Below are 72089 nucleotides of genomic sequence, written 5' to 3' on the forward strand. Positions count from 1 at the left end.
CTTCAAGGATTTTCCATCCCTTTGCCTTCTTCATGTATCATTATGCCTATCCTTTGAGCCATCAGCTTGTTTAAGAACTATTTTTCATCATTTCCTATTTTTTGATGTTGATAACTATGGGTAGATCTCCTCTTACTTACCTGCATTTTCCTCACTACTACTGCTTCAACAGTGTCTTCAGAAAAAGATGATTTGGACTTGTAAGAAAGCGATTCATCTCAGAGATCTCAGGGGTTTGAAATGGATAATAATGTTGTAAGCTTGTGACGGGAACTGCAGACATTTATGCTGAGCCAAGGTGTGTGTAATAAACTTGGAATGCAGGACTAGTTTCTTTTATGGAACAGTAAACTTTATTACAGGCTTCTGATGAGGCTATATGCTTGTTCCAGGACCATGGCTAAAAAAGCTCCGCCCTTAAGATTCCTGCGCTTAGGGCTGATTGGTCTATACAGTCACATGATATGCATAACAGTAAGAAAAAATGGTTTAACTTACAATTATTACAGTGTGCAAATAAATTGGATGCGATGTGTCTACATTGCACATTAAAATTAATAGGAAAGGGATAGGATAAGGTGGTTTGCATGAAAAAAAGGTTCATTCAATGTCACTAACATAATTTAGTGCTATTATAAAAGAAATTAACTCTAGTGCCTTAAAGTTGCAGTTCTTAGGAATTCCAAATGACTAAGATATATTAGTGTATACATTTGATGCAATAGGGTAATACTGGGTTCTTTTATTCATTCATGGGGTGTAGACTTCGCTGGCTGGGCCAGCATTTTTTGCCCATCCCTAATTGCCCTTGAGAAGGTGGTGGTGAGCTACCTTCTTGAACTGCTGCAGTCCATGTAGTATAGGTACACCCACAGTGCTGTTAGGAAGGGAGTTCCAGGATTTTGACCCAATGACAGTGAAGGAACGGCAATGTATTTCCAAGTCAGGATGGTGAGTGACTTGGAGGGGAACTTCCAGGTGGAGGTGTTCCCATACATCTGTTGCCCTTGTCCTTCTAGATGGTAGTTGTCTTGGGTTTGGAAAGAGCTGTCGAAGGAGCCTTTGGATAAGCCTGTTAAGCAGGGGTTAATTGGGCAAACATTGTCTGAAAATAAACGAGTAGACCATAGTCTTGTTCCTTACCTAATTTGTATGGCATGCATATAAAATGAGCCGGAAGGCATGTTTTCGTTTTGACAGTTGAGTTTTTAAAGGAGAGCTTTACTTTTTCATGTCATGTGAAATAATTTTTATTTGAAGTTTTGAATTTGTTTTGCCTATTTCATTCTCCTTTTATTTGGCCATTTTTTTGCATTGTTTTGTTTTCTATTGCTACCAATTTACATTACCACACTCAAATAACAGGTTGGAGCTCTTCTGACAATTAATCTTGCACTGCGAGATTGGAAGATCCCCAGCATGTTGATAGTAGGGAAATAATGATCTTGAAGTTAAGAGCAAGGGGAAGTGAGCAGACTTTGTCTTGTTTGTGATGGCCATTACCTGGCATTTATGTGGCATACATTTTACCAACCACTTATTAGCAGAAGCCTAATGTCATCCTGGTACTGCTGTATTGCTAGCATTGTGAATATAGCTAAACGCAATGGAATCATTAACAGATATCCCCACCTCTGACCTTATGATGAAATGAAGATCATTGATGAAGCATCTGAAGATAATTGGGTTGAGGGTACTTTTCTGTGAACTCTTGTTGTGACTTCCTGAGGTTATGATCAACTCCACTGACTTTAGACTTACTAGGGCTCATTGGTGCCATATTCAAATGCTGCCTTCAGCAGTTAAGGGCAGTTACTCCTACCTTTCAGGCTTTCATATTTATTTTGATTACTGATGGTTTTTTGACAGCCATTGATACAGCTGAAAAATAATGGCCCAGGTCTTCCGGTCTCCAGATCATCAGAGGCTGGATGTACGACCCAAGATACGCGTCAGGACCCTGCAGAAGTCCGAACACGCTGATTTCTGAGGGAATTACCAGGAGGTTTGAATTTCCAATGGGCAATTCCCCTACTCCTGAGGACCCTCCACAAAAGTCTTTGACTTTGAGTTAGAGCCAGAGACTTGGAATAATTCTGACGTACTTACCTAGATAGTTACCCAGGGAATGTTAGAAAGAAAAATCCTCATCTAACTTCTGGGTAAATACAGAGCTGACCCCACAATCACTCACCCTGACTCCATGCTTCCCCCTTGATCCTCTGACTATCCCCCTTTACTCCCGACTACACCCTGACACCCTGACTACACCCCCAACCCCGATTACCCTTCCTGACTACATTAACATCCAACCACCCAACTACCCCTCCTGACCTGACCCGCCCCGACCACACCTGACTACACTCTGACCCGACCTGACTAAGCCCAAACCTGACAGGTCTTTCCGGCCTGACCCGACTTCCTCCAACCCACCTACCCATCACCAACCTACCCACCTCACCCACCTGGCGCCCTACCTGCCTGCCAACCCACCAACCTGCCACCGTACCCACATACCTCACCCACCTACCAACACTAGCATCCTACGCATTCACACATTCATCCACTCATCCATTCACACTGGACATTTAAATTTACCTTATGGCAGCTAGTGCTGTAAAAATGCAATGTGTCCAGTCTTTCCCCTGTTGCTAATCACTGCACTGGAGTTCTTCAAGGGGCTATAGGCTCTGGATTCCTGGAGAAGCTGGGCTCCGAAGACCCAGCCAGAAATGTGGCACTGCATCAGAAAAGTAAAGTTGGCCCAGCAGCCTTATGGTGAATTCCACTTTGTGAAAGATCCAGGCCAATATTAACTATCTTAATGAAGCTCAAGTTTGTCATGCCCCAAAGGATCATTTACCTTGGAATTTTTACAGCAGTTATATGGCTGACATGTAACTTTCTGTCTCGATACTTGACACCCATCACGACTGACCACACCACGCCCCCAGCCCCCGCCCCTGCTACCTTGGTCAGGCCTAACATGGGTTCAGAGTTTGCTTCAGAGATTTGGCAGGTTCAGGGTTCCTCCATTTTGTTGGAAATCCTGTTTCACTCTACTTGTGCCTGTTTTGTGAATATTAGGGAGAATTCACCTATCACCCACATGCTCAATGCAATGACACCTTTGCACGAATCTACAAAAATGCAAGTGCAAGCAGCTTAAATTGACAGCATGTTTTCAAGGTACAACTTACAAGATCTATATGCAACATTAAGAGCATATTAGAATAATAGTGCGGCTTAAAGTGTGCCTGGCATTCACATTTAGGCGGTGGATGCCGTGGCTCAGGCTGTAGATTCATTACCATGATGATGCTGTCAGGATTCTATGAGTCTCTACTCCCTTTCAATACTTTGTCTTCGCTAACTATGCAGGAAATGCAAAGATTAGTAAAGTTGCTCATGAAGGCTGATTTCCCTGGCATGTAATGGTATAAGCAGGGACTGTTCATTTGTGGGCCTGACTTTCCACACATTAATTTAAACAGACAGAAGGTTAGGCATTCGAGCCTCTTGGTTTGCCAGTCATCACCCCTTTTGAGCGGTTCCACACTGTGGCTGTAAGTTAGCTTATGGAATCAGTACCATTGTCTAAATTGTGTCATCTTTGCTGTTAATTTGAATCCGGTTCAAATTAAGAGCAAACAACAACAGGAGAAATCAGTGAAACTCAGATGAGGGTGGCACTGATGGAACTGGTAATGCAACAAACAAAGCTTAATTAACTGTAAGAAGATTGAAACTGACAAAAATAAATTACCTCTGACTAAAGACTTTAGTTTCAGTTCGGAGCCAATGGAGTCAAGCTTCTATTGCAGCAACATTCATCACTGTCACCTCAACTTTGATGTTGCTAATGTTTGTAATAGGCCAACATTTCAGTGGAGACTTCTGCTCCAGAGGGGGAAGAGAGGGGTGTGAAGCTGTTCATGTCAATTGGAAAATACTCGTTATTACACAGGCCCAGATGAAAGGATCAGAAGAATAAAGCCGGAAAGAACTCAAACACTGTGCCAGGTTATCTTTTTTTTACAGGAACAGATTTTCTGGTCACAGTGCTCAGTTTGTGGTAGTACAATGTTACAATGTCAGTTATGTAGTCCCTGTGCTTCAAACCACCAACAATGCTGAAATATTTAGAATTGTCTATAAGTAAACAGAATAATTCCCAGATAAAAGCAACATACTGCTGATGCTAGAAATCTAAACCAAAAACAGAAAATGCTGGAAAAATCAATACTTTGTCTTCGCTACCTATGCAGGAAATGCAAAGATTGGTAAAGTTGCTCATGAAGGCTGATTTCCCTGGCATGTAATGGTATAAGCAGAGACTGCTCATTTGTGGGCCTGACTTTCCACACATTAATTTAAACAGACAGACTATCATCACCTATGGAAAGAGAAACAGAGTTAATGTTCCAAGTCCGTATGACCCTTCTTCAGAGCTGAAGAGAAATGGGAATGTGATGAAATTTATACTGTTTAAGGGGGGTGGAACAGGTGGAGCTGGATAGAAGGCCAGTGACAGGTGGGGACAAAGGAGAGATTGACAAAGATGCCATGAACTAAAGGACAAAGAGAGTGTTAATGGTAGTGGTAAGGGCTAAAAAAGGTGCTGATAGTGGCGTAAAGGTAAGAAAGCAGAATGTGATAATAGCAGAACAAGGGTAGCATTGTGTGAAAGAACAACATGGAACAAGTAACAGATGGCCCTGTAGGGAATGGGGTGGGGGGAGGGGGCGGTGGTGGGGGAGAAAAAGATGGAAAATGGGATAGAAGGGGGATAAAAAAAGGGGATAAAATGAATAAAACTAAAAATAAGTGGATAAAAAATAAAAATAAATGTAGAAAAAAGGTGATTAAAAAAGAAGTGGGGATAGAAGAGAGAGTTCATGGTCTGAAGTTGTTGAACTCAATGTTAAGTCAGAAGGTTGTAAAGTGGCTAGTCGGAAGATGAGGTGCTGCTCCTTCAGTTTGCATTGAACTTCACTGGAACATTGCAGCAAGCCAAGGACAGACATGTGGGCATGAGAGCAGGATGGTGTGTTGAAATGGCAAGTGACAGGGAGGTCTGGGTCATGCTTGCGGACAGACAGAAGGTGTTCTGCAATGCGGTCAACCAGTCTGCATTTGGTCTCCTCAATATAGAGGAGACCGCATTGGGAGCAATAAATGCAGTAGACTAAATTGAAGGAAGTGCAAGTGAAGCGCTGCTTCACCTGAAAGGAGTTTTTGGGCCCTTAGATGGTGAGGAGGGGGGAGGTAAAGCGGCAGGTGTTGCGTGGGAAGATGCCATGGGGAGGGGATAAGGGGTTGGGGGTGATGGAGGAGTGAACCAAGGTGTCCCAGAGGGAACGGTTCCTATGGAATGCTGGCAGGAGAGGTGAGGGGAAGATGTGTTTGGTGGTGGCATCATACTGGAGTTGGCGGAAATGGTGGAGGATGACTCTTTGAATGCAGAGGCTGGTGGGGTTAAAAGTGAGGACAAGGGGGACCCTATCATGGTTCTGGGAGGGAGAGGAAAGTCTGAGGGCAGAGGCGCGGGAGATGGGTCAGACACGGTTGAGGGCCCTGTCAATCACAGTGGTTGGGAAACCTTGGTGAACGAAGAAGGAAGACATGTCAAAAACGCCATTTTGGAAAGTGGCATCATCAGAACAGATGCGACGGAGGTGAAGGAACTGAGAGAATGGGATGGAGTCCTTACAGGAAATAGGGTGTGAGGAGCTATAGTCAAGGTAGCTGTGGGAGTTGGGGTGGGCTTACGATGAATATTGGTGGATAGTCTATCACCAGAAATGGAGACAGAGTGGTCAAGGAAGGAGAGGGGAATATCGGAGATGGACCATGTGAAAGTGAAAGAGGGGTGGAAGTTGGAAGCAAAATTGATACATTTTTCCAGGTCCAGACGAGAGCATGAAGCAGTACCGAAACAGTCATCGATGTACCGAAAAAAGAGTAGTGGCAGGGGGCTTGAGTAGGACTGGAACAAGGAATGTTCCACATACCCAAGAAAGGGAGAGGTATAACTGAGGCCCATGCGGGTACTCGTAGCCACACTTTTTATTTGGAGGAAGTGAGACAAGTTGAAGGAGAAACTACTCAGTGAAAGAACTAGTTCTGCCAGGAGGAGAGTGATGGCAGATGGGGATTGTTTGGGCCTCTGTTCAAGGAAGAAGTGGAGAGCCCTCAGGCCATCCTGGTGGGGGATGGAGGTGTACAAGGATTGGACGTCCATGGTGAAGAGGAGGTGGTTAGGGCCAGGGAACTGGAAATTGTTGACATGACATAGGGCACCAGAGGAATTGCGGATGTAGGTTCGAAGCGACTGGATAAGGGGCAAGAGAACGAAGTCAAGATTGGAAGAAATGGGTTCCGTGGGGCAGGAACAGCTGACACGATCGGTCTACCAGGAAGGAGGTAGAAGTGTGTTGTCCGGCGTTGAGAGATTATGATGAAACTGTGGAGGGAAGATCGCCAGAGGAGGTGAGGTCAGTGACAGTCCTGGAAACAATGGCTTGATGTTCGGTGGTGGGGTAATGGTCCAGGGGGAGGTAGGAGGAAGTGTCTGAGAGTTGGTGATCAGCCTCTGCGAGGTAGAGGTCAGTGCGCCAGACAACAACAGTACCACCCTTGTTGGCAGGTTTGATAACAAAGTCAGGGTTGGACCTGAGAGAACAGAGTGCGGCAAGTTCAGAAGGAGACAGGTTAGAGTGGGTGACAGGGGCAGAGAAATTGAGATGGTCGGTGTCATGCTGACAGTTCTCAATGAAAATATTGAGAGCAGGAAAGAGGGGGGTGTCCAGGTAAAGGGAGAATACTGGAGGTGGGTGAAAGGATCTGTGGAACGGGGGGAGGACAGAAGAGTTCAACGTCATGCCGAGCCCGGAATTCATTGAGGTGAGGGCGCAAGGGTATGAAACTGAATCCTTTGCTGAGTACTGAACATTCAGCATCAGAGAGGGGAAGGTCAGAGGGCATGGTGAATACACGGCAAGGGCTGGGATTATGACACAAAGCTGGGTGGGATGGTGAGCTGTGAGGAGGATGCAGAGATGCTTTAGTGTGATTTGGACAAGCTGAGTAAGTGGGAAAATGCATGGTAGATGCAGTATAATGTGGATAAATGTGAGGTTATCCATTTTGGTAGCAAAAACAGGAAGGCAGATTATTATCTGAATGGCTATAAATTGAGAGAGGGGAATGTGCAACGAGACCTGGGTATCCTCGTACACCAGTCGCTGAAGGTAAGCATGCAGGTGCAGCAGGTGGTAAAGAAGGCATATGGTATGTTGGCCTTCATAGCCAGAGGATTTGAGTACAGGAACAGGGATGTCTTGCTGCAATTGTACAGGGCCTTGGTGAGACCACACCTGGAATATTGTGTGCAGTTTTGGTCTCCTTATCTGAGGAAGGATGTACTTGCTATAGAGGGAGTGCAGCAAAGGTTTACCTGCCTGATTCCTGGGATGGCAGGACTGACATATGAGGAGGGATTGAGTCGATTAGGATTATATTCGCTGGAGTTCAGAAGAATATGGGAGGACCTCATAGAAACCTATAAAATTCTAACAGGACTAGACAGGGTAGATGCAGGAAGGATGTTCCCGATGGTGAGGGAGTTCAGAACCAGGGGTCACAGTCTGATGATATGGGGTAGACAATTTAGGACTGAGATGAGCAGAAATTTCTTCACCCAGAGAGTGGTGAGCCTGTGGAATTCGTTACCATAGAAAGTAGTTGAGACCAAAACATTGTACGCTTTCAAGAAGGAGTTAGCTATAGCTCTTGGGGCGAAAGGGATCAAAGGGTATGGGGAGAAAGCGAGAGCAGGCTATTGAGCATGATCATGATGAATGGCGGAGCAGGCTCGAAGGGCCGAATGGCCTACTCCTGCTCCTAGTTTCTATGTTTCTATGTTTTCTATTGGAAGATGGGATGGGGTCACAGGGATGGGAAGGGATGGAGGGTCCTGGATGGGCGATGATATCAGTAAGCTGTTGAAGCTTGCGTTCCTTAGCACCTGAAAGAAAGAGACAAAGTCATCAGATGAGACGAAGAATAAAATGAAACTTGGGACAAGGACAGCTTTGAGATAGGGAGAGGTTGAGTGTGTTCATATGGTAGCGCATGGCACTGAGTGTGGATCTCAGGGTGCGGCGAGAACAGCAGTCCAAGGAGCATTGTATGTCCCGGCGATACCTGTAATCCTGGGTGGATTAGAAACATCAGGGATGGAACTTCAGTTGGAATCCACATGGGGTAAGTCGGAGATGGAGACAGTTGCTGAGGAAGGAAATATGGCTGTGAAAGTGAGTTTTGGTAAACACCTTGTCAAACACCAGGAGAGAAATGGAAAGCAATGACGGTGAACAGGGCAAGAGAGACAAATGAAAATCTTGTCGGACAGAAGAGCAGCACTTCTTCAAGGTAGGCATTCCTGGAAGAGAAATGGCAGGGAATTAAACACTAAGATAAAAGCAAAATACTGTGGATGCTGGAAATCTGAAACAAATACAGAAAATGCTAGAAAAACTCAGAGGGCAGGATCTTTAGGTTGGTGAGCGGGGGCGGGGCCTGCTCGCCGACATGTAAAATGATGCGGGATGATGTCAGGTGGAAGTCCCGACGTCACCCCGCCTCATTTCCATTTTCAGATCGGCGGGGGCGCACCGAGTCAGCTGTGCACCCGCCGACCTGTCAACGGCCAATTGAAGCCATTAATAAAACAATTTAGGTAATTGACAAGGCTGCGGGTCCAAACTTAGAGTTGGCGGGCAGGCCGGGAGCCCTGGTGGACTTCATAAAAAGCATGAAACCTCATCCACGGGCGGGATGAGGTTTCATGAGAGTTTTTAAATATTTAATAAACGTTGGAGTTAAAGTGATGGACATGTCCCAACTCATGTGACAGTGTCACATGAGGGGACGTCAGGGAAATTTTTTCAACATTTACCTTAAAAGTTTTAATTCTGAGCTGATCTCCCTGAGGCAGCACTTAGCCTCAGCGAGATTAGTGCACACTCCTGGCTGAGGGAATCCCCACCCCCCTGCCTGCACAGGGAGCGCATAGCGCTTCCTGGTGGGTGTCACGTTGGGTGGGCCTTAATTGGTCCACCCACTTAAAATGGTGGTGTGCCTCCGACTGGGGGAATCCTGACGGGGGGGAAAATTCTATCCAGTAGCTCAGCAATAATTCCCAGGATGGAACGCACCCAACACAGGAATTTTGGCCAGTTACTGTGAGGGTGACCAATATTCATTCACTCTGCCACCTCCAGCAATAATGCTAAGTACAGATGCTAATGCTTTGTTTCCCTGCCATATTTTGTAACTTTTTGACTGTTAAACTGATATCTCCTTCTATGGCTTGGTGTCATAATTGTTTTTTATTGATAATGTCCTTATTAAGTTTATTCTATTGTTACGTTAAATGTGCTATATGGCTTTTTGTTGTTTTAAATAGTCCAGTTGTAGCAATCCCCATCATTCAGTTCACACTTCTAAATGGCACAAGATTCTGTCCCAGTTAGATATCAGGCCACACCTTAAGCTCAAATGGAAGTTTAATATAAGGCATATGGGTCTTTCTGTTCTGCAGGAGGGCTACGTATTTAAGGCCTGCCCAGCGTGACGCGCACCTGGAAGTGCTCAGCGCTCCCTGTGCGGTTGGGGGGAAGGAGGGGACTGCGCTCTTTCGCGCATGCGCGCGAAAGAGTGCAGAAATCTCCCTGAGGCACAGAGCTGTCTCAGAGAGATTAATTTAATTCTCAAAAATTGAAAGAAAGAATAAATAAAATTATTCAGACATGTCCCCTCATGTGACATTGTCACATGAGCTGGGACATGTTTATGAATTTTGCCGAAATATTTTATTGAATTTATAAACCATTCATGAAACCTCATCCCGCCCGTGGATGAGGTTCTATGAAAAATGCGAAGGCCGCTTGGGTTTTTTGCTTGCCTGCCAATCTTAAGGTTGGATGGACAGCCCTGACAATTACTTCAATTAAATTATTAATGGCCTTAACAGGCCTTTGACAGTTCGGCAGGTGCACAGCTGACTCCAGTGTGCGCCCGCCGAATTAAAGATCGGAATGATGCACGGTGACGTCAGGACGCACGCCCGAGGTCACCGCGTGTCATTTTACATGTCGACGTGTGGGGCCTGCCCCCGCACACCGAACAGAAGACTCTGGCCTATGAATCAATAACTTATACCAGATAAATTAATTGTTTTGTCCAAGTAAATATATAGAGTGAATAAAAATATTAGCTAATCTTTAAACAAAATTAGTTGGGGATGGTAGTGCAGGATATGTGTTGGAATTGCAGCATGTGGGAATTTGTGGAGAACATTGCATTCTCAGACAATCACATCTACAGTAAGTGTCGGGATCTCAAAAAACTTTGTCTTGGAGTTGTTGAGTTTGAGTCCGAGGTGTAGGCATTGTGTGGCATCATGGAGGGGGAGAATGACCTAAAGAAGTAAACACATGCCTTAAAGGTGGTGCAATGAAGATTCGTGTGATTGATTACTGAGATGAGAGGGTTGACCTATGGTGAGAGATTGAGTAGACTGGTCCTATTTATCTCTGAAGATTGAAGAATGAGACGTGATCTCATTGAAACATATAAGGTTTTGAGAGGGCTTGACAGTGTAGATGGTAAGAGGTTGTTTCCCCCGGCTGGAGAGTCTTGAACAAAGGGATATAGTCTCAGGATATGGGTTGGGCATTTAGGACTGAGATTAGGAGAAATTTCTTCATTCAGAAGGTTGTGAATTTGCTGTATTCTCTAGCCTGGAATGCTGTGGATTCCCCGTTGTGAGAATATTCAAGACTGAGATCAATAAAATTTTAAACTCTAAGGAAATCAAGGGATACAGGCATCAGGTGGAAAAGCGTAATTGAAGTCAGATTAGCCATGATCCTATTGAATTATGGAACAGGTTTGAGGGGCCATGTAGCCTACTCCTGCTCCTACTTCTGTTGTTTAAAAGTTTTTAAAACACTTGAAGAAGAGGAGTTAGACGGACTTGTCATAACCAGCAACATAGGCATAACCAACATTCAATTACATTTATCACAGTGTGTGAAAGCACAATTAGCAGCAATGATTATTTAGAAATTACTAGGCGAAGGATAACAATGCTGCCACACCAGAAAAGTTTGATTGTGAGACCTGATGTAATATATTTAATGGCATTTTGAAACCTACAGTAATTGCCAACCTTTTTATTAATCAAGTTAAATGCAGCATCACTCCAATTCACTGGTTTATTTCTGGAGCTTGGCAATTCTAAAGCAGTGACAAGAATTGTCAAATAAAGGTAATGCAGTCATATGAGAGAATTCCACCTTATCTCAAAAAGCAGCTGTAATTTGTGTTTAAATAATAAACATTCTGTTGTGTCCCAGTATATTATGGATTTCCAGTTAATGCTTTATGGCCAGAATTTTTCCCTCATTGAGCGGGCTCGGCGGGGGTGGGTGGGGGTGGTGGGGAAGCTGACCACAGCCCGCGATCAGCTCCGTACTGCGATTTCATGCGGGTGGGCCAATTAAGGCCCGCCCTGCGAGGATCGTAAACGGCAGCGTTGAGCGCTACCTTGTGGGTGGGGGGGGGAGGACAAAGAGTGGGCCTAGTGCACAGTTCGTGCATGCATGCGAAAGAGCACTTCAATCTCTGTGCCTCAGGAAGATTGAAGCACTTTTGAAAAAAATTAATAAAGGCTTTAAAAAATGAATGAAACATGTCCCATCTCATGTGACTGTGCCACATGAGATGGGACATGTTTTTAATTTCAAAATAATGTTTTCATTTAATTTGTATTAGCTTTAGGAAACCTCATCCCGCCTGTGGATGCAGTTTATAGAAAATGTAAAGGCTACTTGGCCTGTTCGCCTGCCCGCCAACCGTTAAGTTGGACAGGCAGCATAAATTTCAAGTTAATGAGCTCGTTAATGACCTTAATAGGCCTTTTAATTATCGACGGGCACGCAGCCGACTCCGGTGTGCGCCCGCCGAACGAAATATCGTGTGAGTGTGCGATGATGTTGGGACGCATGCCCAACATCATCGTGCGTCGTATTATGCTTGTGGGTGTGGGTCGCGCGCCCGCATGCCGAATGTAAAATTCTGATATATGTTTTTTAAAAGCACAAAAGGCTACAAAAAGATGGCCGCCCGAGGATCACCTGACTTTCTTGTGGATTGAAACACTCACCTGTCTCAAGAGGGAACAAAACAAACTTCCCAGACTGATGTTGACTCAATGCTTTATTCTAAAACTTATTCAAAAGAGTAATTTCAAATTGAATGGGTCATTAGACATGCCTCAAAGTCTCAAGGTGTGAAAGCCACCACAGGATGTATATTCAATCTAGCCACCCACCATCTTTGGAAAAGGACATTGGACTTGTAACAGATCACACAATAAGACAACCATATTTGTTGCCTGCTTTTAAAACAGCAAGAAGCTGTTCTAAACAGAGATTCCACTGATAGCCACTGGACCTGTTGTGAGTCATCTAAGCCAAGCTAAGTCTTGTCAAGCCAAGACAACAAAAAGCAATATATTTGAAGTAGGAGGAGGACTCCCCCAGGCTGTTCCAACTGGCCAACTGGAGCCAATTCAGCTGCTAGGACAAAGGACCCTGCAATCTCCCTTTAAGACTTAATTGTTGGAACATTAACAATCTCAGGGACCCAGACAAAGGGATACACACACTTTGTCAAAGCCAGAGTGGAGAGGTGGGAGTCATATGACATGAAACCCTCGCTAGTGGAACTAGTAATATTGCCTTGTGGTACTGAAAACCTCAGTCTGCCATTTTTCAATCTACCTAGCCGCAGCATAGAAAAGGGCTTCTGCCCAGGCCAAATACCTGGCTCCATCTATACCATTTCTACAGGAACATCTGTACCAATGTCTACAAGGCTGATTCATCTCTGTGTGCCCATCTCATCATGGAAGTCAACTCTACTGGAAAAATTAATTATCCAGCATCAATTTTCAGCCTGCTGACCTCTATGAAGGATTACCTCATTGCACTTTGATTCTGAACCCTGGACTCATGTGAAACAATAATCCTTTCCTCTGTGGTCTTTGACCTCTAAATCTTTCTATCTCTATCCATCCTAATTGCTGGCAGGCCCACACGAGAGTCGGCAGCCTGTCCGCCAGCAATTAAGAGGCCCATTAAGGTCATTAAAGTAGCAATTGATGATGATTTTTCACTGCTTGTCCAACGTTACGGTTGACGGGCAGGCGAATCGGCCAGACGGCCTTTGCCTTTTTGAGGAAACCTCATCCAAGGGCGAGATGAGGTTTCTGTGATTAATTTTTAAAAAGATTAAAATGTTTTGAAAACATTTTCATCATCTGTATGTTGAGGTATCTCATTCTGACGCGTGGACATTTTTTTCCCGATTTTACATTCTGTTTTTATTGATTTTAAATTGGTCAGCTCTGTGAGACAGCTCTCTGCCTTCAGGGAGCTTTTCTTCCGAGCTCCCCCTGCGTCCACACAGACTGCAGCGTTCGCCCTCCTGCCGCCCCCACGCTGGCAGAGATGAGCCTTTCAGCGCGCCTTTCACACTGGCTGGCCATTAATTGGCCGTGAAATTGCGGTCAGGGGCCGATCGCAGTCGGCAGTCTGTTCCCCGGCCACTCCCGGGCCTGCCGATCTGACAATTCTACCCATCAATCCTGTCCAATACGTTTCAAATAAGGTAACAGCCAACTTTCTGATGAAGTTCCTTCTGAGTGTTTGGATACTTACAGATATTATTTATGGGGCAGGATTTTCCCGCCGGCAAGCGGAGGACGGGGCCCACTTGCCAAAGCATAAAATGACACGCGGTGATGTCGGGTAGAACTCCCGACGTCACCTCGCCCCATTTAAATTTTCTGGTAGGTGGGGGTGCAGCAAAATCTGCACCTGCCGACCTGTTGACAGAGTCATTGAAGCAATTAATGGACCTGCCCGTCCAACCTTAAGGTTGGCGGGCAGGCCAAGAGCCCCGGTGGGAATTAGAAAAAGCATGAAACCTCATCCACGGGTGGGCTGAGGTTTCATGTTGGCTTTAAAAAATTTTATTAAAGTTTTAAAAAAAATTATGGACATGTCCCAACTCATGTGACAGGGTGGAGACATGTCAGGAATTTATTTTTTGTATTTTTAATATTTGTGACAGAACAGCCGATCTCCCTGAGGCAGCGTTTAGCCTCAAGGAGATGAGTGCGCTCTTTCGTGCGCATGCGCAAAAGAGTGCACTCTTGGGTTTCGGGATTCCCCCCCCCGCCTGCACAGGGAGCTCATAGCGCATCTGAGCGGACATCACGCTGGGCGGGCCTTAATTGGTCCGCCAACGTAAAATGGTGTCGATCGGAGGCGCACATGTGCGCGCCCGCAATTAAACTTCGGCCCTGACAGGGGGAAAGTCCTGCCCATGGAGTCACGCTAAAGAAAGCCATCGGTAAATGGAATGCTCCAGGACCAATATCTCTGTATAAATTTTCCTACCTCAAGTTTATGCACAGTAAATAATGGGTAAAATTCACAACTGATTGCTTTTTGTCCCTCTATCCAACCAATCAAGTTCTTAAAGGGTCCAATCTACCTATTAAATGACCTGACTGGTTAATGCTGAAAAACCCCATTTCTGTTTGGTTCAGGTAAATACAAAGTTAAGGACAGCTGTCAGGTGAAAGCGGGTTGGTGGTGGTTATGGGAGAATGAGGGAGTAATGTAGTTTTCAAACTATCTTCAAAACCTTTTCAGCCCAATCATGAACTGCTGCAAAATTAGATTAAATGCAGGTATTGTGAGGGTAGAAGGTCATCAGAAAGATAAACAGGATCAGTGGATTGTGTTCATCCAGAATAATGCACAAGTACACAAAAATAATTCAAAATCATTTTTCTGTTGTTTAAAGTTTGTTAACAATTATAGGAAAAGGTCTACTCTAACAGCAATGAATGACAGCCTGATGCTCTTCACCAAATCCAGATAGAATCCTTGCGGCCTGTAAAACAATATTATGGGTTGAATTTTCCCCCCGTTGGTGGGGGGGGGGTTGTGGGTTGTATGGGGGCGGGCGCAGACCTGTTCGGCACCCCCGATTGGGTCTGCGCTGCCATTTTTACACGGCCCGCCCAGCATGATGCACACCCAGAAGCGCTGAGTGCTCCCTGTGTGGGCGATGGGGAGGGGTTCCCTGAGTCAGGAGTGCACATGCGCGTGAAAGAGCTCAGAGGTGCCTCAGGGAGATTAGTTTTAAGTTTAACAGTTCAATGAAGTGTTGAAAAATTGTTTATGACATATCCCCTCATGTGAAACTGTCACATGAGCTGGGACATGTGCATTAATTTCAATAAAAATTTTGGAGAAAATTTAAAATCATTCATGAAACCTCATCCCGCCCGTGGATGAGGTTCCATGAAAAATGCGAAGGCCACCTGGGCTCTTTGCTTGCCCGCCAACCTTAAGATTGGACGGGCAGCTCCGTTAATTATTTTAATTGTTAGTTAAATGGCCTTAATAGGCCTTTGACAGTTTGGCGGGCGTGCAGCCTACTCTGCTGCGTGCCTGCCGAACTGAAAATCTAAATGATGCGCAGTGACATTGGTATGCACACCTGATGTCACCCCGCATCATTTTAAGCCTCAGTGAGTGGGCCCCGACCCCGCTCGCCAAGCCAAAGATTCTCCCCTATGTATCATTGGTATCTGACCCTACCAGCTGTAATGGAAATCTATCCATATACAAGTTGGAAGCATCAGCATTGTTGTGACCAGACTAGGTGTTGTGGCATCAGCATATACCTGAACTTAAGAGTGTTGAAGATCGATTGAAATAGGTCTTCGGGCCTCATCAACCTGAACAGGCAGCTCAACCGAGAGAAGAAATTAATGTTGGGTCATCTGCTTTACCGGTGGCCATTCTTGTGAAGTAGGAACAGGGCTCCTCCCTCTTCTTCTGGATCCACAGAAATAGTTTTGTAAAGATGTTTAAACTAAATACTTCTCATTGATGGCCATTGAGGCCACTAAAAGTGGAGCAGGCCCAACACCTGCCCTGTATATCAGCACCTAATTTCTTGATAGGGTCCTTTAATAGGCATTAGGTTCCTAATTTACATATTTAAATTATACCTGGGTTATCTTAAAAACGGCCCTCACAAATTTGGCAGTGAGACCAATGTCGCTTTAGATAGATGCTGGCTACCCCACAGCTAAATTATTGTATTTTATGCCCATTTTACACATGAGAAACAAACAGAATCTATACCAATTCCTACTCCAGTGTTTTATATTTGATAGCAATTCAATTATTGTTATTATTAATTAATATTAGCTTATCATAGCTGGTAACTTTAGTATGCTTTAAAATTGTTGTCCATCAAGTAATGTAATACTTTAGCTCTCTGCAGAAAGCAGGAAAATGCTCCATCTGTTTTTGTATTCACTGCAGACTATAGCTACTAAAGTTAATGGCATTAATAAGAATAAAGTAGACATGGGGCAGAATCTTCCGGTTGACGAGTGAGGGCAGGGCCCACTCACCGACATGTAAAATGATGTGGGATGATGTTGGGTGGAACTCCCGACGTCACCCCTTGTCATTTCCATTTTCAGGTCGGCGGGGTTGCAGTGGAGTCAGCTGCACGTCTGCCGACCTGTCAACGGCCTATTGAGGCAATTGATAAACTAATTAAACTCATGAATGGGCCTGCCCGTCCAACATTAAGGTTGGCGGGCAGGCTGGGAGCCCTGAGTGGGCTTTGGGAAAAGCATGAAACCTCATCCACGGGCGGGATGAGGTTTCATGAGGGTATTTAAATTTTTATCCAATCTTTCAATAAAAGGTATGGACATGTCCCAACTCATGTGACAATGTCACATGAAGGGACATTAGGGAAATTTTTTTTATCATTTATATTAAAAATTTTAATTCCGAGCCTATTTCCCTAAGGCAGCACTTGGCCTCAGGGAGATTTGTGCACTCTTTCATGTGCAAGCGCGAAAGAGCGCGGTCCCGGCTGAGGGAAGCCCCCCAGCCTGCACAGGGAGCACATAGCACTTCCGAGCGGATGTCATGCTGGGTGGGCCTTAATTGGCCCGCCCACGTAAAATGGCAGAGGCGCACCTGCTCCCGCACTTCCCCCACAACGGGGGGAAAACTTTTCCCTTGAAGTAGACTAATATTATATTCCATTCTCTACAATACCATAGACATAGGCCCAGGCTTTCAAAGCTCTGAACAATTCAAACCTGGTAAAGACTACATGAGATGCTACTGCTTAAATGAGACACTTATTTTGCTAAAAATAAAGCATAAAAAAAAATTACTGTTGGAAATTTGAAACAAAGGAAATACTGAAAACACTTAATAGGTCAGTTAACATCAGTTAGGGGGGGTGAACAGAAAAGATAACTTTACATTGTTTATGGCTCCAGTAAGGCTTATGCAGCTGAAGTCAGCTAACAGATAAACGAATATAATGAGGCCCAATGGGATTGTAAAACATAGGATGGAACAGATTATATACATTCAGAAGTCTTGTTTTATTTGACTGATTTATTTACGCTATCGTGAGAACCTCCAGAATCAATGTACATTATTGTGTCCTACAGGATATTGTAATGAAGAAAGGCTTGCAGCTTCAACATAAGGTGATGACAGCGATGGTGAGAAAGACCTCCTTCACCACAGCATGAGGAGGAGTTCAGGAACAAAAATATAATTTACCAGAAACTAGAGACTGGAGGAGATAAATGACAGCCCTTTGCTTTCAATGAACGCAATTAACACACCAAATAAAGTCAGTTCACACCTGCTTTTTCTTCCCAGCTCCCTGTATCCTCACAAGGCTTCACTTGCAAATGATCTCTGCCTATCTTCTTCAAAAGCCTGAAGTCTAAAAGCCCCGATTTTAAGGTGAGCAGTGAAGGGGACAGCCTGGTGAGCATCAGGTTCATCCCAGTTTACAGAAGTGAGGCCCAGGGCATTTCAATTTATGAACTTCATTAAATTAGGCCAGGTTCAATTCAGGCCTGAACTTGGTGTCAATGAAGTTAGGCTAGCTGTTGGCAAAAGATGATAATGGCTCGAGGCCACCACTGAATACCAGAAGAAACAGCCTCTAACAAGATGAGTGATAGGGAGCTAAGTCAAAAGATAATTGTGGGAAGCTCAAGTGCAAAGGCCTAAGAATTTCTGATGGGACCTGAAGGAGCATTGTGCTCCTCCTAACCCGCAAGGGAATCTTGAAAAATAAAATCAATTTATCTTTTATTCCCTCTTCTCATTGTGCTTCTTGGCTCCAGGATTTATTGGCATAGCCAGCAGCAGGTACTGACTTCAGTGCTGCGTGGTCTTCTGAGGGTTTGAATAACGCCATCAAAACCTGACCTTCGAATCTCAATGAAGTGACTTTAGCAGCATTCAAAAATATGACAGGTTCCACATCCAGACTGATGACCCAGAGTTACTTCTCCCTTTCCCCCAGGACACACACTGTCATCAGCCCCTCTTCTCTTCACCTCCCCCCTGCCCCACCTCACACACTGTAAACAGTCCCTCTCCCCTTTCTCCAACACACGCTGTAATCAGATCCTCTCCCCTTTCTCCAACATACACTGTAATCAGACCCTCTCCCCTTTCTCCAACACACATTGTAATCAGACCCTCTCCCCTTTCTCCACCACATACTGTAATCAGACCCTCTCCCCTTTCTCCAACACACATTGTAATCAGACCCTCTCCCCTTTCTCCAACATACACTGTAATCAGACCCTCTCCCCTTTCTCCAACATACACTGTAATCAGACCCTCTCCTCTTTCTCCAACATACACTGTAGTCAGACCCTCTCCCTTTCCCCCCTCACACACACAGTAATCAGCCCCTCTCCCTCTCCCCCACACACACTGTAATCAGCCCCTCTCCCCTTCCCCCCAACACACACTGTAATCAGCCCCTCTCCCCCCACACACACTGTAATCAGCCCCTCTCCCCCCACACACACTGTAATCAGCTCCTCTCCCCTTCTCCCACACACACACTGTAATCAGCCCCTCTCCCCTTCCCTCAACACACACTGTAATCAGCTCCTCTCCCCTTCCCCCACACACACACTGTAATCAGCCCCTCTCCCCTTCCCCCGAAACACACTGTAATCAGCCCCTCTCCCCTTCACCCCCACACACACTGTAATCAGCTCCTCTCCCCTTCTCCCACACACACACTGTAATCAGCCCCATCTCCCCTTCCCTCAACACACACTATAATCAGCTCCTCTCCCCTTCCCCCACACACACACTGTAATCAGCCCCTCTCCCCTTCCCCCAAAACACACTGTAATCAGCCCCTCTCCCCTTCACCCCAACACACACTGTAATCAGCCCCTCTCCCCTTCCCCGCAACACACACTGTAATCAGCCCCTCTCCCCTTCCCCCCAACATACACTGTAATCAGCCCCTCTCTTGTGCTACACACACTGCAATCAGTTCCTTTCTCCTTCCCCCCAACACACACTGTAATCAGTCCCTCTCCCCTTCCCCCCAACACACACTGTAATCAGCCCCTCTCCCTTTCCCCCCAACACACACTGTAATCAGCCCCGCTCCCCTTCCCTCAACACACACTGTAATCAGCCCCTCTCCCCTTCCCCCCAACACACACTGTAATCAGCCCCTCTCCCCTTCCCCCCAACATACACTGTAATCAGCCCCTCTCTTGTGCTACACACACTGTAATCAGTCCCTCTCCCCTTCCCCCCAACACACACTGTAATCAGCCCCTCTCCCCATCCCCCCAACACACACTGTAATCAGCCCCGCTCCCCTTCCCTCAACACACACTGTAATCAGCCCCTCTCCCCTTCCCCCCAACATACACTGTAATCATCCCCTCTCTTGTGCTACACACACTGTAATCAGCCCCTCTCCCCTTCCCCCCAACATACACTGTAATCAGCCCCTCTCCCCTTCCCCCCAGCACACACTGTAATCAGCCCCTCTCCCCTTCCCTCAACACACACTGTAATCAGCCCCTCTCCCTCTCCCCCAACATACACTATAATCAGCCCCTCTCTTGTGCTACACACACTGTAATCAGTTCCTCTCCCACTCTTTTGGTCCAGTTGCCAGTGCTTGTGAATCAGAATCATCATCCCGAGGCAAGAAGAGACAGACAGGACCAGTAGCACAGCAAAAGTCGAAGCCGCCACTCACCTTCCTGGCTAAAACGCACAGCCTCCTGGTTTTTCCTTCAGTCTGGGCACGTCAATCAGTAAGTCAGTCAATGAGTTACATTTGCCTGTCTCTGTCTGCATCAAGTTGGTGCACAAGCATCCTGGGCCTGCTTGGCAGTCATTGCCAAATGTGTTTTCCAATGTTGAAAAGCACTTCAGACTCACCATCTGCCCCTTGCTGTTTGGCAGCATCAAACCAGTGGACTCAGGACTGTCCCACCAGGTCAGGGCTGTCCCACCAGGTCAGGGTAGTCTTCTCTCCACAGTCGCCAGTGCTGTCTCAGAGGGGAGTTAGCTCACGATCCCAAACTCTATATCTGTGGCCCCATAGAGGGCCTCGACCCACAGTTTGGGAGCTGCTGGCCTGGACACAGCCTGTTGGCGTCTTATCCAGACTTTGTGCTGATATTTGGGGAAACACTTCCTCTCTGGGCCACAACACTGAAAGCATCACAAGTTGACGTTTTCCCCTGAACCTAAATCCACAGCCAAATATTAGGCTGCTACTCTTGAAAAATCACTATTTAAAGTGATAGTTGAACATAGTTAACTTTGCTTTAATTGTGACAGAAATTAAAAATCGCTATTGACTACCGACCTTGAAATTTCACAGGGCCTCTTCTGGTCTCCTGCTGTGACTTAAAAAAAAATAAGAATTTTTTAAAAAATTCAGCATATTAATGCCTGTCCCATTTTTGTGGATGTTTTAACAGTTTCCTGCTGGAATTACAGCTGAAAACCACAAGAGCCTACGTTGAATTCAGGGACTATTTTTCCCATTGTTTTTTAACTTGGTGTGTTAACTTAAAAGAAGTGACTGAATTCCAAGTCTGTCAAATGCTTTATCAGATGGATTCGTCTTTATTCCTAAGTTACTACTTACGCAGAGGTGTTCATCCCACCAACCTCATTTCTAAACTTACTTCAGTGCATCAAACACCATCATCCTAGCTTTGTCTTTTTCAAACTGACTACATTTTGATCAGCTGATTTTAATATTCTCATACTCAACTATAATTATAAATGCACTTGGTACCATTCAGTTGTCCACAGAAATTGTTCGAGGATTCTATTTCCCTGTTTAGCTACCCTTATTCTTGAGCTATTCGACATTAAAATTTCTTAATGGGCATGAGACAAAAATACATACAAAACCAATTAAGGAGATACTTCTTAAAGGTAAATTAGTTTTGTGCTGTTTGTATTAGTTGCCTGTTACTTTATTAAGTGAAAATTTTCAATTTAGTGGCGCTATAAGATTATAAAATCTTAGGCCAGAATTTTACACTCCCCCACCAGCAGGTTTTTAGGTAGCGGGAATGTGAAATTGAAGGGAAGAGATTCCCTCTGGGTTCCCACCTGCCCCGATCACACCGTAATTTTATGCTGGGCCAGGCAAGGCCTTAGATGGCAACTCCGCCCTTGCCCGAGTTGAGGACCTTAAGTGGCCAGTTATTAACCAGTTAAGGGCCATTTCCCACCCAGCTCAATTTTTAGGCTGCCTGGGGGATTGAGCTGGCGTGGGTGAAGGCTGAAAATCAAGAGTTAGATCTCAGGTGGGAAGTGAGGTGGTGTAGCGGTTGAGGGGACGGGGTGCTCCACCAGAAAACCCCTTCTGATGTTCCCCTTCTGAAGGACATCCATAATGACCAGTGACTTCCGGACCTCCTTTGCATCCCTCCACCCGCAGCCTCTCCCCCGAGACCCCGATCGCCTCCCTTTGCAGCCCTCCAAGCCTTCCCTACCCCACCACCTCCCCCCTCCCCCACCACTCTGGGACCCCTTCAAATTACCTGGGCCTCCGCTCCCCGGACTTAGGCCAGAATTTCACATCTTGTGGGTAGGCATGTGCCCGACCTGAACGGACATGAAATTGTACGAGATGACGTCGGGCGAGCAATCTTCAGATCGGCCGGCACGTGCAGGTGTCGGAGCCATGCCCGCCAACAATTAAAGGGCCACTTAAGGCCATTAAAAAGGCAATTGATCCCAATTTCACATTGCCCGTGTTATTTTGTGCTCGTCACGCAGGCAAAATGGGCTGGCAGGCAGCCCACTTTTAACGAAACCTCATCCAAGTGTGGGACAAAAAGGGTCAGCAGCATTTCCATTGTGAGTAGTGAGGAGTTTAGGAGATAGTTTGCTGCTGGTTGATTATTTGAACTTGACAGCTTCATCTCTCTTCTGAACTTCAGTCTTTGTATTTCCAGGCTTTGTTTCAGGACTCATTGGTGCCTCCAAGGCCCCTAGAGGATTTTGACCATGTGGACCATTCCAGGCAACAGACAGCCTCTGTTACCCTGGAAATGTGGATTGTGCTCTCCGCTGGTGGCACCTCATCTGAGGAGGAAGAGAGGGGGAGAAGGGAGAGGAGGCCAGGTGTCCCAGTGCAGCTTCCAGGGGAGGGGCCTGTGGAAGGAGAGGTGCAGGCACAAGGGGCACAGGGCCAGCAGGTAGTCCAAGGTGGAAGAGGCTGCAGAAGATGCCACTTCCAGGCTGCCAGGGTTTACAGGCAGTGAGGCAGCTACCTCAATGTGTCCAAGGTGCAATGCCGAAGGAGGCTCTGTCTTTCCAGGGAGACCATGATATCCATTTGTCAGATGATTGGGCCTGAGATCAGCTCCAGCTGTGTAGGTGGACATCCCATGCCAGTGGCTCTGAACGTCACAGTGGCCCTCATCTTTGATGCCTCCAGCTCTTTCCAGGGGCCAGTGGGGAAGATTTGTGGAGTCTCCCAATCAGCTGTTCACAGTTGCGTCAAGCTGGTGACAGAAACTCTGTTCAGACATTTACTCATTTCTGTACAGATGAGGCCAGCCAGGCTGAGTGAGCCAGAGGCTTCGCAGCCATTGCTGGCATCCCCCGCATCCAGGGTGCAATAGACTGAACACATGTGGCCATCAAGGCACCAGCAGGTGAGCCCGGTGCCTTTGTCAACAGGAAGGGCTTCCACTCCACGAACATTCAGATAATTTGTAACCACAAGACGCAGATTCTGAAAGTCTGTGCAAGGTACCCTGGCAGCTCCCTTGACGCTTACATCCTCAAAACACTCACAAGTGCCAAGGCTGTTCATCCAGCTCAACTGGATGGATGGTTGCTGGGTGACAAGGGTTATAATTTGGAAAGGTGGCTTATGATGCCTCTCCGCCACCCAAGAACAGAGGCAGAGCAGCAGTATAATAGGAGTCATGCCTCCACAAGGGCGGTGATAGAGAAACCATCGGTCTTCTGAAGATGTGATACCGATGCCTGGACCATTCAGGGGAGCACAGCAATATCCCCCAGAGCGAGGGTCACTGATAGTGGTCGTATATTGTTCTCTACAATCTGGATCTGGCAAGGGGGCACCCACTGGAGGAAGAGGGTCTTGACGCAGCTCCACAGGCGACAGGAGATGAATCCAGTGGTGAATCAGATGAGGAAACCAGTGAGGAGAACAGTGAGGATGTAGAGGCAGACCTCTGGATTCTTCAGGGACGCCAGGGACGCCTTGATCCGACGCTCCTTCAGCTGGGCTGCCAAAGATCTGCTTCCACCTCATGCCAGGGCTGCCGCCACCACCCCAGATGTTTGAAATGACCCTTTCCTTTGAACCCAAAGTCCATTCAGTACCTGTGCGATAAAGTTTAGAGCCACTTACGTCTACCATGACATACTGGCATGCCCTGCACCTACAAAACAAGTGAAGCATACTCAGGCCATTAAGACAAAAGCAAAATTCATATCATGTTGACACTCACATCAAATGAACATAACAATATATGCTGTTAATGGTCACACCTGTAAATATATTAACAAAACAAGGCAGAATAGAAGATCACCCGTGAACAGTTCTTCTTGTGCTCACAGTGCCTTAAACTTATGTTTGCGAGTGCTGTGTCTTGTTGCTCCTCCGACTGCCGACGCCCTGGGCACTCTCCGCCTCCGCCTGCTCCAAAGCAAGCGTGAAGTGCCTCTGCTGCCATGCACCGACATTCTAGCCGATGATCTAATGTCCACCGAGGTGCTGGTATCTGCGCTGGTGCCTGGTTCAGAGAGTGGGTGAGAGGCAGGTGCATGTGAAGCCTGGCGGTCCTCTGGCATCAGGGGTGGCACTTCGGGGTCCTGCGATTGAGTGCATGCTGGTGAATCTAAGGGAGAACAAAGACATGTCATTAGTTTAAGTCATCACACTGTCACTGTGCATGCCAGGCACCCTGGTGAGACAATGGAGATCTGCATCATGGTGCCATCGTCTTTCAATGATCAATGGGGACTCCAAGTTCGAGGCTCCCATTAATGATGAGACTACACAAGAATGTTTGTAAAATCCAACAATCTCACCTCTGTGCCCTGCACACTTACCTTCATCAGAGACCCTTGCCTGTCCATGACCAACTGACCGAGATGGGTGGCGGCTCTCCACCTCCAAGGCATCCATCTCATATCTCGTCAGATTGAGGAGGTTTGGGGGGCCTCCACCTGTCTTAGTTCTTTTGTTGGTTTTATGGCTTCTCTTCTCCTGAAATGACAGAAGAGCATTGATTTGTCCACTCTCTACATGCAGCCCCATTGCAGCCTGGCAAACCCCCTGCTGTGTCACCTTGCAGGGCGCATCTGAGTCGTGGTCCTCGACCCGCATGGCACTCAGGCCAAGCAACCAGGGGGTCACACCCTTGGCCGACTCCAGTGTCAACGACAGTTGGCACTCAGACTCTAACACCCCTGAGCTCCACGGGGAGATGGCCAGCCCTTAACACTTCTCCACACTGATCCATGCCAACTCGGTACTCACCCTTGCTGAGTGCACCAGATCATTGAACCTTTTGCGGCACTGCACCCATGTGCACCGTATAATGTTGTGGCCACTGACCTCGGCTGCCACCTCCTCCCAGGCTTTTTTGATCAGGTGCGATGGCCTCCTCCTGCCATCCCTGGGTACTAGAGTGCCCTGTCTGACACTGACCTCCTCACAAGGACCGTGAATCACTCATCCGATAAACGGGGGCGCCGAGTGCTCACCTGATTTGTCCTCCCGCCTGACGTTTCCAACCACTCGTGAGGCCATTGTTCAAATGAAATGGTTTCCTGTACAGACTCCAAAGATTCTCCCTGGCAGCCTTCAGGGAGCTGCCTCTGCTGGTTTTAACGTGCCTTCTGGGTCGCCATTTGACCCGGCGCCTGACAGGCTCCTGGTCCTTCCCGCCTACTGAGAAGATGCGTTTCACGCTGGGCGGACCTTAATTGGCCATCCAGCGTGAAATCGTGTTTGCACCACAATCGCAGCCAGGAGCGGATTCTACATTCGCTTCTGTTCCCGCCAACTTGGCGGGCACGCCAAGTGTGATATTCAGGCCTTAGGCTCCGACGTCCTGTTGAAGCTCCTCTTCTGTCCACAGCAGCAGTGTTGCTGCAGGGACTGGAGAGCTGCTGGACAAGCGGGACTTCCTCCCAAGTGAGGGGTGGAAGCCCGGCCTGCAGCCACTTAATCCTCAGTCAAGTGTGAAATGGCTGTGGGGCACTCGGAGTCGGTGGGGTGTGTTCCCTGCCATCTGCAAAATTCAGGCTTTAGAGTTCCAGGCCTGCATATTCACTATAGGAGCAAAAATGGAAGTTTGGACTGTTTGTGGATGCCCAACCTGCCCCTGGGGGTAAATAGAATTGACTCTCAATTTGCATGGAGGCAACCCCTGAATTGACATGGTGACAGGCGTGGCAACCAATTAGTGGCTGCAGGGGTGGGAACAGAGGTGAGTCAACTGAAGTGTGGTGCCAATTTAAAATCACCAGAGCAGCCATTTCGTTTGCTGCTGTTTCCCTGCTACTAGAGGAGAGAGAAGATTGTCACTGAGCTTTGGGCTAAATATCGGTATTTCATTAGGTCGCAGGAGAGCTGCAGGCCTGAAACCCACAGCAGGGCAGCCCTCATCTTTCTGACAACAACCTTGGAGATATGAGGGAGAGGAGGGATGTCTTTTCCTGGAGGGTGACAGGTGGAGGCCACCCATACAGACCAAGCAGGCCTGGGTTGAAATAGTAGCTGCTATCAATGGCAGTAATGTCATAAAATGATCCTGGATCTAGCGTTGGAAAGTGTTCAACACTCTGGCAAGATAAATGTAACCCCTAGCCCTCAGGACCTGGCTTCTGAGTATTCACCCTCCATCCCGCTGAAGATCTTCAGGGTGAATGCTGTTCCTGAACGTGGGATGACTGTTTGCGCAGAGTGTACTGAGCCCTCAGAACGGTTCTAAGACATAGTGCTGCTGAGCATCCGTCACCACCAAAACATGCAGCTTCTACTGAATAGAGTCAGATGCCATTGTCTGCAGAAGATAGCAGTGCCTTATCCCACCCTGTTTTGTCCTTGCAGGAGTTACAGCCATACAATACCTGGGAGAGATGAGGGCAAACAAGCAGAGAGATGTCATACTTCCAAATGCTCCCACCAATTGAGGGTCAATCCATGGAAGTAGACAGGATTGTGGGTGAAGAGGAAGTAGCTCTGGTAAAATGGATACTCATGGTGATTGAAGAGGACAATGAGTTCATTAAGAGGGTGCAATGCTCTCCAAATGTCCCACAGCATGCCAAAGACAGAGGTGCATAGGAAGCCTCAGCACTACAGAGGATTTGGCTCTCCAAGGCTAGCTCTCATTATCTCTTCTTGTATGTCCCAAGGTGAGACATCCACCCACTGACACCTTCACCCTCTCCCAAGCTGCCCCAAAAGATCACCACAGAACCGAAGAAGCACCACCACATGTTACGCGTGCACTGTCCAGCAGCGCAGATACTCTCACCTCAGCATGTGTCGATAGGGTGGCACTGGGTGAGGAGCATGACATTTGTGGGCAGGAGGAAGTGCCAGAGGAAAAGGGTGTTGTGGGCAATTCACCTTGGGAGAGGAAAGACAGACGCAGCCCTGTTCAGCTGGGCATAGGTGCAGGGCCCAGGACTCACTGGAAATGTGGCTGCACCAAGACCCAGCAGCAGCGATGTACACCCACATGTCCCAGTTCCCTAATGCAGTATGGGATAATGGGCTGAGAATGGACGAGTCCATCCAGCTCATAAATGCCACAATAGCTCTGGGCTATGAGCGTATGAGCTCCTCCATTGAGAGAGAGAGTGGCTGTTGTAGGGTGGCGAAGTTCTATTCATAATAGAGTTGAACTGCAGACACTTCTTGGATGGAAACATTGGGCAGAATCTTCTGGGTGGTGTAAAATGATGCGCGGTGACATCGGGTGTGCGTCCCAACATCACTGCATGTCATTCCGATCTTCAGTTTGGTGGGCGTGCACCGGAGTCAGCTGCGCATCCGCCGGGCTGTCAAAGGCCTATAAAGGCCAGTTATCAACTAATTGAAGTACTTGTCAAGGGCTGCCCGTCCAACTTTAAGGTTGGCGGACAGGCGAAGAGCCCAGGCAGCCTTTGCGTTTTTCATGAATCCTCATCCACGGGCAGGATGAGGTTTCTGAAGGGTTTATAACTTTAATAAAAATTTTTATTAAAATTTATAGACATGTCCCAGCTCATGTGACATTGTCACATGAGGGGACATGTCTGAATAATTTTTAAAATTCTTTTTTTCCATTTTTCACAATCAAATTAATCTCCTGAGGCAGCTCTGTGTCTCAGGGAGATTCCTGCCCACTTCCGCGCGCACATGCGAAAGAGCGCAGGCCCTGGCTCTCCCTCCTCCTCCCGCCCGCACAGGTAGCACTGAGCACTTCCGGGTGCGCGTCACGCTGGGCGGGCCTTAATTGGCCCACCCACATAAAATGGTGGCATGCATCCAATCGCAGGCGGTGATCGGCTGCGCATCCGCCCGCACCTGTTCCCGCTCAGCCCGCACGACGAGGAGAAAATTCTCCCCATTAAGTTTATTTACAATATGTTCAGCAGCAACTACATGTGTGCTTTCAACACCAACTCTATCTCTACATTATCTGCTGAGGTAGCCTGCGCTACTCTCTTATTAGTTACTACAGATCATGTGATCTTTCCTAATAAGTATTATTCTTAAAGGTACATTATACACTAAATAAAACCATCATAACTACATTCTTCCCCCCTTAACTCGACTATACATATTATACTTAGAAGCACACTTCTGGTAGCCCGTGAACAGCAAAACTCTGACGTAGTTTCTCAATTGTAGCACTTGATATTGTTGACTTCACCTCATATACGTCCAACTATTTTGAATGGGCATCGACAATGAGCAGAAACATTGTTCCCAGGAAAGGTCCAACGTAGTCAATGTGTAACTGCACTCAGGGTCCACCTGGCCACTCCCATGGGTGTAACAGAACTATCACTAGCAACTTTTGCAGTTGCTGGTATTGCCCACAGTGCTTTACTAAACTCTTTATTTCGCCATCCATCCCAGGTCACCATAGATAGCTATGTGCTGTTGTCTTTGGGAAATTCCTGGACGGGCACTCTGTAGTTCAACTAAAAGAGGCTCTCTTCCCTTTGGAGGAACTATCACTCGTGTTCCCCACAATAAGATGCCATCCTGGCTGGTTATTTCATGTCTTCTGTTGAAGTACGGTTTCATTTCATCAGATACGGGCTCCTGTGACCAACCATATAGCACTTGTTCTCGTATTTGAGATAGGACTGGGCCCCGACTTGTCCAGTCTCTGATCTGTCGAGCACGTACCGGCGAGGAATCTAAGAAATTTAACAGTAAAACAATTTCTTGTAGAACTGGGGCGTGCTCATCATTTTTTGTAAAGACAAAAGACTAAGGGCATCAGCGTTTGCGATTTGATTGTCAGGCCTATGTACAAAAGTGTATTGGTATGCTTCCAGGATTAAGGCACTATTTGTATTTCCGTATCTTCTTTCTATGTGCCTTTTATCTCAGCCTCCTTTTTGACTTCACTGTTGGCCAGATTTCTCTCAAATGCAAGCTCAGCTTGTCCGAGCTCAGTGGCTGAGTCTCCTAAAATTTTATTATCTGTCTGCCTCCTGGAAAATTGAACATTGTTGTATCTTCTCTGCTAACTCATTCTTCAGGTTGTTCAGAGAAGTGCTGAATTCTTTCTGTTTCTCTTCATATTTTTCCACTGGTACAAAATTTGACTTGAGGGAATCTTGCAGTGTGTGAAGGTCTTTCAACAGGTTTTCTTTTTCCCTGCGAAGGTTGCTCACCTTGTCTCAAACTGTGTCATAGAACAGGATCTTTTTGAGTTCCTTCTGCTGCTCTTCCAGGTTTTGGCTTAAGACAGCCTATATTTCATCAGGTTGTTGAATCCTTATACACTCCTTTTTCAAAGAAGGAACGCTTCCAGCTTCCTTTTGGAATCTCAGTGGCCAAACAAGGTTGATTTCCCTTGGCCAATTTTGCCCTAGAAGGCTTGGTCCTCTGCCTCTCAATACCAAGACTGGGAGCTTTTCCGATTGGCTTCCATTATGGACAGTTACACTGCTTATGCCTTTTATTTGAATGTCTTCACCTGTATACGTCTTTAGCCTGGCACCTGGTTGTTCCAAAGTTAATTAATGTTCACCATACTTCAAATATCTGAAGGTATGTTCCCCAATTACCATAGTGGAAGCTCCTGTGTCCACTTCCATTCTAATAGGTTTGCCATTTACTTTCATTGTGACAAATATTGGTTCTGTCTTTCCAACTTTCAGATTAAACGATGAGTAAACGAGTGAAGTTGTTGTTTCAGGCTCTTCTACATTGTAGATTTCATTGGGCTTCTTCTTTTGTTTACAAGCCTGCTTGAATCTTTCCTTGCATTGCCTCTTCATTTGTCCTTGTCCATTTCTGTGACAATAGTAGCATTCGATTTTTTTAAACTGCCAATCACTAAAATGCTGATTGTTTCCACCTCTATTAAAATTATTCTTCGATCTCGCTGCCGAGTTATCTTTCTTTATTCTTCAGCTGGCGGGGGCTGTTTCCCGCTTCTCAGCAGAGCCTCGCTTTTTCAGAGTCACTTTTGCTTGAGGTTTCTCACCCAATGTGGAGGATGGTGCCATTTGGCACACCCTATATTGCTTGTGAATCTCCTAGAGCACTTTCCATTGCCAGCACTATCTCTAACGCCTTTTTGGAATCAATATTCACTTTGGACAATAATCTTTTCTGAATAGTGTCCTCTTTCACACCACACACCAAATGATCTTTGAGCATATCATTCAGAGTCATACCAAACATACAATGTTCCATTAGCTGCTTCAAATTTGCCACGTAGCATACAATTGCCTCACCTGGGGCTCTATTTCACAAATTAAACCTGAACCTCTGCATCATGATTGAGGGCTTAGGTTGAAAATGACCCTTCATGAGGTTCATAAATTCTTCGAATCTGGGGCTTTGGGTGCTGCCAAACTTTGAATCAAAATGTAGGTTTTGCTCCCACAAGTACTCAAGAGAATTGCTCGCCTCTTCTCTTCCCCATAATCTCCTTCACTTGAAAAAAGGATGTGAAGCACTCCATGGAGTGAGACCAATCATCAGAGGCTGGTTCAAAATGATCAATTCTCCCAAATGGTGGCATTTTGACAGAGTATAACTTCTTCAATTCAAACGGAGCTTGCTATTTACAATTATTGGGTGAGGTACAGTGCCGATTTCTTTTTTAAACTTAATTTCTTCCATTCAATCCTGTTTTGGCTTCATCGTCAGTTTGCTGTAAGGTGGCTGAGTTGTAATATTAGCAATAGAGTTGAACTACTGACACTTCTTAAGTGGAAACATTGAATAGAATCTTCTGGCTGGCTTGCAGGCGGTGGAGCCCACACGCCAGCACTTAAAATGTCGCACGCTGACGTCACGCGAGCGTCCCAACGTCAGCGCACAGCATTGTGATATTTCGGTTGGTGGGCGCGCTATGCAGTGGGACGCGCGTCCGCTATTAATTAAAAGCCTCGTTAAGGCCCTTAACTTGCCAATCGTCGACGATTTTGAGGGGCCTGTGCGAACTCCAGCTCAGCGCACGGGCCCAACGGGCAGGCGGGTAGGTGATTTTTTTATAAACCTCATCCAGTGGCAGGATGAGGTTTGATAGTGGTTTTAAAAAAGTTTAATAAAGTTTTTGTTTATTTCATTAACATGTCCCATCTCGTGTCACATTTTCACATGAGGGGGACATGTTAATGAATTTTTTATTGTTCTATTTTTTATATTTGTCAGCCTTCCAGCAATCTCCCTGAGGCAGTATTTTGCCTCAGGGAGATGTGCGCTCTTTCGCTCACATGCACGAAAGAGCGCACCCTGACAGTTGGGGAATCCCTCCCCGCCCTGCACAGGAAGCGCATAGCGCTTCCCGTCAGGCGGCCCGCTCACTTAAAATGGCGGCGAGCCCCGTTTCAGCGGCTGCGATCGGCTGCCCACCCGCCGCTGAGCCGGTGGGGCCTGCCTGCCCATCAAGGGCAAAGTTTTGCCCATTAAGTTTATTTACAATATACTCAGCAGCAACTGCACATGCGTTTTCACCTCCAACTCTATCTCTACACTGTCTGCTGAGGTAGCCTGCTCTACTCTCCTAATGGTTACTACAGATAATGTGATCTTTCCTAACAAGTATTATTCTTAAAGGTACATTACACACTAAATAAAACCATAATTACTACAGTAGCCAATCTCATGGAGAGCCATATGTGGCAGCACGACTTTTATTTGGGCATTATGTACTGGCATCCACAGGATGCATACCACACTGTGTAGCTTGGACCAATCAGTGGTTCTGGTGGTGCAGGGATGTTTGAAATGGATGCCACTTGCATGTCAGCTGGTGCTACCCTCCAGCCATTCGGAGCACCAGACAAGGGCTGAGGATATCACAGAGGGCAAGGGCATTTCCACGATGAGGATGACTGCCACATGCATCTCAGCTGCAGGCAGAGGCAAGTGAGTGAGCAGGCTGCCTCCACCTTCTCTGAGGCCACAAGGGGAGCACCGCATAAAAGTTTCCAAACGTGGAGACTCCTGCTTCGAGTGGAGAACTGAGTGGGTCATTGGGTCCTTGCTGTATCCGTGCACTGTTTCCCTTTCTGTAAGCACTCTATCAATAATTACACTTTAAACCAAACATCTGGGGCTTCTTTTATTGATGAAGACACGAGAAAAGAAGTATGAGGCCTTAAAGGAGGCCAAGGATCCCTCCACAGTGATGTAAAGACTCTGCATATATGCGCATCCTTCATTGGTGGTAGGAGTTTAGATGTCCCAGGCTGGATCTTTAAGGGATGTGTTAGCACAGTTACCTCAGACTGATTTTCAAACTAGTCCCTTCATCCTGGATCAGAGGAACTCAGCTGAAACTGAATCAAATGATTCCTGACTTTCCTGGCATCCTGACAAGGTTTTTGTGTCCTGTGCCATGCCACCTCCCATGAAATGAATGTATTGTCCAGCTCTGATAAAAAGGGCATCAGTGCCCTGAGACAAAGGAAGTGATCTGCAGTCATTTGTGAGATGCCACCAGGGCCTACATAAGCAAAGCCATTCAAGGCCTCCATGTCCTTCTCACCCCTTGTTCCTCCCCACTGCATTTCTGATGCCTGGGGCCCTGCCCTTCCTGCAGAGGCTCTGCTTTCTCATCGTCACTGGACCCAATATCTGAGAGTTGTTGTTGCCAGAGGCTGTCGTCCTTGTACTCAGCTGGTCATCCAATTGTCCTCAGCAGCATTCTTCCCTGCTATTATGCCCCAGGGATACCAGCCCCAACTGGGTAAGATTGCTTACTGTCCACTCTCCCCAACACCTATACTGCGCTAAGGTCACCTGTTTGTCAATAGCTGAGTCCCCTCTGCACTGTTCATCCATTTATGGGGCTGAGGTAATTCCTTGGGGAGGCTATGACTGACTTTCCACTCTGTACCCGCCTACCTGCACCTGGTTTGCCCCAGACAGCGTATGCAGTCTGTGCACCCCTTGAAAACCTCAACACTGCCCCCACCCTACCACCACTGGTCCCCCACACCATTAACTGGTTCTTAATGAGCTCCTCAACTACCTTCATTGATCTTAACGTGGAACATGTCAGGGAATGCCACCTTCTCACCATACTGGTGAACATAGCTGATGCCAGGAGCAGCGTCAGGAAACCTGCATGTGGGCTCGGACCAATATTTTCAGGCACCGTCAGCCCCCTTCTGAAGGGGCCCAAAAATTCAGCCCTCAAGTGCATGCTACAGAGTAAATATGAGGAAGATTTGAGGACTATGATTTACATCCTACAGGGTCGATTATGTGGCCCCTGCTGCTAAGATGCATACAACCACTGGCACTGATGTTTTTCAATGTTCCTTGCTTCTGCACAGAAATAAGAAGACTTCCCACAATAACGGAAAATCATCTAATTTAAATATTTTCTAGGATTCTGGATTAGTTGCTCAGCACATGTATAGAGTAGGGACTGGATGTGCGCTAGAATTTGACACACCAGTAGGCAGTCAGGGGTTTAGATGGCATGAGACTGGGGTGATAGAAAAGCAGAGAGGGATGGGTGGCAAGGGTGGCGGTTAGGGTTGCCAGCCCTGACGGAATGGCCAGGAATCCAGAGCAAATGGCATCAATCTCTCAGTGGCCATTGAAAGCAATCTGGGAGATTTTAAAATGATATTTTAAGCAAATAAATTAATATGTACAATTATCTGCACACGGAAGCTCATCGTTCATTGTAAAATGGTGATCTGACCGCGTACTTGGTAGCATGATAACATAAAACATAAACCGGTACTGACTCCACGCGCACCGTGCTCATGAATGTTGATGTCTTTTTTTTCCCACTGAGCGGGAGCAACTCCAGGTGAAGAGGTAAAAGGAGCAAGCATTGAGCTGCTAGCTAGAAAGCCTAAGAAAGCTTTACTCCCGCCAAGACTCGAGGTAAAAGGATTTTAATCCGAGCTAATTCTAAAAATGAAACTATTGTGCGAATTGGTGAGAATTTATACAGGAAGTTTTAGCTCCTATGAAACGGGCTTTCTCAGTGTTTTCGATAGAGGCCTCAGTGTGTTTTCCCCACTTAGTGCTCTCTGCGAACCCGCTCCCGCCACATTGTTGGCTTTTTGTGACGTCACTTCCGCCGACATCTCCTGAAATATATCCAGCTAGAGGTGAAACCCCAGTGGTGGGGGCCTTAGGGCAGGGGATTTTGGAATCCCAAACAGGCACAAGCATTGTTCAAGTGCCTCAGTTGCAAGTTGCGAGGTCCCTTTAATTTAAATTTTCTATGTGGCCTTAATAAGCCTTGCTCACACTTAATGCATAGGCATTGTGTGTTCTCCTTGTTCTAGGTGGCTGCAAACAGGCACAATATAACAAAGCTCTTGATAATTTAGTACAAAAATTAGACAACTGCATTGGATTATCAGCCCATCTCACAAGTAATAAAGTATAAAATGATGCTCAAATTATTATTGTATAGAGAAGGTTTAGAACATTTGTACATTGAAAAGTCTTCTCTAATGAATTTTCAAAGGAAAGATACTTTCAGTATTTAGAATGCTATTTACTATATTTCATAATGTATTACCAATGGGATGAAAATCAGGCCGATCCTACAATAGATGGATAGATGGATGATCTGTTCTGCCCGACTATTGCCCAGGCAGTGAATGGAAAATTATCCCGTGGTATAAATCTATTACTTCTCTCTGTCATTGCCCTGAATGGGGCCACAAGCAGGGTAGGCTGTCCCTGTGGCCCCAGTGGGCAATCTGGGCTATCTGGAAGGGCTGGCCCAGCTGTTTGCTCTGGTCTTTAGTTTTTGACTTACCTGTCCCAGGTAAATGGAGGTTCCGTCTCGATGCCTGACCTGCCTCAGCAAGGTCCAACTCTTTTAGTGGGGCTGCTGAGGTTTCAGGGCTGTAAGGCCACAGACTGGGCCAGCAGCATCTACATCCCACCCACCATCATCAATTGGATGGTGAGCCCAGAGGCGGCCAATTAGGGAGCTGCCTTCAAGAAAACTGTACAGCCAGTCCCGGCAAGTGTGGGTTCCGGACTCCAATTTGGTGATAATGTCAGGTCCCAAAGCCCATGGTAAAATTCTGCCCAAGGCTGCATGGAACTCTTTGTCCTATATCAGTCCTTGATTAAATATTCATCATATCTCTAATGTTGTATCTATTTCTATCTGCAGATGTATCCTGTTTTACAAATAAATGAAAGTCCTCGGGTAGAAGGTTGCAGCATTTTCTTCTGTGAAGCTTACTAAACAATAATATTTAAGTCACAATGACCTACAGGTTAGTGAAGTGCGGAGAATGTGTTATAGGGACCCACAGGGATGATTGAATGGTGTGTGGAACATGATGGTATTCTGAAACTGCCATTCTGGTGAAGACACCAATTCAAGCTTGAATGACATAGGATGTAAAATTAGTTAGATTTTTTGGCATGTGCTCCATTTGTCTTTGAGAGGCATGGCTAAACTTTGTAAGATCTTTTTGTGAGAAGGTAATGGATTGGATAAGTCATGGAATTCTGTGAATCGAGGGAAGATTTATGATGTTCTGAAAAGTATTTTACTTTTACATCTACTTATATAATAAAAATGATAGGTCAGTCAAAACATTCAATTTCCAAACCTCTATATCAACTGTATTTATGGTGTTATTTACATTAGGTTTAACTGTAATACTTATTACTCACTTTCCTGCTCCCTCCCTTTTGTTCGCTCTGCTTCTTTCTCGTATTTCCTCTCACCATGCTCCCCCTTTTTCTCTCTCTTCCTCTGTTCCCCTCCTCTTCCCTCCCCCTCTCTATATGTCTCCAATCCCCTTCTCCTCCTTCCACCTTTCATCTCTTCCTCTCCCCTCTGATTTTTCTCCTGTCATTTCTTCCTTGTTCTCTCTCCTCCTCTCTCACTCTGCCCTCTCCCCCGGCCTCCTTTTCCCCTCTCCTCCTCATCATCTGACTCTTGTTTCTTCCTCTCCCCTTTGTTCATTCAGTTCTCCACTCCCTGTCTTCTCTCCTCCTCTCAATCTGCCCTTTCCCTCTACCCTTTTCCTTCCTCCCTTCACCTACCTCCTCTACAACCCACTTCCATTCCCCCTCTGCTCTCTCCCTCCATCCCTTCTCCACCTCTTTTACTCTGCCCTCCACCTCTAACCCACACTACATCTCCTTCCTTCTTTCTCTCCCTCTCGTCCTTTCGCCTATTTCTCCCTCTCCCCTTCATCTTAACTCTGTCTCTCCCTTTCCCACTCCTCTCTTGCCTCAACTTCATCCTCCTCCGCTACCTTTGTCTAATCACCCCTCTGTTCTCTAACCCTGCTCCTACAATGCCATGGGAGATCAATTTTTGATGTACATTTATTCTGTGTCACTTTGCAATGTACAATAAAAGCAATCCCTTTAACTGTCCAGATGGTTTCATATTGAATTACACAGACCAGGAAGGCTGCTGATTTGATCCCTAATCCATGTTAAATTGGCAAGATTCAACTAATGGTTGATCAGGACATTCTGACTGGCCTCAGGATCCCCAGATTAAGAAGGGGACAAAGAGGAATTCTGATGAAGACATGCATTTAAATTTTAACGGCTCTTTCTTATCAGAGCAGTTAGTTAAGAAGTGTTAATAAAATAGACTGAAATTAAGCTACTTTGCTCTAATAGCTAGTATCTGCTTAATGTTTATTTGATCAGAGAAACCTCAGTAGGTCATTGTGACCTTCTCCTTTTATTTACATTGCTGCAGTAATTTTATATTGTGCACTGACCTCTTTCAATCTGCACAGGCCAAGAAAAATTTGAGGTTGTGCACAGTCAAGGTAATTTGAGATGGTGTGGAGTTGAAAGTTACTTTAGTCACCTTGAAGACGGTTTAGTACACGCTAACAAAATGGACTGAAATGGACAGGATTTCTCCCCTGACACAACAGGTTTTCTGACATTACTTGGGCAGGCAATGGGGGAAAATTAGCTGGGGATTTGCATCATCAAATCTCATTTGCGCAGCTGTGAAGGTCTTCTAGGATCACTTTTGGCAGATATCAGAAGTGTTTATTCAAGGATGGTGGAAGAAGAATAAATGAGGCAATAACAATGGAGTGAAACCATATGTCACATATTTCATTATTCTAGTGCTAGTAATGTTCGCTGCTCGTAATATGAGAATGTTATGGGCTGTTGTAGGTACTAACACATCAAATATTTTGAATGCATTAGGGAGGAAGTTGAGTAAATGAGGGACCATCAGTGGGATCCATTGATTTCACTGCAGTTACTGAGCACATTCATCATAATGGGCACATCTTAAGCTCTCACCAGAAGTGGGCTGGATGGTCACTTTGGAAGGCAGCTAGCAACCAAAGCAATGTGACAACGTTTAGGGTTTACTGGGTAGAATTCTGGCCTGTCTTTCATATTTGTGTGGGACTTTCTGAGTCTTTTGTTCCTGTGGTTTGAGGGATGTAAAGAACAATGAACAAATGGTAGGCCACAGGTCCCTGTGCAGATCATCTCATTTTTGGCCTCTAAATATCTAAAAGGAAATAGTAATGGTGTAAATTCAAAGAAGCGGACTTTGTCAGTGAGATAGTATAATAAGCAGATCAACTGAGCAATTGAACAAACAATCCAAAAGAAACAAACATTGTTCATCACTGTCATGGATAATGTTTGTCAATCAATATTAGCAATCTCAGGTGTTCTTATTGTGCTATACACGTGCTGTTGGTGTGCATTCACATAAAACTTCAGAATCAACCAACAATGGTTGTGAACTCTAATAATACAATCAAGGGACTATATTTATCATTTTTAATATTTTTACTATTGTTTCCAATGAGTGAAGACTGGAACCAAAATATTAATCCCAACATTTGTTGTCTTGAATTTGATTATCTGTATCTACCTCAGAAACATTAGTTCACTTATGGCTTTATGCAACTGAGCCTAATTGACATGGATCATCAGCCTCACCTAATATACTACCATGTTTCATTCTCATTGCCCTTACTCAGATAGTGTATCATTGCCTATGAAGAAAGGTTATTCACTTCTGCCAAATTATACCTTGTGGCTCATTGCTTCCTCTTGTTGTCATTGTGTCAAATAATGGTAGTTGCATGAATAAGTTGACAAAAAAAGGACCAGACTCCTTCAAGCGGGAAGAAATAGTATAAATTGACTTAAAAGAGGTGATGTCAAATGGACAGTGCGATATCATGATCAAATCAATTACATCCTTACATTGCCAATTGTATCAGCATGCAGGTTTTTCAATACAGTAAAAATATTCTGAAGTTCATTTAGAACAGTATCATTTTTATCTTTATTTTCATAATAAATATCATAATATAGTTACTATATTCAAAAATTTTGCAAGCTAATTTTCCATGACACCTAATATTGTGCCCCTGCAGAGGAGGCTTTGGAGCAGACTGTGCCAGCAGCCGATCCTGCCTGAAAATTCCCTATTGTAGCAATACCAAATGTAAATATGATGCCATTTCAACTTTCAGATGGACAATAAGGTCTGACAAAACAGTGTGATAATATTTATTTTTATTCATTTGTGGGATGTGGGCTTAGCTGGCTAGGCCAGTATTTATTTCCCATCCCTAATTGTCTATGAGAAGGTGGTGGTGAGCTGCTTTCTTGAACCACTGCAGTCCATGTGGTGTAGGTACACCCACAGTGCTGTTAGGGAGGGAGTTCCAGGATTTTGACCTAGTGACAGTGAAAGAACGGTGATATATTTCCAAGTCAGGATGGTGTGTGACTTGGAGGGGAATTTCCAGGTGGAGGTGTTCCCATACATCTGCTGCTCTTGTCCTTCTAGGGGTAGCAGTCGTGGGTTTGGAAGGTGCTGTCTAAGGAGCCTTGTTGAGTTCCTGCGTGCATTTTGTAGATAGTACACACTGTGAGTCGGCAGTGAAGTGGGTGAATGTTGAAGGTGGTAGATGGATTGTCAATCAAGCAGGCTGCATTGTTCTGGATGGTGTCAAGCTTCTTGAGCATTGGAGCTGTACCCATTCAGGCAAGTGGGGAGTATTCCATCACACTCCTGACTTGTGCCTTGTAAATGGTGGACAAGCTATGGGGAGTCAGGAGGTGAGTTACTCGCCATGGGAGTCCTAGCCTCTGACCTGCTGTTGTAGCCACAGTATTTAAATGGATAGTCAAATTCAGTTTCTGGTTAATGGAAACCCCCAGGATGTTGAGAGTGGGGGATTCCGCGATAATGCCACTGAATGTCATGGGGCGATGGTGAGATTCTCTCTTGTTGGAGATGGTCATTGCCTGGCATTTGTGTGGCATGAATATTACTTGCCACTTGTCAGGCCAAGCCTGGATATTGTCCAGGTCTTGCTGCATTTGGACATGGACTGCTTCACTATCTGAGGAGTCACAAATGGTGTGGAACATTGTGCAGTCACCAGCAAACATCCCCACCTCTGACCTTATGATGGAAGGAAGGTCATTGATGAAGCAGCTGAAGATAGTTGGACCTAGGACACTACCCTGAGGAATTCCTGCAGCGATGTCCTGGAGCTGAGATGACTGACCACCAACAACCACAATCATCTTCTTTTGTACTAGGTATGACTCGAACCAGTGGAGAGTTTTCCCTCTGATTCCCATTGACTTCAGTTTTGCTAGAGCTCCTTGATGCCAAACTCGGTGAAATGCTGCCTTGATGTCAAGGGTAGTCACTCTCACTTCATCTCTGGATTCCAACTCTTTAATCCATGTTTGAAGCAAGGCTGTAATGAAGTCAAGGGCTGCGTGACCCCAGTGGAACCCAAACTGGGCATCAGTGAGCAGATTATTGCTAAGCAAATGCTGTTTGATAGTACTGTTGATGACCCCTTCCATCACTTTAATGATGATTGAGTAGAGTGATGGGTTGGTAATTGGCCGAGTTGGATTTGTCCTGCTATTTGTGTACAGGACATATCTGGGCAATTTTCCAATTGCTGGGTAGATGCCAGTGTTTGAGCTGTACTGGAACAGCTTGGCTAGGGGTGTAGCAAGTTCTAGAGCATAAGTCTTAAGTACTATTTCTGGCATGTTGTCAGGGCCCATAGCCTTTGCAATATCCAGTACCTTCAGTTTCTTGATATCATGTGGAGTGAATCAAATTGGCTGAAGACCGGCATCTGTGATGCTGGGGACCTCCGGAGGAGGCCAAGATGGATCATCCACTCATTAATCATGTGGCAGGAAACTGACAGGATCAGATTTACACCCTTTGCTTGGCTTACACCTTGCCCAGTGTTACTCTCCATTGAAGTAGCTGGGCAGTTAGGTTAAACTGACCCCATATGAATCTGGAGAGATCCACTCTTCAGTTACACTCTAGTTACTTTAAGTCATGGAAAAAATTGACATGATTCATTCTATTCTATTTTTGAGAGTCAGAGGTGCGTATTGTTTTGAAAATAACAGACAGGGAAAGAGATACATTAGATTTGCGAAGAAATACCTCGGATTATTGAAAATAAATGTCACAAGATCTCTGCTGCACAATTTGGAAAATCATGCATATTTATGCCGAAAATAGATTGCTACAACAAAACCATTATATATTATAAATGTTAGTCCTTAGTAAACACCACCTGTATCAATAACTTTGGCAAATATGAAGAGAATTACACAGCAATTTTTAATGTACACTTCTTTCTAACTTTTGAGAATACGTTTTTCAACATTATGGCTGGGCCACTGCAAAGGTATAGATAGGTTAAATGAGTGGGCAAAAGATTGGCAGAGGGAGTATAATGTGAATGGGAAAATGTGAGGTTGTCCAGTTTGGCAGGCAGAATTTAATTTAAACAGAGAGAGACTGCAGAATGCTGTGGTACAGAGGGATTTGGGTGTTCTCGTACATGAATTACAAACAAATATCACGCAGGTACAGCCAGTCCCTCAGAAGGAAAATGGAATGTTAGCCTTCATTGCAAGGGGGATGGAGTATAAAAGGAAGGAAGTCTTGCTACAGCTGTACAGGGCATTGATGGGACCACACCTGGAGAGAGTATACTAGCTTTGGAGGCCATTCAGAGAAGGTTCATTAAGCTGATTCCAGAGATGAAGGGGTTGTCTTATGAGGAAAGTTTGAGCAGGTTGGATCTATACTCATTGGAGTTTAGAAGAATGAGAAGTGACTATTGAAACATATAAGATTCCGAGGGGGTTTGACAATGTAGATTCTGAGAGAATCCCTCATCGGGGATCTCGAACTGGGTGCACAATTTCCAAATAAGGAGTCTCCCATTTAAAATGCAAATGAGGAGGAGTGTCTTCTCTCAGAAGGCCGTGAATCTTCAGAATTCTCTGCCTCAGAGACTGGGTCCCTCAATATATTCAAGGCTGAGATAGACAGACAAAGACTTTTATTGGGGGGCGGCGGTGGCGGGGTTGGGGGGGTGGGTGGGGGGGTGGTGGTGGGGCGGGTGGGGAGGTGGCGTTGGAAGTGAAGTTAAAGCCACAATCAGATCAGCCATGATTTTACTGAGTGGTGGAGCAGGCTCACGGGGCTAAGTGACCTACTCCTGCTCCTATTTCTCATGTTCTGAACAAAGTGAAGTAAGGTGTCGTTTTGCTAGGGCCACTTAGCTCTAGATCTCATTACAGCCTTACTCCAAACATTGAAGAAAGAGCTAAATTCCAGAGGTGAGTTGAGCTGCTACCCTTGACATCAAGGCAGCGTTTGACCGAGTGTGCCATCAAGGAGCCCTAACAAAGCCGGAGTCAATGGGAATCATGGGGAAAACTCTCCACTGGTTGGAGTCATACCTACCACAAAATGAGATGGTTGTGGTTGTCAGAGGTCAGTCATCTCAGCCCCAGGACATCGCTGCAGGAATTCCTCAGGGTAGCGTCCTTACCCAGCCATCTTCAGCTGCTTCATCAATGACCTTCCTTCCATCATAAGGTCAGAAGTGGGGATAACTGCATAACGTTCCACACCATTTGCGACTCCTCAGATACTGAATAGTCCATGTCCAAATGCAGGAAGACATGGACAATATCCAGGCTTGGGCTGACAAGTGGGAAGTAATGTTTGTGCCACACAAGTGCCAGGCAATGATCATCCCCAATAAGAAAGAATCTAACGATCCCCCCCCATAACATTCAACATTACATTGCTGAATTCCCACCATTAACATTCTGGAGGCTTACCCTTGATCAAAAACTAAACTGTGCTTTTGACCGGTCTGTTACAGCCATGTGAGGTGGGTTAAAATTGATTCTCATATCGTACCATTGCAAGTCTGACCGTAATAGGGTTTTATTGTGAGATTAGAAGGATGAAGGTATATATGAGTGATATCAATCCGTAATTTCATCAACTGATCAAACATATATTGAACTTTTTAAAAAGGATTTTTTAAAAGCTGCAAAATGACACTGACTCAAGGTGGCTGCCACAAGTCACTGACATTTGGGCAGAATATTACGCTTGGTGTGTGGGCGCATGCCTGACACACCCGAGCATAAAATGACGTGTGATGACTTTGGGCTTGTGCCCTGACATCATCGTGCACTCGCATGATATTTCGTTCGGCGGGCGCGCCAGAGTTGGCTGCGCGCCCGCCAATAATTAAAAGGCCTATTAAGGCCATTAATAATCTAATTAAATTCAAATCTACGCTGCCTGTCCAACCTTACAGTTGGCAGGCAGGCGAAAAGGCCAAGCGGCCTTTACAATTTTTAGGAAACCTCATCCACGAGCGGGGTGAGGTTTCCTAAAACAAATAAACATTAAATAAAAATTTTATTTTGGAACTAAAAACACGTCCCATCTCATGTGACATGTCTTTATTAATTTTTTAAACAAGCCTTCAATCTCCCTGAAGCAGCTCTCTGCCTCAGGGAGATTGAAGCACTCTTTCTCGCACATGCACCAACTACGTGTGAGGCCTGCTCGCCCTCCACCCCCCCCAGCCTGCACAGGTAGTGCTCAGCGCTGCCTTAATTGGCCCGCCCACATGAAACCGCGGTGCAAAGCCGATCGCGGGCTGAGGTCAGCTTCCCGACCGCCCCCACCCAACCCCTCCGAGCACTTCCGCCAAAGGCAAAATCCTGCCCCTGGTATTGCAAGTTGACCAGTTTCTGCAAAGTTTCAATGTGAATTACAATGCAGACATACTATGACCCCCTTGTAGGATTTCACATCTGCTGAGGTCAAGAACTACTTCAAAAAATTTACTGAAGCTGCATTGGACCTCACATACACACATCTATAAGACTGCCTCTCAAGCAGAGGCAGAAAGTCTACAGGGCAATAGTTACATGGGAACGTGTTCTGCCCATTTCATTACTGTCTGTGCTGATTGCAAGGAAACTAGTCTGGCAGGTTTTCTTTAAAACAAAGGCATTTGTTTTTATTGAGTTAAAATCCCATCCAGATAAAGATATAAAAATATTCAAAAAGATAAATCCATGCATTTCAAACACACACACGCAAGCACGCACGATCGCACACACACACACACACACACACAATTACAAGCTGTACAGCAGGTAGTTACTTTCTTAGCCAAATTAAAGTTCAATGCTAAATTGAGTGAATTAGTCCTTTGCTGGTATTTGTGGCTGTGGCAGAAATTTTTCTCCGTGGTGATATTAAAATTTCAGTGGAGTTGAAGTCCATGTAGAACTGCAATTACTGGAGACAATTTCTTTTTAAAATGTAATCTGTCTTTTCTGTTCTTCCAGACTACTCTTTCAACTGTTTGTGTGCTGTATTCAAAAGAGATTTCAAAAATGGTTACTCCAGTTGCATGACTCACTCTCCCCCTAATAATTTTAAAAGGTATTTGCTTAGCTGATGTCTGAACTGACCGTGGCTTTTGTTTCATGGCTAGAGTGATCAGATTCCGTAATTTCCTGGCCATTAACCCCTGAATATCTATTATCTATTTCATGAAATAGGCAGAACACCTTTCCATGTAGCTATTGTCCTAGTAGACTCTCCGTTTGAGAGGTAGTCTTATAGATGTGTACATGTGAGGTCCAATGCAGTTTCAGTAAATCTTCTGAAGTATTTCTTGACCTCTAAGATAAAAGCAAAATACTGCGGATGCTGGAAATCTAGAACAAAAACAAAAATACCTGGTAAAACTCAGCAGGTCTGACAGCATCTGCAGAGAGGAATACAGTTAACGTTTTGAGTCCGAATGACTCTTCATCAGAACTAAAGAAAAATAGAAAAGAGGTGAAATATAAGCTGGTTTAAGGTGGGGTGGGACAGGTAGAGCTGAATAGAGGGCCAGTGATAGTGGAGATTTCCAAAAGATGTCATAGACAAAAGATCAAAGAGGTGTTGACAATGCAATGTTCCAGTGAAGCCCAGCGCAAACTGGAGGAGCAGCACCTCATCTTCCGACTAGTTACTTTACAGCCTTCCGGACTGAATATTGAGTTCAACAACTATAGATCATGAACTCTCTCCTCCATCCCCACTCCCTTTCCGATCCCCCTTTTTTCAATAATTTATATATATTTTTCTTTTCCCACCTATTTCCATTATTTTAAAATGTATTTCCATCCGTTGTTTTATCTCTACCTTTTAGCCTATTTCGATTCCCCCCCCACCCCACCCCCACTAGGGCTATCTGTCCCTTGCTCACCTTGCTTTCCACCTTAATGTCCCCATTAGCACATTTCTTAGCTAATATCACCACTGTCAACACCTCTTTGGCCTTTTGTCTATGACATCCTTTGGCAACCTCCACTATCACTGGCCCTCTATCCAACTCTACCTGTCTCCTCCCCCCCCCCCCACCCCCCTCAATTAAACCAGCTTATGTTTCACCTCTTTACTATTTTTCCTTAGTTCTGATGAAGAGTCATTCGGACTCGAAACGTTAACTGTATTCCTCTCTGCAGATGCTGTCAGACCTGCTGAGTTTTTCCAGGTACTTTTGTTTTTGTTCTAGTTCTTGACCTCAGCAGGTGTGAAATTCCACAAGGGGGTCATAGTGTGTCTGAATTGTAATTCACATTGTAAATTTCCAGAAACTGGTCAACTTGCAATACGAGATGTCAGGTGGCTTGTGGCAGCCATCTTGAGTCAGTGCCTTTTCCTGCTTTTAAAAAATACTTTTTAAACAGTTCAATATACATTTGATCAGTCGATGAAATTACAGATTGATATCACTCATGCACAAGTCACATTTTTGTGACAGGTCAAACAAGCAGAATTTCATCAGGTAATGGCAATCCGGAGTCTAATGGTGCTGCACAAAGATGCAATCCCACAACCTTTATATCTTGCCCAGCTTTTTAACACTTCTTGATCAGTGATTTGACTGTCCTGACTGTACACTTAGCTATCTGATTCAAACAAGGATATCGGGGTAATGATGTGATGTGGTTGATGGACCATCATTCACACATATCCTGGAACGGTTTTCCCATACGTTGTAGACCCATTGTTGGATACCACTTTCATCGAGGCACCAAAGAGACCACTGCTGCACTCAATGAATCCTGAAGCACCTGAACAATTGGAAATTTGGAGTGATAGTCGGTCACTAGCAGATAGTCTTCTCTACTCACAGTAAACATATCTGTCACCCGCCTGGTCCATGGAGATAACAGGATGTCTTGCAGTTGGAGAGGTTCTTTCTGCTGACTGGCTTAGTGTTTATGGCATGCTTTGCAATACTTAACTACATGGTTGATGACCTTGCTGATGCCAGGGCAGAACACTGACTCACGAGGAAGTCATCTCATCTTCTCTATTCTTATGTGTCTCTGATGGAGCTGATCAAGTGTGCCAAGCCTAAGTGTTGCTGGAATGAGTACTTGGTATCCTTTGAAGAGTATTTGATGGATAAATTAATCTTATCTCGATATGGGCAATACATTCTTAGATCCATAGGGATCTCCTGGATGGTCACGGGCAAATCCTCTATAATTATCTGCCATGGAACTTGGAGTATGGAGTCTTGAGAAGTTTCTCTCTGAAGTTCCTCTCTCTTGTTTTCACTGAAGCACATGAGATTTACATTGTAGATATCCTTCAACCTTGCACAGACTTCATCCAGCTAGATATCGAGTAGTATATTTTGTGTCTTCCCAGGACTGGGCAGTCTACTTAGAGTGTCTGAAAAGACCATCTGACTACTGGGTTTATAACTGTCAGCACAATTGTAGCCCTGAATCTTGATGAATAACCACTGGAGTCGAGGTAATGCCCTCTTGAATGGTTTCTCCAATTATCTCTGGCCGCTTATGATCTGCCTTGACCTTTAACTCTTTCCTGAGTAAGTATATGTGGAACCTAGTGATCTTGAAGAGAAGAGTGAGAGCTTCTTGTCTGATATTGGGAATGCCTTCTCTGATAATTATGGTATATAGCAGCAATGAAGTTGAATAGACCAAGACACCCTTAGAGGTCATCTTTCTCTGTGGTGCTGGCATTGACTGGATGTCTACGATCTTCCAGGATCCAGGCGGAATCCTGAGCTTGAGTAAAAAGCACTGAAAAAAATTTACGTTATCTGCCTTAATGGAGCATTTTTTGCTATTGGAAACCAAACCTTCACATCTGGTAGTTTCCATTAATAAATGTAGATTTCTGTCATAAAAGCAAAATACTGTGATACTGGAGATCTGAAATCAAAACAGAAAGTGCTGGAAAAACTCAGCAGGTCTGGCAGCATCTGTGGAAAGAGAAACAGAGTTAACGTTCGAGTCCAATATGACTCTTCTTCGGAACTGATGAGAGATAGAAGTGTAATGGGTTTTAAGTTGTTGAGAGAGGGTAGAAGGGGGAACAGGTGGAACAAAAGGGAAGGTCAGGGTGAGGGAGATTAAATGAAAAAGATGTCATGGAACAAAAACAAAGGAAGTATTAATGATAGAAGCAAAGAAACAAAGCATTGGTCCAGAGTAGGTTTTCATAGCAGAAAAAATGTTTAGGTTGGTCAGAAAGCAAAAACATGAAAACAGGATACAACCTGACACATGGGGAAAAAAAATCAAAATGGAGTACAGGGTTCAAGGTCTGAACTAATTGTTGAATCCAAAAAGCTGTAAAGTGCCTAATTGGAAGATGTGGTGCTGTTTCTCCAGCCTGTATTGGACTTCACTGGAACATTGCAGCAGGCCAAGGACAGAAAAATGAGCATAAGAGCAAGCAGATACAGTATACTAAATTGAAAGAAGTACAAGCAAATCATTGATTCATCTGGAAGGAGTGTTTGGGGTGTTACGGACAGGATGGGGGTTAATTTAAACAGCACTAATTTTTTCTCTCAGCACCCATCCTTTAATAGAAAAGTGCTTTGGTTTGCTTCCCCCTTTATAAGCGGTGGCATAATTCCCAACCCCTCGGTTTTGGGTATGATCAAATTTCTATGAGTAACCCATAGCAAGCTAGAGATGGGATGAACTTAGAGGGTTACTTTATTTGCACACACTGAAATGTGGGAGGAGGGTCACAACGTAGCCCCCTGTACACTCATACAGTAAAAGAGGTGTTATGGCATGGCTGATGGTAAATGCCGATCTGCCCAAATCCCAGAGGGAAACTTGAAACAGCTGTAAAAATGGTTTTTGCAATTTGTATAGTAGGAGGAGAGGTTCTAAAATCATAAAACAATGTCCCTGACTACTGTGATGATTTTATAGTAAAGTAAACATTTATTAAAAGAATAAAGAAAAAAAAAACACAATTACACTTAAACACAAGAATGGCTTCACACAGTAAATAGTACTTTATAACAGTTCCCCAAGCTCTTAACTTAACTACCCTCAGGGTTAACCTTCCCTTTTTCTGTTCGGCAGCTATCCTTATAGATTTTCAAATCTATAGAATCCTAGCAATTTTTTTACCACACAGCGCCTTTTTCCTTGGGGTGTCTGCTGAGGCTGACAGCAACTGGCTCTTCCAGTCTGGCCTTCTTCACACTGTCTTCTAGAAGATCTCAGTTACCCCCACCTAGGCTTCAGTATTTCCTTAAATGCATTCTTTCCCTTTGACCTCTGTATTGTCTCAACCAACCTCTTCAGGAATGTTTTCTTCCCAGAATTGATTAAACTTGTTTTGTTACCCTAGCTCTTAGGCTTGTAAAAACAAACTTACCCCATCTTTACCTTACTTACACCTTTTACAACCTGCACATAACCCCCTTTGAACTAAAACAACTTAATTCAAAATTACTCCTTTTATTCTTTTATGTAAAACTCTGGTTGAAGTTCCTCTTAGTTCATTAACATATCAAAACTATTTCTTACTGTTGGCTTTGGACTCTTGCAGCCACTCTAGCTCTTATTCCAATTACCATATTTACACCCCCAACAGCCTGACTTCCAGTACATAAGAAATATGACAGGGTTATTAACAGAAGAAAAAGGTTACAATTTCTTGTTTTTTGGACAGCTCCCCCTTTTTTTAAAAAGAAAATGAACCATCAAAATTCAAAAAGACAGTTTCATTTTATAACCTCCTTCCTTATTACTACTTATCTCTAGACACTATGCTATTACGTTGTAAGATGCTTGCATTAACATGATAATATACCCAAGGATTCAATAAAAATAAAGTCCATTTCAGTCCTTTTTTCCCAGGTTTCACATGTCCAATCTTCCTTACACCTTAAATCCTAGATAATGCATCTGCAATTAGGCTTTCTTGTCCAGCCACATGTATAATTTGCAAGTTAAATGGTTGTAATAATAGATTCCATCTAAACAGTCTCACATTCCAGTTTCAAGTTAAATGGTTGTAATAATAGATTCCATCTAAACAGTCTCACATTCCAGTTTGGAAACTTTTCCAAAATTCTTAATGGATTATGGTCAATGTAAACAATTGTTTCTGATGAATTGATCAAAATATTGCAATGCCAGTACCAAACTCAGTGCTTCCTTCTCAACAGTAGAGTATTTTTGTTGATGAATATATAACTTCTTTGAAAAATATCCCACAGGCTTTTCAATACCTGTGTCATCTTCCTGCAACAATACAGCACCAACACCCACATCACTTGCATCAATAGCCAATTTAAACTGCTTGGCACAATTCGGTGTCACTAAAATTGGCACTGTTGTCAACACAGTTTTCAGAGTTTTGAATGCATTTTGGCACTCTGATGTACAGTTGAACTTCTTGTTCTTTTTTAAGAGTTCAGTTAGTGGAGCAACCACACTGCAGAAATTTGGCATGAATTTCCTGGTAAAAACAATTCATGCCCAGAAATCGTAAAACTTCTCTTTTAAGGGCACTGGGAACTCATCAATCGCCTTTATTTTTACATCTCGTGGGGCCATCTTAGCATGTCCAATGGGATGGCCTAGATATTTGCCCTGTGCTTTTGCAAATTCACTCTTAGCCAAGTTCAACACCAATTTAGCTCCTTGTAGAAGATTGAATAGGTCTCCCAGATGTTGTAAGTGCTCCTCTCATGTTTGACTGAATACTACTAGATCATCAATGCACACAGCACAGTGACTCAGTCCAGCAATAACCTTATATGTTAGCCTCTGGAAGGTTGCTGGTGCATTTTTCATACCAAACAGCATGACTTTGAACTGAGAGAGCCCATCTGGTGTTACAAAAGCTGAAACCTCTTTTGCTCTTTCTGGTAGAGGTACTTGCCAATATCCTTTCAGCAAGTCAATTTTTGTAATAAACTTTGGTTGTCCCATTTTCTCAATGCAGTCTTCCAAACATGGAATAGTGTATGAACCCACTTTCATCATTGCATTCACTTTTCAATAATCCACACACAATCTTCGTGTTCCACCTGGCTTCGGTACCATCACAATAGGTGAACTCCAGTTGCTGCAACACAACCCGATAATGTCATTCTTGAGCATTAATTCAATTTTCTTTTGCAACTGTGATAATTTTACTGGATTCAACCTATAAGGAATGCTGCTTGATTGGAACAGAATTCCCCACATCTACATCACACAGTGCAGAAGAGGCCCTTCGGCCCATCGAGTCTGCACTGACGCCTGACCCACCTACCTAATCCCATTTACCAGCACTTGGCCCAGAGCCTTGAATGTTATGACGTGCCAAGTGCTCATCCAGGTACTTTTTAAAGGATGCGAGGCAGCTCATTCCAGACCGTCACCACCCTCTGGGTAAAAAAGTTTTTCCTCACATCCTCCCTAAACCTCCTGCCCCTCACCTTGAACTTGTGTCCCCTCGTGACTGACCCTTCAATTAAGGAGAACAGCTGCTCCCTATCCACCCTGTCCAAGCCCCTCATAATCTTGTACACCCCGATCAGGTCGCCCCTCAGTCTTCTCTGCTCCAATGAAAACAACCCAAGTCTATTCAAACTCTTTTCATAACTTAAATGTTTCATCACAGGCAACATCCTGGTTCATCTCCTCTGCACCCCCTCCAGTGCAATCACTTCCTTCCTATAATGTGGCGACCAGAACTGCACACAGTACTCCAGCTGCGGCCTCACCAAGGTTCTATACAACTCCAACATGATCTCCCTATTTTTGTAATCTATGCCTCGATTGATAAAGGTAAGTGTCCCATATGCCTTTTTCACCACCCCACTAACATGCCCCTCCGCCTTCAGAGGTCTATGGACAAGCACGCCAAGGTTCCTTTGTTCCTCAGAACTTCCTAGTGTCATGCCGTTCATTGAATACTTCCTTGTCAAATTGCTCCTTCCAAACTGTATCACCTCACACTTTTCAGGGTTAAATTCCATCTGCCACTTATCTGCCCATTTGACCATCCCGTCTATATCTCCCTGTAGCCCAAGATACTCAACCTCACTGTGAACCACCCGGTCAATCTTTGTGTCATCCACAAACTTACTAATCCTGCCCCCCACATAGTCACCTATGTCATTTATATAAATGACGAATAATAGGGGACCCAGCATAGATCCGTGTGGTACGCCACTGGACACTGGCTTCCACTCACTAGAGTAGCCTTCCATCATCACCCTCTGTCTCTTACAACTAAGCCAATTTTGAATCCACTTTATCAAATTACCCTGTATCCCATGTGCCTTTGCCTTCTTTATAAGTTTCCCATTTCCCACCTTGTCAAAGGCTTTGCTGAAATCCATATAAACTACATCAACTGCACTACCCTCATCTACACACCTGGTCACCTCCTCAAAAAATTCAATCAAATTTGTTAGGCATGACCTCCCTCTGACAAAGCCATGATGACTATCCCTGATCAAACCTTGCCTCTCCAAGTGGAGATAGACGCTCTCCTTCAGAATTTTCTCCAATAATTTCCCTACCACTGACGTGAGACTCACTGATCTGTAGTTCCTTGGCTTATCTCTACAACCCTTCTTAAATAGCGGAACCACATTAGCTGTTCTCCAGTCCTCTGCACCTCCCCCGTGGCCAGAGAGGAATTAAAAATTCGGGTCAGAGCCCCTGTGATCTCCTCCATTGCCTCCCTCTGCAGTCTGGGACACAAATCATCCAGACCTGGAGATTTGTGCACTTTTAAGCCTGCCAACACCTCTAATACCTTATCACTCCCCAGAATCAATTTGATCAAGAATCTTGCAGTCTCTCTCCCCGAGTTCCATACCTTCATCTTCATTCTCTTGGGTGAAGACGGATGTGAAGTATTCGTTCAACACTCTACCGGTGTCCTTTGGCTCCACCCATAGATTGCCCCCTTGGTCCCTAATGGGCCCTACTCTTTCCTTGGTTATCCTCTTTCCATTGATATACTTATAGAATATCTTGGGATTTTCCCTACTTTTACCAGCCAGAGCTTTCTCATATCCCCTCTTTGCTTTCCTAATTGCTTTCTTAAGCTCCACCCTGCACTGTCTGTACTCCACTAATGCCTCCACTGATTTGCTCCACTTGTACCTGCTAAAAGCCTTTCTTTTCCTTCTCATCGTATCCTGAATATCTTTGGTCATCCATGGTTGTCTGGGCTTGTTACTCCTTCCTATCACCCTAGAGGGAACATGTTGAGCCTGTACCCTCCATATTTCCTTTTTGAACGCTCCCCACTGCTCCTCTGTAGATTTCCCCACAAGTAGCTGTTCCCAGTCTACCTTGGCCAGATCATGCCTTATTTTACTAAAATCCACTCTCCCCCAATCCAAAACATTTTTTTGCAACTTGTCTATTTGTTTGTCCATAACAAGCTTAAATTGTACCATGTTGTGGTTGCTATCACTAAAATGCTCCCCCACCACCACCTCAGCCACCTGTCTGGCTTCATTCCCCATAATTAGGTCCAGCACTGTGCCGTCCCTTGTTGGACCCTCTACATATTGACCTAATGCAATGTGCACCCAGGGCCCCATCTCCCATGCTATTTATTCCTGCTGTCACTGCGGCCGCTGTTCTCCCTCCTGCTGCTGGTTCGAAAGCTGTGGGCAGAATTTTGCCCTTGGCATGCGGGATCGGTGGGGGCAGGTGGAGGTGGGCGGGTGCGGTCGGGAAGCTGCCTTCAATTGCCAGAAGACCATTTCACTCTGGCGGGCCAATTAAGGCCCGACCAGCGTGAAACGCCAGCAGCAGTGCTGAGTGTTACCTGTGCATGCTGGGGGTGTGGGGGGACAGGGGGAGTGCGAGCGGGGTGAGTGGGGTGAGCGGGGTGAGTGGGGCGAGTGCAACCTTCGCACGTGTATGCAAGTGTGTGCTTCATACATTCCCTGAGGCAGAGAGCCGCATCAGGGAGATGAACTGATTTCAAAAAAAAATTAAAGATTTTATAAATATTATGAAATATGTCCCCTCATGTGACTCTTTCACATGAGCGGGGACATACTATTAATGAAAAAACAAATTTTTTATTTGATTTTTATTTGCTTTTGGAAAGCTCATCCCGCCCGTGGATGAAGTTTCCCAAAAAGTGCAAAGGCTGCTTAGCCTTTTCGCCTGTCCGCCAACCATAAGGTTGGACGGGAAGCAGAAAATGTACGTTAATTAACTTTTTAATGGTATTAATAGGCCTTTTAATTGTCAGTGGGCGCGCTGCCTTCTCCGGCGCGTGCCTGCCAACTGAAATATCGCGCATCAATTTACACTTGGTTGGGTCTGGCACGTGCCCCCCACCAAGCTAAAAATTTTACCCTGGTGTCTAGGGCCCCGTCTCCCACTCTATTCATTGTTGCTGTTACCACTCAGCTCCTCTGGTGCCCTGTCTCCTGCTACCACACTGTGTCTCTTCTGCATGAATGCACTCAGCATAATACGTATATTGCTTGTCATGTAAATTAGCTATTTGCTAGATTTAAAACTTTCTGGGTGATTTTTGGAATAGATTTTCTTAGCAATTGAGCAGTGTTTGCAATATGTTTACAAATACAAATTGGACATGCACATAACTGGGTGTAGGTCAAGAGAACAGGTCTGTTCCAATGATTCTCTTCCCAGCCCCTATTCAAATGGAACAATAACACAAGCAGCTCACAATCCTCTCAGCAAGAGTGAATTCATTTTATATAGGTACCAAGGCTACAGCAGGACTGAGTCATCTTAAGTGCAAAATGAATAAGGAATTTCTCTAACCAAATTTTCTAGATGATTTTTAAAATTATTGACAATGTGTTTCTTGTTGGATAAAAATCCCTTTTATGAAATGCTGAGAAACACATAAGATAAAGTTCCCTTTCAATCCTTGTGTAATTCTTATAATCTCAAATAAAATTATATTTGAATCAAGTAAACCAGATAGTCCCTTAGTTTGCTCAATTCTTCAGTTGTTCGACACACTCTATAGCACTCTAAGCTTATATAGTATATTGCCACATTGGTTTCCTATAAAGACAAATTAAAATCATATGAAGACAGAAGACTTAGTGTCATAAATAAATCAATTGTTCAGTTCTGGAAACTTCAAATTCAGCAGATCAATATTGAAACATAACTTACTTTTCTATTGCAGCTCATATTTATTGAGTGCAGCAGACTCAGGTGCTAAATGCAAATGGTTTCAATGCGAAGAGATATGTACATCCTTGATAATTATTTTAAAAAGACTAATCACCTTGGATGTGGCTGTAATATTCAAGCTTGTTGATTCTGAAATAGTTTCTGCATAAGGAGAATACTACTGGGGTGTTTATAAGGAATAGGTTTCCTAGAAATATTAATTAATTTGGCTGAATAAATTGCATATTGCACTACATTCCCCATTGTTGAAATCAGATATCAGGAATATTTCTGCAAATAATAATGAAAATTGTCACATGACATTAGGCTGCATGGAGGTTTTAATCATTACCAACTTAAAAAGGTATATTCTACAAAATGATAACACTGAATACAGTGCTAATGCAAGGGAAATAGAACATCATTTACCAAGTGAAGTCAATACTGCACTGTATTTGGTTAGCAGATGTCATAAAATACTATATTAGAACATCACATCAGAAGATTTGTAGAATTATCCAGGCCAATCTCTTATAATATTTAATAAATAATAGAACTAATTTCTCAAAAGTAGTTACAGTTTCGAGGCTATTTCTAATTAGAATAAAGGCAACCTCCCTTAAGTTTCAAAACTCCAAAAGGAATTTATTGCGGTTTGCACAGGTGGCTAGGCTTGACCGCTCACAGGCTGCTCCTGGGAACTAATAGCCTGTCCTCTGAACACTGGATTATGACTCCATGCAAAGACAAGAAGAACCTGGTTCTCAACCGATATAGCCAGCTTCAGGTGCCATGATAAATTAATCTTCTCTGCCATAAGGAGAGCTGGGGACTGTGAGAAATGAATAACCCATCAAGTAACTCTCTGAAATAGCATGCTTAAATGAATGCTTTCAGCAGTATTCTTTTTGATGGTAACGCTTTTTAGCACAATTTCTACAAACTGATATTTTCTACAGTGAAATAATAGTCATGGGTAGTTAAAACATTAAAGTGCTTCATTAGAGGGCAGTTTTGACCAAACAAAAAAATCAAACTGAAATTTTCCACGATATTTTTCTGAATATTAGAAGTAGAACATATATTTGACATAGTCTACGCTACCACTGTTTTAGAAAAATACTTATTCCTAGAGCTACCTTACACTTGAAACTGCTGCCATCATTAGAACTATAGCTATTCATTGTCATTCACGCCGATGAAACTGACAGGCATATAAATCCACAGGGGGTACAAATGGAACATCTGCCATAAGTGTCGAGTAGTGCCCACCCAGAACCCCTGCGACTGATCCTCCCAAAATAGGCAGGACTACAGGGAGCTCCTTCTGGTTTGCATGTCAATGGTGGGTCCCTGAGTCATTATAATTTTCATAAATGATTTATAGTGACCTGATTATATATGTATTTTCCCTATAGGGGCAATAGAAAATGCAACCTAAATGAAAATTGGAATGTAATGCAATTCAATGGTTTTTTAAACTTAATTGCCACAAGGCAAGTCAGTTGCTACATTGCAGGTATTGTAGCCTAGTATTTTTTTCAATGGGATGTGGTTGTCGCTGGCAAGGCCAACATTTGTTGAACACCCCCAATTGCTCTAGAGCACTTTGATACAACTGAGTGGCTTGCTAGGCCATTTCAGAGGTCAGTTATGAGTAAATCACATTACTGTGGATCTGGAGTCACATGAAGACCAGATGGGATAAGATGGCAGATTTCCTTACCTAATTGGAACACTACAACAATTTATAATGGTTTCATGGTCACCATTACTGAGACTAGCTTTATATTCCAGGTTTATTAATTAATAATTTAAATTCCATCAACTGCCATGGTGGGATATGAGCCTATATTCCCCAGAGCATTAGCCAGGGCTTCTAGATTACTAGTGCAGTGACACTACGCTACCATCTCCCCCATGTTATGTGACTCAGGAGTTCAAATCTTACAATGGCATGTTATGAAATTGAGTTAAGTAAATCTGCTTCCAACCTGATAGTCTCCCAACCTCGGACGGTCCGCTTCTACCTCCTACCCAAAATCCACAAACAGGACTGTCCCGGCAGACCGATTATGTCAGCCTGTTCCTGCCCCACGGAACTCATTCCTTGCCATCTTGACTCCATTCTCTCTCCCCTTGTCCAGTCCCTTCCCACCGACATCCGTGATTCCTCTGACACCTTACATCATATCAACAATTTCCAGTTCCCTGGCCCCAACCGCCTCCTCTTCACCATGGATGTCCAATCCCTCTACACCTCCATCCCCCACCAGGATGGTCTGATGGCTCTCTGCTTCTTCCTCGAACAGAGGCCCGAACAATCCCCATCCACCACTACTCTCCTCCGTCTGGCTGAACTTGTTCTCACACTGAACAATTTCTCCTTAAACTCCTCTCACTTCCTCCAAATAAAAGGTGTGGCTATGGGTACCCGCATGGGCCCCAGTTATGCCTGTCTCTTTATGGGGTATGTGGAACAGTCCTTGTTCCAGTCCTACTCCGGCCCCCTCCCACAACTCTTTCTCCAGTACATCGATGATTGCTTTGGTGCTGCTTCATGCTCTCATCTGGACCTGGAAAAATTTATTAATTTTGCTTCCAATTTCCACCCCTCCATCATTTTCACATGGTCCATCTCTGACACTTCTCTTCCCTTCCTTGACCTCTCTGTCTCAATTTCTGGTGATAGACTGTCCACCAATATCCATTACAAGCCTACCGACTCCCACAGCTACCTCGACTACAGCTCCTCACACCCCGCTTCCTGTAAGGACTCCATCCCATTCTCTCAGTTCCTTCGCCTTCGTCGCATCTGTTCTGATGATGCCACTTTCAAAAACAGTTCCTCTGACATATCTTCCTTCTTCCTTAACCGAGGTTTTCCACTCACGGTAGTTGACAGGGCCCTCAATCTTGTCCGGCCTATCTCCCGCGCATCTGCCCTCACATCTTTCTCTCCATCCCAGAAACATGATAGGGTCCCCCTTGTCCTCACTTATCACCCCACCAGCCTCCGCATTCAAAGGATCATCCTCCGCCATTTCTGCCAACCCCAGCATGATGCCACCACCAAACACATCTACCCTTCACCCCTCCTGGCGGCATTACGTAGGGATCATTCCTTCCGTGACACCCTGGTCCACTCCTCCATCACCCCCTACTCCTCAACCCCCTCCCATGGCACCTTCCCATGCAATCGCAGAAGGTGCAACACCTGCTCCTTTACTTCCCCTCTCCTCACCGTCCAAGGGCCCAAACACTCCTTTCAAGTGATTTCACTTGCACTTCCCTCAATTTAGTATACTGCATTCGTTGCTCCCAATGCGGTTTCCTCTGCATTGGAGAGACCAAACTCAGACTGGGTGACTGCTTTGCAGAACACCTTCGGTCTGTCCGCAAGCGTGACCCAGACCTCCCTGTCGCTTGCCATTTCAACATTCCACCCTGCTCTCATGCCCACATGTCTGCCCTTGGCCTGCTGCATTGCTCCAGTGAAGCTCAACACAAACTGGAGGGACAGCACCTCATCTTCCGATTAGGCACTTTATAGCCTTCCAGACTGAATATTGAGTTCAACAATTTTAGATCATGAACTCTCTCCTCCATCCCCACCCCCTTTCCGATCCCCCCCTTTTTTTCCAATAATTTATATAGATTTTTCTTTTCCCACCTATTTCCATTATTTTTAAATGTATTTCCATCCATTGTTTTATCTCTACCTTATAGCCTATTTCGATTCCTTCACCCCACCCCCACTAGGGCTATCTGTACCTTGCTTGTCCTGCTTTACCCTTAATTAGCACATTCCTTAGATAATATCACCACCTTCATCAGCTCTTTGTCCTTTTGTCTATGACATTTTTTGGCTATCTCCACCTATCACTGGCCCTCTATCCAGCTCTACTTGTCCCACCCCCCTTAAACCAGCTTATATTTCGGCCTTTTTCTATTTTTACTTAGTTCTGTTGAAGAGTCATACGGACTCGAAATGTTAACTGTGTTCCTCTCCGCAGATGCTGCCAGACCTGCTGAGTTTTTCCAGGTATTTTTATTTTTATTTTTGTTAAGTAAATCTGGTAATTTTTACAGACTAACACCCAATAAACAGCCATGAAAATTGTTGGATTGCTATAAAGTAGGGGGAGGCGATGGCGTAGTGTTAGCGTCGCTGGACTAGTAATCCAGAGACCAGGGTAATGCTCTGGGACCCAGGTTTGAATCCCATCATGGCAGATGGTGGAATTTTAATTCATAAAAATCTGGAATTAAAAGTCTAATGATGACCATTGCTGATTGTTGTAAAAACCCATCTGGCCCTTTAGGGAAGGAAATCTGCTGTCCTTACCTGGTCTGGCCTACATGTGACTCCAGACCCTCAATGTGGTTGACTCTTAAATGCCCTCCGAACAAGGGCAATGAGAGATGGGTAATAAATGCTGGCCTAGCCAGTGATGCCCACATCCCATGAATGAATTAAAAAAAGCTCATATCTGACTGCAGTCCCACATTATGTGGTTGGCTTTTAATGGTCTCAGGGAAAACTAATGTGATACATACTGCCTTCTCAGCATTGCCTTTATCCCAAGGATAAGTATATTTATAAAAAGTAAGGAAGATAATAGCTTGATGCACATTTATATTACATCTTAAACTTCTCAGAATCCTGACCAACAAGGAAACTTCATGCATGATTCTGACACACCAAGGACTAAAAACTGGTCTGCACCTATTTTGGATCTCAACATTGAGATTTGTGATCTGCCCATGCCTGTTTCAGCTGAAGCAGGCAGCATGCAAATTTTGTACTCCCTCCTCACGGTCAGGATTTCCGTGTACAGCCCAGAGGGACCCACATTGCTGGCTGGCTGCATGCACAGCAGGGGCCTAATAGCATGCAAAACTAGCATGTTTTGCAGCAAGCCTCCAGCTTTTAAAGGCAGTCTGTCCCTCTTGAAGGGAAGTTGCACTAAATCACAGGAGGCTGCTGCTGAATGACTTTGCTGCACTCCTATAGAAAGGAAATAGAACACTAGGGTAAAAAGAGGGCTCCTAGAGACTGGAGGCATTAGTCATGGAAGTGGACAGAATGAAAAGACTTGTTTCCATGGGTGGGCTAGGAGGCCATCAAGGATAATACTCAGGGCTGAATTTTTCATGCCCGCTGGCATCGGGCATGTTCAGAAGCATGAGCGGACAATATGGCAAGGAGGCCAAAAATCACTTTCACAACATCATGAAACCAGTTTGTGATCATCTGCTCAGCCCGTCAATGGCGGGCCGCGTTTCCCGCCATCAGACATCAGAAACCTCATTGTAATAGATCTGCATATCATTATAAGGCCAGCCCACTGGAATCATCCCCCCCACTGGATCGTCCACCCACATAGACGTGATTGTATGCTGATGTGTTTCACAACAGCATATATAAGACGTGCACTTGGCGGGCTGCACTTTGAGGGGAACTCGGATGTGACTGCACAGTAACATTGCACAGCACTCACGAGGGCCGCCTGTTGGACTTCAAGGTTGAGGCGACTTGGAGAGGGGCTGCAAAGGCTGACCTGTGGTTGAGGCTACTTGTTGGGGGGCGGGGGGTGGGCAAGGGCTGCCCTATGGTTGAAGGTAGTGCACAAACATGTGCGGGGTGGAGGAAGTGGCCATGCTTCAGGGAAACTTTGTGTAAAGTGACCATTCCTCTGCAGTGGAGATAGTTCAGGCGCAGCCACATTGAAATGCATGGAGTCGGGTCTCTAGCTTATCTGCCCAGTCAAGAAATGCAGAGACATGAAAGTGCCACTAAGTGCTATGGAGCTTTTCACCCCTTGGGCACAGATTGCCAACCAATGAGCATTTTAGTGGACTGCAGAACAGTTGGACAACTGGGAACATTGTACAATCTCCTTGCTAAAGCTGGCCGTGAAGCAATCACTGCTGGAGGTGCTCACAGCCCCTTGCAATGTCATAATCTTGGTTTGGACCAGTCTCCCCCATCGTTTAAGCTAACAGTGCAGCCATGCCATGCAGGTTAGGAGAATGCCTGTGCCTGAGCTGAGAGCAAAGCATGCAGTCCAGTGGACAAAGCTGCTTCCAATTGGTCAGGTGGAGTGGGGTAGAGGTGGGTGGGGATTTGGGGAGCCATGCAGCGCACTAATCTCTGGCCATCCAAGCGGTGGCAGCACTCTTCGGGAATCATTAATGAGCCTTCACACTTAACCAGGACAGGTTCTTAGTAAACCCATACAAACCCCGTGTCTCTGTCTTCCATCCTGCAGGAGGAGTACATCAGGAACATGGAGCCCGGTGAACTAGCTGTGTGCCTTGAGGCATACAGAGAGCGAAGATGACAGAGAAGAGAGTGAGTGAAGTGCCTGGCTGCACAAAGGAAGGATCAAAACCGTCAGGAAGAAGGGGCGGCTGGGGCTCCCGCACATGCTGCTAAAGAGCCACAGCGAGCCATCGCTGGTTGGCGCCTAGCTAGACCCTAGCTAGGGTCTGCAGATGCCGCCTTTCATTCCTGCAGGTGACTGAGAACCAGTGTCGCCGAAGTGTCGCATGTCTAGGGAACTTGTCGGTCACATCTGTCACCTATTGCAGGAATTGGTGCCTTGGGGACATGGAGGGCATCCACTGCCAGTTGCCCTAAAAGTGACCGCAGCACTCAATTTTTACACCAGTGGCTCCTTTCAGGGCTCCACAGGTGAGCTCTGTGGGATATCACAATCCTCCACCCACAAATGTAGACATGAGGTCACAATGCCATCTTCTCGAGGGTACACAACTTTGTGCATTTCACCCAGGACGAGGACAGCCAGGATGCAAGAGCGATTGGATTTGCCCAGATCTCAGGTTTCCCACAGGTGTAGAGCACAATCGACTGCACTCAGGTAGCGCTCAGATCTTCATCGCGACAAGTGGTCAACTATGTCAACCCCAAGGGCTTCCATTCGCTGAATGTGTAGCTGGTGTGCGACCGCCACAAATGCATCCTGCAGGCTTGTGCACGGTTTCTACGAAGTGTGTATGACTCCTACATTCTCAGTCGGTCACAGGTTCCTGACAGCTTCCAGGGTCCACAGAGGCTGCAGGGATGGTTCCTTAGGGACGCAAAGGACGTGGCTGATGACACCCTTGCGGCGGCCTCAGACTCCAGCAGAGCAAAGGTATAACCAGCCTCATGCTGCAACTTGCAATTTGGTGGAGAAAGCCTTCGGGATGCTGAAGATGAGGTTCCAATGCTTGGACTGGTCTGGGGAAGCCCTGCAATACAGTCCGCAGAGGGTGTCACATATCATAATCACCTGTTTCAGTGCAACCTCGTGCTTCAGTGGGGAGAGGAGTTGGCCGAGGAAGAGATGGAGGAGCTGCAGGTCTCCACCGATAAGGAGGACATCGATGGTGATGAGGGTGAGGGGGTCTCTGAAGGCAACAATGATGGCAATGAGGCCCTCGCACTGGCCAGATGAGGCAGGCACACTCGGGAGGCCCTCATAGCTGCTAGATTGGTGGAGGATGACGACATACAGTGAGGAGACACCAGAGATCCTCACATTGCATCTATGAACGTTTGACTCCAGTCTGGCTTATGGCAACGCACATACTCTCTGTGATAATGCTCCTGTCATGGAGACACAGCGGAGGCCCTAATAGTAGTTCAATTGTAGGAGGAAGATTATGACATGCAGTGAGGCTACTCCATAGATCTTCACATAGCCTCTGATATTGTCTGACTCCTGTCCGGTTGAGGGCAGCTTGCTTGGGCTCTGTGATCAGAGTCATGGAAACGCAGCCATGAAACTTTAAAAGCATCTGATCCTTTGTCAGCCTTCAGCTCCTGAACCCTTCAGGAGCACGAAATCACTGGTCACAGATGCTGAAGAGATGGGGGCCAGCCCCACCTTAAAGGTGCTGGGAGCACACAGAGAGAATGACGGAACTCTGTGACGTCTGTCACAACATCCTGGCAGCAATGACAAGCACCATCGAGGTGCAGGCATCACTAATGTGTCCAGTGAGTGTGAGGCCGGACCATCACTTTGGTCTGAAGGCTGCACAAAGCACAGGGAAAAGGCCCTTGACTGAGACACCTGCCTTTATCTTGTGCAGAAAGGTTTCACATCTGAGTGACACAAACACTGCTCATCAGAACAGGGAGCCATAAGCAGGGAGACGTTGTTGAGAGTTTATTTTCAATAGTAAACATTATGTACAAGTGATTAACGTTGATACCCAGGCTGTGCAACTACACCTTCTTAACCTTCCTAACCCTGCCATTACGTCTTGGTGCTCCCTGGACATCACAGTGGAGGTGGGGGCAGCCTGCTGACTGCTACACCCTGTCTGTGATGACCTGGGAAGTCTCTGTCACTACCTGATGTGGATCAGAAAGTGCGATGTGCTCACCAGATTGTGATCCTGAGGCTACTCGAAAGCTCGGTCCCACCGAGGTGTGTGTCTCTGTGCTGTTGGAAGGTGTGGGTGAGCGCTGTGATGGGACTTCAGGGAGGATGCCTTCAGATTCCTCTTCAGAGGTTTCTTCAGGGATTGATTGGAGGCCCTGGGTCATGGATTCCATCGGCTGTTTCCCGGATGTTCCTGGAAAGCAAGGGGAGATAATTAGTGCATGGCAGTGGCCTGTGAAAGAGGACACATCACTCACAGCATGGCTGTCTGATGGATGTTGCACTGCTGGACCCTCACTTAGTAGAGCAGCGCCGACCTCACTGTCAGCACAGGAATGGTTCAGATCCTCACCGGCAGCTGGATGGCTCGGTTTTCAAAGTCCGTGAGGACCTTGATTTCAGGCATTCCTCTGCCAGTCTGTGACCTCTCCTCATTGTGTGCCAGCTTGTCCTGCATTAATGGAGATGGAGAGAGTGTAAGCAGGATGCCTGCCAGGTCACATGATAAGTGAGTGGGTGCTGAGTGGTGCCATGGACAGGATGAGGAAAATAAAGGTGTGTTTAAGAACCCTTGGACTGGCAGTGAGTGAGGGCCCTGTGGATGTGTGATGGGTTTTTGAGTGTGTGAGTTTAGAGTGATGAGAAGAGTGACTTACCCTGGTGGAACGAAAGAGATCATTCATCAACTTACGGCACTGGGTGGCTGTCCTCTTTCCCAGGGCGGTGGTGCTGACCACTGCTGCCACTGCCTCCCAAGCCAAATTGGTGATGTCGCAGTCCATCCTGTGGCCAGAGCGGCGATAGAGGACATCACCACGGGTCTCCACTGTGTCCAAAAGGTGCTCGAGGGGTGCATCAATGAACATGGGGGCTGCAGTCTTTTTGCGTTTTGGGGCCATGTCTTCCGTGCAGCACTCCTGAGCTGGAAGCACTGAGAGGTGTGCACGTGGCGCCTGGCGTGATAAAGCGGCGAGGTGATGGTGTGGCGGGAAAATGAGAACCTGCCCACCATCAAAATGGCGCGTTTCTTGGGAATGCATAATTAATGCAGCGGGATTAGGATGCTATGGCGTGAGAAGCAGCCTTTGAAGACGGTGGGTTAAACATCATTTTTCCTGCCCGCTACCACACTTAGAACAAATCTGGGATGACTCCACCCTCAGAAGAAAATGGGAGCAGGTAACAAGATAGGTAAAGGCATGGAATCTGGCCCGAGCACCTGGTGGCAAAAATGTAATGACCTCGCACACGCAGTCAAGATCAGTGAATGCTTCTTCATGTGATATCTCCTACCCATGAACCACTAGCCTCTCATGCTGCTCAGTGCAGCTCATCGCCATCACTCACCCAGCTGCAGTCCCTACTCACGGTAAACATTCACACCTCAACTTCATCCTTAAAAACCTTCCAATGATGCCAGCCTTGCACCCAGCTATTGTATCTCCACATATTCAGCTGTAGCACACACATCACTCAGAGTGCAACACAATCACTGACAGTCTTTCCTCTCTTTTGCAAGACAAGGTGACTCATTGTAACAGGGAGCAGCAGAGAACCTGCCTTAAGAAATCCTGACAGCAGATAAATGGAGAGGAGATTGCATTATCTTGTCATTTATTCTTTTAAAATGGCTGCTATTGACTGGTCCTTTTTCAGCTGATGGCTGCTCATTCCATTTTCATGTGGCTGATTGTCAATCTTGCACATCTCTGACTGCACTCCCCTGCCTACAAGAGCTGCTCTTTGTAACAACTATCAGGAGATTACGTATTAAGAAAATAATTGGGCAGAATTTCACACTCCCCCAGGGCAGGCTGGCAGGTGGGTGGAGGGTGTAAAATTGGGATCGATGACATGGGCAACATTTCTGGAGACTACCTGCCTGCCATGAACCCCATCACAATTTTAGGTGTGGCAGGGGCAGGCGACGGGTTGTCCACTCCGTCTTGGATCAATTGAGGCCTTAAGTGGCCAATTTATGGCTACTTCAGTGCCTCTTCTTGGCCACCACAACTTTCCCTGCAGTGGGCAAAGCCCGAGCCAAGTTTAATCCCACCAGATCTCAATCCTCAGGCTGTTGGTGGGAAAGGCGGGGTTCTTCCTTTACAGCCCCCTCCCCCACCCCCCCACCCCACCTCCACCAGGCCCTTTGAAGGCCCCTCAAAAGGTCTGCAACCCCCACCCATTTCCCCTCCCTCCTGGCTTGTGGGCCCAGCCCCCAGCTCCCTTTGCCAGTGCCTTCTAAACTGGCCCTGTTGAAATGCCGGCCCCCACCCCCCACACTCCCTCCAAACTTACCTCCCCTCCGGCTTTAGTGAAGATCACCATCAGGGGTTGGATGCAGTCCCAGCAGTGGCCACGCTGCTGGCCATTTGATTGGCTGGCAGCTCTTGGAAGCGGAACTTCCTCTCCAGCTGGGAGCAGAAGTCCTGCCCTAATAGCCAATTAATGCCCCTCCAAGCATTAATGGCGGCAGGGAAACCCCGAGGGCAGGGCAGGTGGAACCCCGGCGCAATGTAATATCCTGCCTTTAAAATTCCACTAATGCTTTAATTAATTACTAATGCACAAAGTGGTCAAATCCCCTCCTTATCATTTGCTTTTCTCGAGCTTTTAAAATCAGAAAATAGTGAAAGAATTTTTCTTTTGAAATCTTCCTTCTAATTATTTTTTGCAAAAATGAAAACTATTTCATTTTTGAACAGCTTTTATTAAAAAATAATGGCAAATAGAGGGTGCTTCCAAGAAGTGTTAATGGTGCTATTTATCCTGTAAGTTTTTTTGTACTTCTCCAATATTCAGCAAATGAGAGGACTAGATTAACAATTACAAGAAAAAGTGAAAAAAGTGAAACCCTGTGGGGGTGAAATTCAACTACAGCGAGGGTACAAATGACAGTAGGGGATTAAATACCTCACCCGATTCAAGGCACTGGGAAGAAAGGTTCAGCAGCGTGTATAATGTAATGGACATCCAACCCATTACACTTGTGGGCAGCCCATCTGCTATGTTTGTGCACTACCAAATTTGAATTTCATCCCCTATATTTTTATATATGGAAAACATTTTTACTGTGGGAATAAAATTACTAATGCTCCAATTTTGATTTTTAAAAATTCATTCATGGGATGTGGGCTTCGCTGACTGGGCCAGCATTTATTGCCCATTCCTGGTTGCCCTTGAGAAGGCGGTGGTGAGCTGCCTTCTTGAACCGCTGCAGTCCATGTGGTGTAGGTACACCCACAGTGTTGTTCGGAAGGGAGTTCCAGGATTTTGACCCAGCAACAGTGAAGGAACGGCGATATATTTCCAAGTCAGGATGGTGAGTGACTTGGAGGGGATCTCCAGGTGGTGGTGTTCCAATTTATCTGATCCCCTTGTCCTTCTAGGTCGTAGTGGTCGTGGGTTTGGAAGATGCTGTATAAGGAGCCTTGGTGAATTCTTGCAGTGAAGATTGTAGATGGTACACATTGCTGCTACTGTGGTGGAGGAAGTGAATGTTTGTGGATGTGGTGCCAATCAAGCGGGCTGCTTTGTCCTGGACGGTATCCAGCTTCTTCAGTGTTGTAGGAGTTGCACTCATCCAGGCAAGTGGGGAGTATTCTGTCACATTTCTGACTCGTGCCTTGTAGATGGTGGACAGGCTTTGAGGAGTCACGAGGTGAGTTTCTCGTCGCTTGTTTCCTGGCCTCTGACCTCTTGTAGTCACAGTATTGATATATCTAGTCCAGTTCAGTTTCTGGTCAATGGTAACCCCCCAGGATGTTGATAGAGGGGGGATTCAGTGGCAATGCCATTGAACATCAAGGGTGATGGTCGGATTCTCTCTTGTTGGAGATGGTCATTGCCTGATACTTGTGTGGCGCGAATGTTACTTGCCACTTGTCAGCCCAAGCCTGGATATTGTTCAGGTCTTGCTGCATTTGGACATAAGACCATAAGACATAGGAGCAGAAATTAGGCCATTTGGCCCATCGAGTCTGCTCCGCCATTCAACCATGGCTGATAAGTTTCTCAACCCCATTCTCCCATATTCTCCCCGTAACCTTTGATCCCCTTACCAGTCAAGAACCTATCTATCTCGGTCTTAAATACACTCAATGACCTGGCCTCCACAGCCTTCTGTGGCAATGAATTCCATAGATTCACTACTTTCTGGCTAAAGAAGTTTCTCCTCATCTCTGTTCTAAAAGGTCTTCCCTTTACTCTGAGGCTGTGCCCTCGGGTCCTAGTCTCTCTACTAATGGAAATATCTTCCCCACGTCCACTCTATCCAGGCCTTTCAGTATTCTGTAAATTTCAATCAGATCCCCCCTCATCCTTCTAAACTCCATCGAGTATAGACCCAGAGTCCTCAAACGTTCCTCATATGTTAAGCCTTTCAATCCTGGGATCATTCTCGTGAACCTCCTCTGGACCCTCTCCAGGGCCAGCACACCCTTCCTGAGATACGGGGCCCAAAATTGCTCACAATATTCTAAATGTGGTCTGACCACAGCCTTATAAAGCCTCAGCAGCACATCCCTGCTTTTATATTCTAGTCCTCTCGAAATAAATGCTAACATTGCATTTGCCTTCCTAACTACCGACTCAACCTGCAAGTTAACCTTAAGAGAATCCTGGACTAGGACGCCCAAGTCCCTTTGCACTCCAGATTTCTGAATTCTCTCCCCATTTAGAAAATAGTCTATGCCTCTATTCTTCCTACCAAAGTGCATGACCTCACACTTCCCCCTGTTGTATTCCATCTGCCACTTCTTTGCCCATTCTCCTAACCTGTCCAAATCCTTCTGCAGCCTCCCCGCCTCCTCAATACTACCTGTCCCTCCACCTATCTTTGTATCATCTGCAAACTTAGCCAGGATGCCCTCAGTTCCTTCATCTAGATCATTAATGTAGAAAGTGAAAAATTGTGGTCCCAACACTGACCCCTGCGGAACTCCACTAGTCACCGGCCGCCATCCTGAGAAGGACCCCCTTATCCCCACTCTCTGCCTCCTGCCAGACAGCCAATCTTCTATCCATGCTAGTACCTTGCCTCTAACACCATGGGCTCTTATCTTACTGAGCAGCCTCCTGTGCGGCACCTTGTCAAAGGCCTTCTGGAAGTCCAAGTAGATAACATCCATTGGCTCTCCTTTGTCTAACCTACTCGTTACCTCCTCAAAGAATTCTAACGGATTTGTCAGGCATGACCTCTCCTTGATGAAACCATGCTGATTTTGCTCAATTTTACCATGCACTTCCAAGTATTCTGAAATCTCATCCTTAATAATGGACTCTAAAATCTTACCAACAACCGAGGTCAGGCTAATCGGCCTGTAATTTCCCGTCTTTTGCCTCACTCCCTTCTTAAACAGCGGGCTTACATTAGCAAGTTTCCAGTCCTCTGAGAGCCTCCCTGACTCCAGTGATTCCTGAAAGATCACCACTAACGCCTCCACTATCTCTTCAGCTATCTCCTTCAGAACTCTGGGGTGTAATCCATCTGGTCCAGGTGATTTATCCACCTTCAGACCTTTCAGTTTTCCTAGCACCTTTTCATTGGTAATGGCCACCATACTCACCTCTGCCCCACGACTCTCTTGAACTTTGGGGATGTCACTCATGTCTTCCACTGTGAAGACTGACGCAAAGTACCTATTCAGTTCCTCCACCATTTCTTTGTCCCTACTACTACTTCTCCAGCATCATTTTCCAGTGGCCCAATGTCCACTTTTGCCTCTCTCTCACCCTTTATATATCTAAATAAGCTCTTGCAATCTTCTTTTATATTACTGGCTAGTTTACCCTCATATTTAATCTTCTCCCTCCTTATTTCTTTTTTAGTTGTCCTCTGTTGGTCTTTGTTGTTCCCAATCCCCTAGTTACCCACTGCTCTTCGCCGCAATGTATGCTTTCTCTTTAGCTTTTATGCTGTCCCTGACTTCCCTTGTCAGCCATGGTTGCCTCGTCTTCCCTTTAGTCTGCTTCTTCTTCCTAGGGATGAATTTTTGCTGTGATTCCAAAATTACTCCCAGAAACTCCTGCCATTGCTGTTCCACTGTCTTTCCTGCTAGGCTCATCTCCCAGTCAATTCTGGCCAGCTCCTCCCTCATGCCTCTGTAGTTGCCTTTATTCAACTGTAATACCGTTACATCTGATTCCAGCTTTTTCCTCTTAAATTGCAGTGTAAATTCTATCATATTATGGTCACTTCCTCCTAAGGGTTCCTTCACCTTAAGCTCCATTATCAAATCTGCCTCATTACACATCACTAAATCTAGAATTGCCTGTTCCCTAGTGGGCTCCACCACAAGCTGCTCCAAAAAGCCATCTCGTAGATATTCCACAAATTCCTTTTCTTGGGATCCACTACCAACCTGCTTTTCCCAGTCTACCTGCGTATTGAAATCCCCCATGATCACTTGCCTTTCTTACACGCCTTTTCTATCTCCTGGTGTATCTTGTGCCCCACATCCTGACTACTATTCGGAGGCCTGTACATAACTCCCATTATGTTTTTTTTACCTTTGCAGTTCCTCAACTCTACCCACACAGATTCTACATCATCTGACCCTACATCATTTCTTGCTATCGATTTAATTTCATTTCTTACTAACAAAGCAACCCCACCCGCTCTGCCAATCTCGATAGGAGGTATATCCTTGGATATTTAGCTCCCAGTCCTGATCCCCTTGCAGCCATGTCTCCGTGATGCCCACCACATCATACCTGCCAATTTCAATCTGCGCCACAAGCTCATTTATCTTATTTCGTATACTGCGTGCATTCAGATACACCTTCAGTCCTGTATTTCCCGTTCTCTTTCTCATTGTCGTCCCTTTATCTGATTTGCTTGAAGTTAGATTCCTAGCCCTTTCCAAACACTCTGTCCTATTTTGTGTTCTGGAGACTTTAATAGCCTCTCCTGGGCTCTCCTTTCTTTTCAGTTTTTTCATAATTTTCCATGAAGTTGAATCCACCCCCCCACATGCTAACCTGCTGCTTTGTTTCCCATTAGTCATACTTCTTGGAGTTTTACCCTCCCACCCCCACCCCCCCCACCCCGACTTTCTAGTTTAAAGTCCTGTTGACCACCCTATTTACCCTTTTCGCTAGAACATTGGTCCCAGATCCGTTCAGGTGGAGACCTTCCCAACGGTTCAGATCCCTCCTGTTCCAACATTGATGCCAGTGCCCCACGAAATGGAACCCCTCTTTCCCACACCACTCCTTTAGCCACGTGATTACTTCCCTTATTCTCGCATCCCTATGCCAATTTGCACGTGGCTCAGGTAGTAATCCGGAGATTATAACCCTTGAGGACCTGTTCTTTAATTTAGTTCCTAGTTCCTGATAATACCCAAACAGGTCCTCTTTCCTAGTCTTAGCTATGTTATTTGTCCCGACGTGGACCACAACAACTGGATCCTCCCTCTCCCTCTCCAATATCCTTTCAAGCCGGTCAGAGATGTCCCTCACCCGGGCACCGGGCAGGCAACATACCATGCGGGACTCTCAATCCTGCTTACAAAGGAAGCTATCAATTCCCCTAATTATAGAATCCCCTACAACTAACAATTGTCTTTTTGCTCCCCCCTCTTGAATGGCCTCCTGTGCCACGGTGCCGTGGTCAGCTGGCTCATCCTCCGTACAGCCCTCTTCCTCATCCACACAGGGAGCAAGTACCTCGTACCTGTTGGACAAGGTCAAGAGCTGAGGCTCTTCTGTTCCTGAACACTGGATCCCTCTACCTGCCTCACTTGCAGTCACACCCTTCAGAACATACCCGATAAAACATCAATTGGGGCTTGTTAATTTCCTGGGCGGGTTTGAGGCCATCATTCCTGCCCAATCAGGTTTGGAGGGCAGGTGTCTGGCCTCCAAGGTTGTTGGCCATGCATCGGAATGAAGTCACGGTCAGTAAGTTAAAGGATCCCCTGACACAGTACAGTATCAGAGGACCCAACAAATGCAGTATTGCTTCAAACTCTGCAGGGTAATTTGTCACTGAGCAATTTGCAGTCTTTTATTTTGAGTTCTGCTGTCTCCAAAACTTGGCACTGATTAGAGGCGGCAGTCTTTTTTAACCTGAACAAGTGAACTATTTATTTGCATGGAAGATTGTCTAGTTGTTGCATGTTTCCCTCCAGAGATGTCTGCGCCATTGGAGCAAGGGGAGAGGTGGGGGGGAAGGGCCAAACCAGCTCCTCGATTCAATGAGGGCTCCCTCAGATCCCTCCTACGTGTAATCTCTGACTGATGTGTGCAGCTGATGCCTACTCCTGGTAAGAGGAGGAAGCCAAGCCAGACACATGCAGCATTGGAGGAGGTGGCCCAGGAGGTCAACAGTGATGGGCTGGTCAGAAGGAAAAGGTCCTAATGCCAGAAAAGGCTCAATTACCTAATTGGGTGGCCAGGGTGAGTAAGTTCTCAGTATGTGAAATCTTGTGCCAGTGTGCTACAGGATGCGCTCGTGAATGCAGGAGGAAAGTCGGTTTGGCTGAGCCTCAAAGGCTGCATGATTCAACAAGGATACAACTGTCTTCGATGATGTCATTGTGCATTTAAAGTGGTGTTCTACTTGTAGGGTGGGTCGTTGGCAGAATGAACATATGATGGATGAGCACAGCATCCAGGCTGGAATGCACTTAACTAATACCATAAAATAATCTGAAACGTTAATGAGTGCATTCTTACACATCTTTTCAGGAGAAATGAGATCATAATCCCCATCTCTCTCAGATACTTTGTAGCCCTAGAAGATTGCCAGGAACAAAATATAGCACCCAGCAGAGCACTCAGCAGCTGAGAAAAGGCCTCTAGTTCATTTGAATTTAAATTGGATAGTCTGCTTATTCAAATAAACACTCCCAGCAGTAACAGGTCTACTAACTGCTAAACCTAGACTCAGAGCTCAGCTGTAGCTTTTAAACCTGCCCTAACAAGCTGCCCCTTAAAAAAATGGGAACCGTACATAGCGTGAATCTGAATCTAAAGGTGTATTACAGCCTTCACACTGTGTTATGGCAGTCAATTGGGTCACTAGTGACCTTAAAGACACCATTAGTTGGCATTTACATAATGCGGGTGGGGTTCCAACTTTGAAGCCCGCCCACCTGTCGTATTATACTAAACTGGCATGATGACATCGGGAATGCCACCTGATGTCATCATGCCCGATAATACATTACTGGATGCGGGGAACGCTCCCAATTTGGGAGTGTATTTTTCTTCCCCGAATGGGAGATGTGGTTGAACTTGCAGATTGCTCTGAAGGGATAGAAAGCTAAACTAGGAGAGGATGGCTCTTTATGTTAAAGCGAACTTATTGGTAGAAGAGTTAGACAAATCAGAATTGGGTACAGATTATCAAGTTGGATAATATCAAAGAGGAGAAATTAATGATTGGAATTTGTGATAAGCCACCAGGATAAGAAGCAAAATTGAACTTAAAGTTACACCAAAATAAGGGAAGTATATGGGGCTTTGATCATAATTGATCACTAGAACACATTCAGATATGTATCTTTGGGAATTCTTTGGAAATCAGCCCTGCACCTGTGGATTGGATAGAACAGGATATGATGTCTATTTACAAAAGGGGCAAAGTGATAACCTGGGTGCTACAGAATAGCCATTATTAGGAAGGTACTGGAA

This window comes from Cetorhinus maximus, chromosome 4, assembly GCF_964194155.1.
Source record: "Cetorhinus maximus chromosome 4, sCetMax3.hap1.1, whole genome shotgun sequence".
Classification (NCBI taxonomy): Eukaryota; Metazoa; Chordata; class Chondrichthyes; order Lamniformes; family Cetorhinidae; genus Cetorhinus; species Cetorhinus maximus.